General features: G+C 38.8%; 3 protein-coding genes across 3 annotated transcripts in view; 1 reads left to right on the forward strand and 2 right to left on the reverse strand.

The window, feature by feature from the left end:
• Positions 1 to 23,898: 23,898 nt before the first annotated feature.
• zmp:0000000896 (caspase recruitment domain-containing protein 10) lies at positions 23,899 to 54,832 on the reverse strand. Its single transcript, XM_048190157.1, has 24 exons — positions 53,836 to 54,832; positions 49,713 to 49,934; positions 48,743 to 48,880; positions 48,086 to 48,272; positions 46,202 to 46,340; positions 45,769 to 45,939; positions 45,541 to 45,660; positions 38,790 to 38,915; positions 38,514 to 38,681; positions 38,325 to 38,417; positions 38,188 to 38,224; positions 37,069 to 37,109; positions 36,898 to 36,986; positions 36,769 to 36,815; positions 34,551 to 34,680; positions 34,263 to 34,419; positions 32,941 to 33,064; positions 31,179 to 31,419; positions 30,204 to 30,270; positions 30,007 to 30,109; positions 29,750 to 29,908; positions 24,904 to 25,010; positions 24,631 to 24,746; positions 23,899 to 24,280 (listed from the first exon to the last, which is right to left on the reverse strand). The coding sequence occupies exons 1-24, from the start codon at positions 53,840 to 53,842 to the stop codon at positions 24,076 to 24,078; spliced, it is 2,994 nt and encodes a 997-aa protein (XP_048046114.1). The 5' UTR covers positions 53,843 to 54,832; the 3' UTR covers positions 23,899 to 24,075.
• A 9,184-nt stretch (positions 54,833 to 64,016) lies between these two features.
• Positions 64,017 to 72,089, reverse strand: part of LOC125267978 (interferon-induced very large GTPase 1-like) — a 39,773-nt gene continuing 31,700 nt past the window's right edge. The window contains exon 4 of the transcript XR_007184778.1: positions 64,017 to 68,088. The gene's annotated coding sequence lies outside the window, so the exon portion shown is untranslated. The remainder of the gene's footprint in view (positions 68,089 to 72,089) is intronic.
• Positions 68,087 to 72,089, forward strand: part of cdc42ep1b (CDC42 effector protein (Rho GTPase binding) 1b) — a 13,208-nt gene continuing 9,205 nt past the window's right edge. The window contains exons 1-2 of the mRNA XM_048190163.1: positions 68,087 to 69,121; positions 69,340 to 69,479. The gene's annotated coding sequence lies outside the window, so the exon portion shown is untranslated. The remainder of the gene's footprint in view (positions 69,122 to 69,339; positions 69,480 to 72,089) is intronic.

A 72,089-nucleotide genomic window follows, 5' to 3' on the forward strand; every position in this document is an offset into this window, starting at 1 on the left:
CCGTGACGTCACCCGCCTCTGACGTCACGTCTTTTCATTGGTTGGATACAGAGGTGCTTCACGAACACAAAAGACAGAAGGTTCCCATCACGTCATCCGACGTAGCGTCTCGTTCCCTTACTCAGGGAACAGGGGTTACACTCGTAACCCGAGACGTTCCCTTTCGTGGGAACTATCGACGCTACGTCGGATGACGTGATGGGAACGCAATCCCAACTACGCCGTGTCTCCAAGTGCCTGGCTGCTATCTTGTAGCACCCTGGCCCCCGGAGTGATGTTAAGGTGAAGATTGTAAAATCTGATAAAAGTGTGCTGGGATGACCATCCAGCCGCACCACAGATGTCGTCCATAGAGACACCAGATAGGAGAGCTCTGGACGCGGCCATACCTCTCGTGGAGTGAGCACGCACCATCAGAGGACACGCACTCAAAAAAATATTTCAGGCTAAACATAAGTTTTATGTAATTGAATTACATATAAAATTTCCATCCATTTGGATTAAATAGTTTTTACATAAACAAAATAATAAACTTAATGTGATTCATATTTGTAAGTCATATGTAAATGAAATAGGTAAGATTTATCTAATAGTATGCCCAGTCTATATAACACTGCTTAGTGTTCACGTGTTTGCGCACTACTGAGTTAAAGTACCATTGAAGCATGTGTCAGAGTTAATGAGATAATTAAGTGATTAATTGAGTGATGATTGAGCATTATTGAAGACACCTGATGATAACAAGCACAATCACCAAAGGAGAAAATCACAATTTTTAAGCCACCATCGTGGAGATGAGGGTTTGCTTTAGTTGGGCTCTTGACCCTTCACTCTTTAATATTAGTTTTTGTTTGGGCTGTTGTAACAGCTAGTCAAGCAAAGAGAAAAGATGATCAGGTGGTGTTGGTTATGTTTTCACATAATCATTATTTGATCTGAATCATTGAACTCATTTAGAGATCAATCTCTGAATTAGATTTACATTATTGATTGCAGCAGCACTGGTATTCTACAGTAGAAAACCAGCTTTATACAACAACATAATCTGAAAAATCTCTCAAAAGTTCTGATCAAAAAAAAAAAAGTTACATGTTTAGAGACACAGACATCAAGAATCAGCCTGTGAATCTCAACAATGGTGACCATCAAAAAGCATGTTGCAATGCATTCTGGGAGCCACCAATCAAAATCCATCCATGGCTCCCATCATGCATTGCTGCATGAATAAATTATGAGCTGAATTGTCTTAGTAATTTCCTTTATTGTCACTATTTTTTTTTCTGTTTTTCTGTGACTTTTTAGTAGCTTGTTTTCTAATGTTCAGAGTTGATCTGTTGATCAGAATATGTTGCTTGTCACCGTCATTGAGATTCACAGGCTGATTCTTGATGTCTGTGTGTGCCTAAAAGACAGACTTTTCTTTTTTTTTATTCTGAACAACTTTTGAGAATAACTTTGGATATATTGAATCACAGTGCTGCTGCAATCAATCATGTTAATTTATCTCAGAGATTGAGCTCTAAATTAGTTCAGTTATTCACACAAATAATGATTACGTGAAAACATAACCAACACCACCTGATCATCTTTTCTCTTTGCTTGATTAGCTGTTACAACAGTCCAAACAAAAACTAATATTAAATGGTCAAAGGTCAAGAGCCCAACTAAAGCAAACCCTCATCTCCACGATGGTGGCTTAAAAATTGTGATTTTCTCCTTTGGTGATTGTGCTTGTTATCATCAGGTGTCTTCAATAATGCTCAATCATCACTCAATTAATCACTTAATTATCTCATTAACTCTGACACATGCTTCAATGGTACTTTAACTCAGTAGTGCGCAAACACGTGAACACTAAGCAGTGTTATATAGACTGGGCATACTATTAGATAAATCTTACCTATTTCATTTACATATGACTTACAAATATGAATCACATTAAGTTTATTATTTTGTTTATGTAAAAACTATGTAATCCAAATGGATGGAAATTTTATATGTAATTCAATTACATAAAACTTATGTTTAGCCTGAAATATTTTTTTGAGTGCGGGCACCCCACCGTCTCATACGCAAGTGAGATGGCCTCGACCACCCACTTGCTCATCCGCTGTTTAGATGCTGGTCCCCCCCTCTTAGGGGACCCGTAACATACAAACAATTGTTCTGTTTTCCTCCACAGGGCAGCTCTGTGGACATAAGCATCTAATGCTCTTACAGGGCAAAGCAGATTCTTCCTTTCCTGATCCGAACTCGCAAAAGGAGGCGGGCAGAAAGCCTCCAGTACGATGGGACCTGGGACCCTCGTTGGAACCTTTGGAACATAGCCAGGCCTGGTATGCAAAAAGGCTTTCACCATACCTGGCGCAAACTCAAGGCAAGATGGAGCGACTGACAGCGCTTGTAAATCACCGATTCTCTTCAGGGAAGAGACAGCCAGAAGAAGGTTTTGAGTGTCAAGAACTTATCTGACACCTCCTCTATCGGCTCGAAGGGAGCCTCAGCCAGCCCTTGGAGCACAATAGCGAGGTCCCAGGTCGGGGTCTTCGTGCGCACCACAGGTCTCAACCTGAGTGCACCACGGAGGAAGCGTACTACTAGGGGGTCTCGACCCAGCGAGGAGCCCCCTACAGGGATATGATGAGCCGAAATAGCGGCCACATATACTTTCAGCGTGGAAGGGGTTAAACTTTCCGAGAACTTTTCCTGAAGGAACTGAAGCACGTCAGAGACAGAAGAATGGACCGGGTCCAAATTATGCTGTTCACACCACATAGAGAACAGTTTCCATTTATATAAGTACAACTTCCTCGTGGAGGGAGCTCTGGAGTGAAGGATGGTCTCCACAACCTCGGTTGAGAGACCAGTTCCTATGAGCCTTGCCCCCTCAGGGGCCAGGCCCACAGTTTCCACATTTCTGGGCGGGGATGGAGAATCATGCCGCCCGCTTGAGACAGGAGATCCTGCCTGAGAGGAAGCTCTAAGGGAGAGCCGTGAAGTAGAGACATTATGTCCGAAAACCATACTCTGGTCGGCCAGTAAGGGGCCACCAATATTAGGTCGACCTTCTCCTGGCGAACCTTCTCCAGAACTCCCAGTAGCATTGAGACTGGGGGGAACGCATACAGACGCAGCCTCGGCCACGTCTGTAGCATGGCATCCAGCCCTAGAGGTGCTGGGTGCTGAAGTGAATACCACAGAGGGCACTGAGCTGACTCCTCTGTGGCAAATAGATCGACTTGAGCTCGACCGAAAGTTTTCCATATCAACTCCACCACCTCGGTGTGGAGTTTCCATTCCCCCGGTCTCGCGCCCTGCCTCGACAGGGCGTCCGCTCCCACATTCAACCGCCCGGGGATATAAGCTGCTCTCAGCGAGAGGAGCTTTCCCTGGGACCAGAGGAGGATGCGACTGGCCAATTTTGATAATAGGCGAGACCGCAAGCCCCCCTGATGGTTGATGTACGAGACCACCGCAGTGTTCTCCGTACGGACCAACACATGGTGATCTCTCAGGTCTGGGAGGAAGTGTTTCAGTGCAAGAAACACCGCCATCATCTCCAGCCGATTTATGTGCCAGGAGAGCTGATGGTCCTGCCAAAGACCCTGAGCCGAGCGACCACTCATGATCGCCCCCCAGCCCGTGAGGGAAGCATCTGTCGTAAGCATGGAACTCACACGAGCAGGGGACAACTGCGCCTGCATCGTGGTGGAATCCCAGATTACACCTAAGTAGTTTGCAACCTGACTCGGGACCAGCACACTCTTTTTGGCGTTGAGCCTCAGCCCAAGCCTTTTCACGTGCGACAGAACAACATCTCGATGTTGAACTGCCAATCGTTCTGTTTGAGCTAGTATCAACCAATCGTCGATATAGTTCAGCACGCGGATGCCCTGGAGTCTCAGCGGAGCCAGCGCTGCATCCACGCACTTCGTGAACGTGCGGGGTGAGAGGGATAGGCCGAACGGAAGAACCCTGTATTGGTAAGCTTCGCCCCCGAAAGCAAACCTGAGGAACTTCCTGTGCGAAGGATGGATGGATACATGAAAGTATGCGTCTTTCAGATCTATCGCTACAAACCAGTCCTCGGACCTGATCTGAGGGATGATCTGTCTGAGTGTAAGCATTCTGAACTTCAACTTCCTTACTGATCGATTTAACACACGTAAATCTATGATCGGACGCAACCCTCCATCCTTCTTCGGAACAATGAAGTAGCGGCTGTAAAAGCCCGACATTTTGCTGGGAGGGGAAACCCTTTCTATAGCCCCTTTTTGCAAAAGCGTCGTTACTTCTTGCTCCATCACCAGAGACTGCTCTGGGGTTACCACCGTAGGAAGCACCCCATTGAACTTGGGCGGTCGTGAACCGAACTGAATTCTGTAGCCCTGTTCTACCATGAGCAGCACCCACTTCGAAACATTCGGGAGATTTTTCCACTCTTCCAAATATTCTACTAAGGGAACCAGTCTCTCGAGACTGGTCTCTGGTGTTTTTTGAGCACTTGGCTCGTCCATCTGACGCGGCGCACCGGCAGACAGGCGAATCACGTGCTGGCCAACCCTCCTCGGAGGATCGGCGGAGACCGCTGTGCTCTGACGCACACTGGGTGGCAGGGTTGACAGGACGGTCCCCTGAGGGCACCGGGAAGGACCCGATATCCGAATCCTCCCGGAGGGGGCTGCCCTCGAGAGATCCTGCACTACAAATGTCAGGACCTCTTCTTTGAAGCCTTCCGGGAGATAATGACGGTCCTCAGATCCGTCCTACCTCCGGAAGGCTTCGCCTGTGCCGCCCAACCCGGTCCCCAAGATCTTCATGGGGGAGTGCGGGAGGCGACACTGGCCTTCTGTTGCGCCCTGTGGGCTGAGGAGCTGACTGTCGACGACAGTTGACATTGCATCGCCGAACAGGCCATCAGGAGACAGCGGCGCGTCCAAAAGCATATTTTTATCTCTCTCCTTGATGTCAGAGAGATTAAGCCATAGGTGTCTCTCCGTGGCCACCAGGGCTGCCATAGAGCGGCCGATGGATTTGGCCGTCTCCTTGGTGGCCCGGAGAGCTAGATCTGTCGCCTTTCTTATCTCGTGCAACGCTTCAAAGGACGCTTCCCCGCTCTCATCAATTTCCCCTAGCAGGTCGGCTTGATATGCCTGCAGGATTGACATTGTGTGAAGGCATGCAGCCGCCTGACCTGCCGCTGAATAAGCCTTGCCCACCAAGCTAGAGGTTGTCTTTAGGGGCTTGGTGGGCAGCGTCGGAGTCTTATGGGACGATGCAGACTCGGGCGAGAGATGGCTCGCAAGCGTCTCTTCGACCCAAGGCATCGCCCCGTAGCCATGACGTTTCAGCCCAACTATATTGCTGTATAGTGATGTTTGTGGGCTATACAGTCTGTACTGAACTGGTCTCTTCCACGACCTCGACACCTCGATGTGGAAGTCGGGAAAAAACGGCAGACCCCGACACTGAGGTAGTGACCGCACTGGAAGAAACCTCTCATCTAACTTGCTTTTGGTTTTACTTTCAGCTTTCTCCGCGGGCCTGTCAATATTCAGCTTTTCTACTGCCCTGGTCACTACCTCTAATAGCTCCTCATATGCAGGGGATGAGGATGGCGGTTCCTCATCGACGCTCTCCACATCAACCTCCTCGGAGGAAGATATGTTGAGCATCGGTGTCTCCCTTCGGGGGGAAGAAACCACTACGCGTGCTTCCGCCACCAAAGGAGAGACACTGGGTCTAGCAGGTAAGGGAAGCGATAGGGCAGCGCCCGTCTCTTACCCCTCTACTAGATCCATCTGTGAACCCCACGAGTGCAGCCTTCGCTGTGCCTCGGCAGCAGGTGGACAGGTGGACCAGACCCGCGGGGAACACTCGCCTCGGCGCCCTCCTCAAAGAGCGCCCGGCGAGATCGCAGCGCTCTGAGGGTGAGCCGCTCGCAGTGTACACAGACAGCTCCCTCGAGAGCCGCCTGTGCATGCTCAACCCCCAGGCATTTCACGCACATCTCATGTGTATCTCCCGTCACAATGAAACATGGGCAGGGAGGAGTACACTTTCTGAACTGCTGCTTTTCCGCCATTTTATATATGTGTGTGTCTTATTGTGCTTGGAAACTCTTGTTCTCAGACGAAGAGACCACAGTGTGTATAGACAATAAAACAATAAATAAGACAGACAAGATACAGATAGCGCTTGCTGAAGACAACAGAAGCTAGCGTGCTTTGTTCCAGGTATGCTTTATAGCTTCCTGGTCCGTGACGTCACCCGCCTCTGACGTCACGTCTTTCTCATTGGTTGGCTACAGAGGTGCTTCACGAACACAAAATACAGAGGGTTCCCATCACGTCATTCGACGTAGCATCAATAGTTCCCACGAAAGGGAACAGAAACTATTTCAGATGTTAAATTATGTTTTGATTTTTGTCAGATCAAAAAAATGTTTTAGTCTTCAAAAAGAATCAGAACAATCAGAATCATATTCTGAGCCAATGTATATTTTGCATGAGCTGTTTGTCAAGACATTGATCTGTCATTAACACTCTGAGGTCTTAAAACGCGCCGGCGCGTTTTGCAGGTTTTTTTTCACATTGCAGCAAAACAGACTTAAAATACTCCGTCATTTTTTGTCATAGAGACATAAGTAATATATCAATTGAAACTATAGAATATCTTCTTTTATTTGTATACACTCAGAGTAAAAACACAATGTTGTGCTTTTTGTAAAATAAAGAAAACTAACATGATGCGTGATTTCTCCTCTCCCTCTGAACGAAGTCCAATCTGATAGTTCTCAGAAAATGAACTGTAACTTAGTGAATACTAATCACAGAAAAGTTAAACTTATGTCTAAAAAAACGTTAAGATGTCAGATTTTAAATCATTTAAGTCAAATCGAAAACAAACCTTCTGTGTTTATGTAATCTGTATGAAAAGAGAGGCATGTCAGAAGTCCGTGATTCAGCTCATTATCTGCTAATGCAGCCACGCCCACGGAGCCAGCGCTATTTCAGACGCAAATTCAGAGGCAATACATGCATTCATCGTCTCAATCGTGTATTTATTGTCTTGAAAAGTGTTTATCTGGATGTAAAAGTCATGGTTAGGGAGCTCTAGAAGACATGCAGTTAGTTCCTGTTTTCGTTTCTTCTACAGATGAGTTTTTGTTTCTTTAGCGCCCTCCGGCTGCAGTATGAATTGGAAACTCCATTCATGGAATAGCCTCTTCTTCTTTTAGATGAATTTGTGGACTAAAAATGCACAGAGAGCGCCCTCCGACTTCAAGGATGAATTGAAAACACCAGCGCTCATAGTAATGACAATGAATATTAAATAAATATAACTCCTCTGTATAGAAAATTGACATAAGCATATGAGAATCCAATATTTCTCCAAATGTGCATGCTTTTAAACTAAAAGCCTATATTCAGACTCTTTGCATCACAGAAATACATTATATTTTAAAGTATAATATAAAACCATTACTTTATATTGTAATAATATTTTTCTGTATGTTTCATATATCATGATGAGCTTGAGACATCACAGAAGGTTTTTTTCACAGCCTACCTGACTGAAATGCCTCATTAATATGCAAGTCATTTCAGCTCATTACTATCCAATTCTTTTGTCTTCTCAGGTGAGAATGGCCCATTTTTCAGTGGTGATTCACGCCTCCATGCATACTGTGTTTCTTGGCAAAAAGTGTCTTACAAAAACTAAATCAATATATTGTTTTATATGAAGGAGTAGGCAGCATAATTTTTACATAATTTTGAAGCAAAAACTCTAGTCTACAACCTCCAATACCCAAAAGTCTTGTGAACACAGATTTAATATACTTATTTTGGCCTTATTTCAGTGACTTAAGTTTTTTGTTTTTTCAGTAACCACGCATAAACATTATTCCTTCAAAAACACAAACATGTACATACATGTTCCTCACATATTATTGTAGCCTAGTTTGTGCTGAATACAGTGTAATTACACTTTTGTCATTTATATGTTTATGAACAACTGAAAAAAGCACAAATGTCAGAGCATATCAAAACTTCTCCAGGCCCCAAATCAGCCTCAGACTCCAGAGGGTTAAATCTTTACATCTCATTCTGATGATGATAAGCTGAAGTCAGATGAAGAGACTGACTGTTAAAATGTATTATTTCAGGTGATTTGCTGGAAGTAACAATATATGCGAATAAATCTAACTCTTTTCAAAAGTACAAATCAGAATAAAATAACTTATTGACAAATTAGGAGCATGAATTTGTGATATTAATCTTTTGCCATTGACATTATCATTTATAGTCCTATATAAGATTCTGTAATGTATTTTACTCCTACCTCACATTGATAATTCATTCTCTACTGTTTCAACCAGAGTGCTGACATGATCTTTTCTTTCTTTTAGGTTCTCGCATTGAAAGACGTGAGTTTCATGCACTAATATATATTTACTTTCTCTAATCATTTATAGTCCTATATAAGATTCTGTAATGTATTTTACTTCTAACTCACATTGATAATTCATTCTCTACTGTACTTTAATCCAGAGTGCTGACATGGTCTTTTTTTCTTTTAGGTCTTCGCAGATCAGAACGTGAGTTTCCTGCACTAATATATATTTACTTTCTGTAATTGTTCAGTTTATTTAACACAACAAAGCAACAAATCAAGAAACATCAAGTTCAGAATTACTAAAAACACAAACGACATCAAAAGTTACTGTCAGTGTACCGCATCACTGTGTCCATGACTAAATGCATGAACATGTTTAATAACCATCATTATATTCATTCTGAACTCCATCAGTGGTGCTCAGATGTGCAGCTTTAAATGATTCAGATGATGAAAACACCACAGATCCCAGTGTAGAGAGGAACACACACACACACACACACACACACACACACACACACACACACACACACACACACACACAGTTTGTTCTCTGCAGTCACTGGTATAAACAGAAACTTCTTCAGATGTTAAATTATGTTTTGATTTTTGTCAGTTAAAAAATTGTTTTAGTCTTCAGAAAGAATCAGAACAATCAGAATCATATTCTGAGCCAATGTATATTTTGCATGAGCTGTTTGTCAAGACATTGATCTGTCATTACATCTTTACATCTCATTATAATAATGATAAACTGAAGTCAGATGAAGAGACTGACTGTTAAAATGTATTATTTCAGGTGATTTGCTGGAAGTAACAATATATGCGAGTAAATCTAACTCTTTTCAACAAATCAGAATAAAATAATTTTTTGACAAATTAGGTGTATGAATTTGTGCTTTTAATCTTTTGCCATTGACATTATCATTTATAGTCCTATATATGATTCTGTAATGTATTTTACTCCTACCTCACATTGATAATTCATTCTCTACTGTTTCAACCAGAGTGCTGACATGATCTTTTCTTTCCTTTAGGTTCTCGCATTGAAAGACGTGAGTTTCATGCACTAATATATATTTACTTCCTCTAATCATTTATAGTCCTATATAAGATTCTGTAATGTATTTTACTTCTACCTCACATTGATAATTCATTCTCTACTGTACTTTAATCCAGAGTGCTGACATGATCTTTTCTTTCTTTTAGGTCTTCGCAGATCAGAACGTGAGTTTCCTGCACTAATATATATTTACTTTCTGTAATTGTTCAGTTTATTTAACACAACAAAGCAACAAATCAAGAAGAATCAAGTTCAGAATTGCTAAAAAAACACAAACGACATTAAAAGTTACTGTCAGTGTACCGCATGACTGTGTCCATGACTAAATGCATGAACATGTTTAATAACCATCATTATATTCATTCTGAACTCCATCAGTGGTGCTCAGATGTGCAGCTTTAAATGATTCAGATGATGAAAACACCACAGATCCCAGTGTAGAGAGGAACACACACACACATATACACACACACACACACACACACACACACACACACACACAGTTTGTTCTCTGCAGTCACTGGTATAAACAGAAACTTCTTCAGATTTTAAATTATGTTCTGATTTTTGTCAGATCAAAAAATTGTTTTAGTCTTCAAAAAGAATCAGAACAATCAGAATCATATTATTATATTATCATTTATAGTCCTATATATGATTCTGTAATGTATTTTACTTCTACCTCACATTGATAATTCATTCTCTACTGTACTTTCATCCAGAGTGCTGACATGATCTTTTCTTTCTTTTAGGTTGTGACATTGAAATATGTGAGTTTCCTGCACTAATATATATTTACTTTCTCTAATTGTTCAGTTTATTTAACACAACAAAGCAACAAATCAAGAAGCATCAAGTTCAGAATTGCTAAAAACAGAAACGACATTAAAAGTTACTGTCAGTGTACAGCATCACTGTGTCCATGACTAAATGCATGAACATGTTTAATAACCATCATTATATTCATTCTGAACTCCATCAGTGGTGCTCAGATGTGCAGCTTTAAATGATTCAGATGATGAAAACACCACAGATCCCAGTGTAGAGAGGACACACACACACACACACACACACACACACACACACACACACACACACACACACACACACACACACACACAGTTTGTTCTCTGCAGTCACTGGTATAAACAGAAACTTCTTCAGATGTTAAATTATGTTTTGATTTTTGTCAGTTAAAAATTGTTTTAGTCTTCAGAAAGAATCAGAACAATCAGAATCATATTCTGAGCCAATGTATATTTTGCATGAGCTGTTTGTCAAGACATTGATCTGTCATTAAATCTTTACATCTCATTCTGATGATAATAAACTGAAGTCAGATGAAGAGACTGACTGTTAAAATGTATTATTTCAGGTGATTTGCTTGAAGTAACAATATATGCGAGTAAATCGAACTCTTTTCAAAAGTACAAATCAGAATAAAATAACTTTTTGACAAATTAGGTGCATGAATTTGTGCTTTTAATCTTTTGCCATTGACATTATCATTTATAGTCCTATATAAGATTCTGTAATGTTCAGATGTTGTTCAGATGTTGTTCATATATTGTTCAGATGTTCTTCAGATGTTGTTCAGGTCTGTTTTATTAATGGTTCCTCTCTGTCTCGTTTATTGGGTTTAATAGTTTTTATTTTCAGTCAGAGAGACACTGGATGTGAAATCTGTTTTTGTTTTTTCAGCCATGGAGAGAGAAGACACCGATCAGAACACTGTTACCCAGAATGCCCTGCTGTTACCACCGCCAAGTAAGATCAGTAGTTTCCCCTCAAATTACACTGACTTCATTGTTTTTAGAAACAGATTGTTTATATTAGCAATTTGATACATTTTCCTGATTTTAGCAAATAATTCACCACACAAAAGATTAGAGGTCACACTTTATATTAGGTATCTTTTACTATACTTGTTTTTAGTATCTTCAATATAAATCAGACTACTTCTTGAACTGAGTTTAAGTTGACACTTGACTCTTGCATGGGACATCATCTTCATCTAACTGTCCATGTAAGAACACACAACATTGTAAACCTAGTGGTTACTCCAGGATACTACATTATTGTGTTGATGTTGTACTGTTTTACTGCTAGTGAGGTGTGATACTGGTCAGGTGACCACAGGTTTGGTGGTATGGGAAGGTTTAAGGTGGGTTAAGGGGTAAAGGAAGGGTCAACAGTGTAATTGCAGAAACTAATTACAGATTATAGGAGATTATGCCTAGCGGATGAATGTGAGTCTGAATTGTTAAAACGACCAAAATGTATTTTAAAAAGTCTCTACAGCATCACTGTTGTCACATATGATTTCTAGTACTGTAAAACATTTTTACATCTTATTTTACATCTACCTCACATTGATAATTCATTCTCTACTGTACTTTGATCCAGAGTGCTGACATGATCTTTTCTTTCTTTTAGGCCCTCCCATGAGAAGACGTGAGTTTCATTTACTAATATATATTTACTTTCTCTAATCATTTATAGTCCTATATAACATTCTGTAATGTATTTTACTTCTACCTCACATTGATAATTCATTCTCTACTGTACTTTGATCCAGAGTGCTGACATGATCTTTTCTTTCTTTTAGGTCCTCCCATGAGAAGATGTGAGTTTCATTTACTAATATATATTTACTTTGTCTAATCATTTATAATCCTATATATGATTCTGTAATGTATTTTACTCCTGTTTCAACCACAGTGAACAACATTATTTCAGTAATCTCATACAAACCAAAAAGACTTTAAGTACAAAAGTAACAAAAAAGTCCTTGATTGCAAAGGTTTACATTTATTAATATGAACAGCTTTTGTAAAACTCATCTTTATTTTGGGTGTTTAGTTTCATTATGTCTTTTACATTTCAAAGGTGTTTTGCTCTTGATCTGTAATTCAACACTGTCTGTGTTAATTTTCATTGTTTCAGATCAAGAGTTTCGAGGGCTGTGGCCAGAAAGTGAGTCTGAATTGGTAAAATATTCAAAAAAGTCTTAATTAATTTATTAATTTGTTATTATTTCCATGAACATCCACTATTGTTCACTTTAATTGTTGTATTTAGCAGAACAAATCTAAATCAGAATATGATCAAATACAACATCATTTCACTTTCAACACAGATCAAAATTACTTCATGAACAAAAATTAATCTGTACACAGATCACTCTGATCATAAACTGAAGTGGAAAGATATGACATGAGGAGACTGACTGTGTGAATATTTCTTATTTCAGTTTATCCTACAGCCACTGTTACACCAATAGAACCAGAACTGCTGGAGGAAATAAGTGAGTCTGAATTATTATAAAGACCAAATGAAAATAAAAAGTTACTGTCACTCACTGTACAGCATCACTGTGTTGATTATTAAATACATTAACATGTTTAATAACATGATCTCAGGCGCAGAGAGATGTGCAGGTTTGGGTGCAGCTGCAAATGATGATTCAGATGAAGAAAACACCACAGATCCCAGAATGGAGGAACACAGTAGGTCCTGACACACACACACACACACACACACACACACACACACACACACACACAGTCACTGATATTCTTCATGTTGTTCAGATGTTGTTCAGGTGTGTTTCATTAATGGTTTCTCTCTGTCTCTTTCAGCTGAGGAGGTTCATGACACTCAAAGTCTTTGTGACACTGAAGCGACTCCAGCAGCAGCTCGAGGTCAGAACATCTGAATTCATCTCTTATCTGACGCTGATTCTTCATCTCACTCACTGAACGTGTCTGTAATGACTTTTCTAGGTGCAATGGGCTCCAAAATCATCTCTCTGCCTAACTTTGGTGAGTTACGGTGGGTTTAATGGTTTTTATTTTTAGTCAGAGAGACACTGGATGTGATTTTTTTTTTTTTTTCCAGCCATGGAGAGAGAAGACACTGATCAGAACACCGTTACCCAGAATGCCCTGCTGTTACAACCGCCAAGTAATGTTAATAGTTTCTCATTCATTCTCATTCAAATGTCACTTCATTATTATGTCAAACATAACAATATCTGTGCTGATTATGAAGACATTATAATGCTGTTATTCTGTGTTTCAGGACGCTGCAGATCCAAGATCGTTTCACTGCCAAACCTCAGTAATGTTTCAGTTCATTTCAACTAAAGATGAACAACATATTCATGCTTTAATTCATTTACACTTTAAATATTTGCTGTTTAATTTGAGTGTTTTTATAATCAGAAACACAACTTCTCAGGTTTTAAATGGCTGTGAGTTCAAATGAAATCTTGTTTTGTTGTTTTCTTCAGCTCAAGACAGAAAGGACAGCGATGACTCCAGTTAAAGATGTTCAGGTTGTTTTGAAGAATCAGATCTAGAGCTTTACTTCCATCATCAATGCCAAAAGAACATGGAAACCTGAACATCACAGTCATCTGTGCTTGTTTCATTATAAACCCGTGGCCATTAATGTGAGGTTTTTACGTTTAAGAGCTTCAGGAGGTCAAACACCAGATCAACATTTGGGCACATGCTCAATGAACCAGCAAAATGATGTTACATTTATTTACATATTAACATATTTGAATTTATTGTTTCACTTGTATTAAAATCCCGGTGAGCACCATCTACCTCTGGAGGAGTGTTTTTTTTTTCAAACACATGACAATTATTGTCTATGTTTGTATTAGAAATTTGTTAATTAATCACTAGTTCATTAAAGCATTGATTTCAAAAGGTCATTTGTGAAATGACATTGCTAGACCTTAATAGTAATGATCTGTCGTTAAGTTACAGTATCATCCTTCCCTGTCCCCGACCTTCGGCTCAGATTCCCGCAGGAGACAGAAATGTTGTGACATTTTATTTCAGTAACACTCTGGATGTGCCTCAAATTTAGTTTACATTTATCTGCTACAAATGACAATAGTTTAGAAATCCTCTACGTATCTCTGTACAACAGAATAAATGGTAAACCTTCCTCACTAACAGAAAACATTTTGAGCATGAATTTATCGTGTTTAAATCATGCCATTCCCATTTTCATTTCAAGCATTTAATGTAAAATTGGCCAAAGAATTAAGCATCAGATTATAAACCAGATGTAATAGTTTGATTTCTGACTCTAAATACTTTTTATCCTTTAAATCCTTTAAATGGTTAAACAGATTTTTCAGGAGGATCTCTCCCATTTCACTGCAAAAACATAAATGCTCTGTGTCTTATTTAAATGTCATTATTTTCAGTGGAAACACTTCTTTGTCAGTGTTATTTGACGGGTTTAATTAACATCACGTTAATCATCACTGTCCATCTGAATGAGTTTCTGTTTAGTATCTTTGATTTTAAACCCATAATGCTATAAACTTCCTCTGGTTTAGTTTTTAAAGGGGAAAAATCCTGATCTTACAGAAAGTATGCCTGTTTTCAGATTAATTGTGTGAATGAGAAAATCTAAAGTTATGTTGCTGAAACATGATTAATTAAAATATTCCCCTTTATAAAGCTGTTAAAGCATGTTGCATTTATTTAAACTGCAAATGTAAATGGGAATTTAAAACTGTTTTGGCAAATGTGAAGTGCATCGCTCTATATAGAGACTTTCTTAATAAGAAATCCATAAAGATCATAAAAGCTTATTTGCTTTTTGCAGTTTTTTAAATATATATTTAGGCCTATATGGTTGTAGCCTTATTTTTATTTTTATATTATTACCTTTGATTGACACCTGTATTTTATGTTATTTATGCATACGTAACTGTAAGTGTAATATATGCAATTGAACGAAAGTAAGTAATGTTAATATTTCTTGAATTATTTATACAGTATATGCACTCTGGCCACTTTATTATGTACACCTGTTCAACTGTTCATTAGCTCAAATATCTAATCAGCCAATCACACTGCAGCAACTCAATGCATTTAGGCATATAGACATGGTCAAGACGACCTACTGAAGTTGAAACTCAGCATCAGTATGAGGAAGAAATGTGATTTAAATGAGTGTGAACGTTGGAAACTGCTGATCTACTGGGATATTCAATAACAACCATCTCTAGGGTTTACAAAGAATGGTTTGAAAAAGAGGAAATATCCAGTGAGTGGCAGGAGAAGATGCCCTGTTGATGCCAGAGGTCAGAGGAGAATGGCTGGACTGGTTCAGCTGATAGAAAAGCAACAGAACGTCTAATACCGAGGTCTGCAGAAGAGCATCTCTGAACAACCTTGAAGCAGATGAGCTCCAGCAGCAGAAGACACACCGGTGACACTGAGAATAGCAAACTGAGGATACAATTCACACGGACTCACCAAAACTGGACAAGATTGGAAAAACTGAGTGTTTCGAAATCAAATACTTCCCTACTATACGGGAAAATTAAAAACGGCAAAACAGGATGTTTGAATTCATTGTATTTGAAAAACTAGGCAAAAAGTACCTGGATGTACTCCCTGCAAGATTCTGAAGTGCGCATTCGATGGACCCTTTACTATCCCATGAGGCCATGGGAAAGGATTTATGAATGGCAGTAAAGCAACGCAACTGATGCTGGCAGGTCATGTGACCGTAACAACATGGCAGATATGTCTGATTTTCATTCATACTACCCATATTCACACTATATTGAACATACGTTCTTAACGGTCATGAAACTAAAGTCCAGTCCACATGACACAAAGCTGTCTTGTCATTCTATGGAATAGATATATAATAGATAAGAGAGTGTAAAAACTCTGGCTTGGGGGTTTGGAATGACTGTGACATAAAGGTGAATACATTATTTTTTATATTATGAGTATAAAATGAGTCAAAGCCACAGATTTTACTGTTTTAATAAAGTCTGAGGATTACACTTTCAGTTTCATGAATAAAAAATTTTTAAAAAAGTGAATTTACTGAAAGGAAATCAGAAAAGAAAAGTAAGCATTCATTTAAAACGTACACGGAAATACTCTTATGGGCCTCGATGTGGTTGCACATGTCCTGGAATGTGTTTTAACTAAAAAGATAAAGACATCACACATGGCTCACAGATCAATCATTAATATCAGATATATTTTAGCACCTGAATACAGCTGTCAATCCCAACACTGACCGTGTGAAGGTCATCATGTTGTTCTCCAGGTCAGAGGTCATAAATCATTTCACAGATATAACACAGTGCAGCTCATGTATATCCAGTTCACATGCTGTGCCTCAAACTCTAAATATCTGTCAATATTTTTAGGCATGTTGTCTGAAGATTAAAGTTTACTGCTGTAACAACTACATCAACAAAGTTCATAGTAAAAATGATATAAAACATGAACATAAAATACTTTAAAAAATCATCATATAATAAATGTTAAGGATTCACATTATGAAGTATTTGCAGAGTTTCTGCAGGTTTTATGAATGTACATTTAAGACTTTTTTTTGAAGATCTTTTTAATTTAAGGAACTAACTGAAGTGAACAAAATACATCAATATGGTCTATAAATGTCTACATGTCTTGTATTAGCAATGCTTCGAAGTTTGAAAATACAACAGATCTCCATTACTTTTTCATTTAATAAATAAATAAAATAAAGCATAACGGTCACCTAAAAATGAAAATCCTGTCATCATTTACTCACCCTCAAGTTTTTCCAAACCTGTATGTGTTTCTTTCTTCTGTTGAACACAGAAGGAGATATTTTGAAGAATATGGGTAACCAAACATGATGACTTTCACAGTAAGGAAGTCAATGGTGCCCCACAACTGTTTGGTTATCCACATTTTTCAAATGATCTCCAAACAATAAAATATAGAAATAACTTTTACTTCACATTTTGATCAAATTGCAAAAAAAATAATAATAATAATAAAAAAAATATATTTTTATTATTATTGGCCCTTTTTCCAGTGCAAATGTCATTTACTAGAGAAGCAAAATGACTAAAATGAAGTGTTTATGATTAAAACAAGAACAAATATCCAATGGGCTCAGAAAAATCAAACAAGTTCTTATCCCCTTGTGGCGAGGGGGGCGTGGTTCAGCGAGGTCTGCAACCGGAGAGAATAGCGGGAGACGCTTGGTAAGTGAGTGGGTTGATTACAAATCACGAACACCTGTGTCTCATTCTAGTGATTGGCGCGGAGACGGGATAAGACGCCGTGAGAAGCAGGAGTTGGTGAGAGAGAGGGGAACTGCTGACTGAGGCGCAGCGCGCTATCTAGAGTGAAGCCCTTGTGGATTGTGACTACCGAATCTGGAGTGAAGCCCTTTGTGGATGTTTATGTTGATGTTGTTGCGCTCTACACAGCCTTTCTGTTGAACTTTATTCTCAATAAAAGCTCAGTCAGCAGTTGTTCGTCGACCCAGACCTCTTCCTTCCCAGTCACGAACTTTAACTGTACTACACTGGTGCCGAAACCCGGGAAGGAAGACGGGAGTACGCCGCCATGCAGCCATCGTCCTCCACCCCATTTGCGGACATCATCGCGTCCCTCGCGGTCCTGCACCAAGAGCAACAACAGGCCCTGCTGGGTCTGCGCCAAGACCAGGAGCGGTGTTACCAAGCCATCCTCCGGACCCAGCAGGAGGACCGCGAGGCGTTCCGGAGCTGGATTGACCGGGAGGTTCTTCGGGAGCCCCGCGGGCAGCCAGCTGTGCCTGCCCACCTGCCGTTAAATAAAATGGGCCCACTGGATGATCCAGAAGTTTTTCTCGAGCTCTTTGAGAGGTCCGCCGAAGTGTGTGAATGGCCGCGGGACCAGTGGTCTATGAGGTTGGTCCCGCTCCTCTCGGGTGAATCACAGGTGGCGGCACAGCAGCTGCCAGTCCAGAACCTCCTGGTCTACGACGACCTGCGGCGGGCCATCATCCATCGGGTTGGCCGGACCCCGGAACAACATCGACAACGCTTCCGTTCCCTCGACCTGGGTGAGTCCGGCCGGCCCTTCATGGTGGCCCAACAGCTCCGGGACGCGTGCCGCAAATGGTTGCTGGCTGAGGGAAGCGACGTGGATCTGGCCATCGATCGCATGGTGCTGGAGCAGTTCATCACTCGCCTCCCGGAGAAGACGGCCGAGTGGGTCCAGTGCCACCGCCCCACGTCGCTGGACTCAGCCATCCAATTGGCGGAGGACCACATGGTGGCGTGCCAAGGGGTCGGCGAACCCCTTCCAGCTGTCTCTCTCTCTCCTTCTCTTTTGTCCCCCTCTCTCTCTAGACCTGTCCCTCTTCCCAGGTCTCGTCCGCCCGGCCCACCTCGCGTTCCGCCCCGGGGGCGGGGCGGGACGGCCCCAACGGCGCTCTATGGACCCCAGGGGGGCGGGACTCACTGCCGCCGGGACGGGCCCCTCTCCTGCTTCTCCCCTTTCTCCGCGTCAGCCGTTCAGCCCACTCTCTGCCACAGGAGCGGCGGGCAGGTCTGGGCCGGCTTGTTGGCGGTGTGGGGACCCGGATCATTTTGTGGATAAAGGTCCGGTTATGGAAGTTGGGACCATGATCCGGATCCCCGACCGTCCACAAGCTGCCCCTGGTCAAGCTGGCGAGTACCAGATACCTGTGCGTATCAAGGGGGGTACCTATCAGGCCTTGGTGGACTCTGGCTGTAACCAAACCTCGGTCCATCAAAGCCTGATTTCATCTGGGGCATTGGATACAGGCCGCATGGTTGGGGTTCGGTGTGTGCACGGGGATGTGGTGAAATATCCTGTAATGCCCGTCATAATTAAATCCGGGGACAAAAGCATAGTGTTGAGGTTGCAGTTAACCCGCACCTCCGGCATCCGATAATTTTGGGAACAAATTGGCCGGCGTTCAGTCAATTATTGGGTTATTTATGCTCGGATGCCTCTTGGGAAAAGAAAATGCGGGGTAGGCAGGCGCGAGTGCAGGCGGGAGAGACTGATCAGGGACCGGAGAGCGCTGCTGCAGGGGAACAGAGTGAAGCCGGAAGACTAATTCTTCCGGAGCGCGATGATTTTCCCCTGGAGCAGTCCCAGGATGAGACGCTAAAACATGCGTTTGAAAAGGTCTGTATGATTGATGGTCAGCCTCTCCAGCCTGCATGTCCGCTTGCTTATCCATATTTCGCGATTATAAAAGATAGGTTGTACCGAGTGACCCAAGACACTCAGACAAAAGAGGATACAACCCAGTTATTAGTTCCAAAGAGCCGCAGGGAAATGCTTTTCCACGCGGCTCATTCTAATCCGATGGCGGGGCATTTAGGACAGACGGCGACACTAAATCGGCTCATGACCCGATTCTTCTGGCCGGGCATTCACGAGAATGTACGCAGGTGGTGCGCGTCTTGTCGTGAATGCCAGCTGGTAAACCCACCGGCCACCCCAAAAGCGCCATTGCGCCCACTCCCATTAATGCAGGTCCCCTTCGAAAGAATTGGTATGGACCTCATCGGGCCATTAGAACGATCAGCAAGGGGACATCGCTTTGCATTAGTCATTGTTGATTATGCAACGCGATATCCTGAGGCAGTGGCGCTCCGCAACATTTCCGCTAAGAGTGTTGCGGATGCACTGTTTCGTTTAATCTCCCGAGTGGGGATTCCAAAAGAAATCCTCACTGATCAGGGCACGGCGTTTATGTCACGCACGTTACGCGAACTGTACGAATTACTGGGCATTAAATCGGTTCGTACCAGCGTCTTTCACCCACAAACGGACGGGCTGGTCGAACGTTTTAATCGCACGCTTAAATCCATGATTCGTAAGTTCGTGCAAGAAGACGCCAAAAATTGGGATAAGTGGTTAGAACCTCTGTTATTCGCAGTGCGAGAGGTCCCGCAAGTCTCCACGGGGTTTTCCCCCTTCGAGCTTCTCTTTGGACGCCAGCCTCGCGGGGTGCTGGATGTCCTAAGGGAGGCTTGGGAGGATGGACCATCTCAGGCCAAAAACGAAATTCAGTATGTGCTGGACTTGAGAGCAAAACTCCACACTTTGGGGCGGCTATCAATGGAGAATTTGTTACAAGCCCAGCACAAACAGAGCCAGCTGTATAACAGACGATCTAATTTACGCAAATTTGCACCAGGAGAGAAAGTACTTGTATTGCTCCCTACTTCAAGTTCGAAATTACTTGCAAAGTGGCAAGGACCCTTTGAGGTTACACGGCAAGTGGGCGAGCTCGATTATGAGGTGGTACGGTCTGACAGGAGGGGGCACGTCAAATTTATCACCTCAATCTCCTTAAAAAATGGAATGAGGCAGAATCAGTGATGCTGGCGACGGTGATTAGCGGGGAGGATGATCTCGGGCCAGAGGCGAATGTAAAAATTCAATCCCTCGCTCTGACCCCAGGAGGAGATCACCTCTCGCCCTCCCAGCTCACTGATCTATCTAAGTTGCAAGCGGAGTTTGCAGACGTGTTCTCTCCCCTGCCGGGGCGTACCAACCTCATTCAGCACCACGTCGAGACGGAGCCGGGCGTGGTTGTTCGCAGCCGGCCGTACAGATTACCTGAGCACAAGAAAAAGGTAGTTCAGGGCGAATTAGAGGCAATGCTTAAGATGGGAGTAATAGAAGAGTCCAGCAGTAACTGGGCGAGCCCGATAGTTTTGGTCCCCAAGACCGACGGCTCGGTCCGTTTCTGTGTGGACTATCGCAGGGTGAATGCAGTGTCGAAATTCGACGCGTATCCAATGCCGCGGGTGGACGAATTGCTTGACCGGCTCGGTGCGGCTCGATTTTATTCGACACTGGACTTAACTAAAGGATACTGGCAGATCCCCTTGTCGCCTTTATCCAAAGAAAAGACAGCTTTCACGACGGCCGTTCGGATTACACCAATTTGTTACCCTTCCGTTCGGGCTGTTCGGGGCACCAGCTACCTTTCAGCGACTCATGGATAAAATTCTCCGGCCCCATGGTGCGTATGCGGCTGCCTATCTAGATGATATTATTATCTATAGTAATGATTGGCAGCGGCATATGCAGCATGTGAGAGCCGTCCTGAGATCGCTGAGAGGGGCTGGGCTCACGGCCAACCCGAAGAAGTGTGCGATTGGGCGCGTGGAGGTAAAGTATCTGGGCTTCCACTTGGGGCATGGGCAAGTGCGGGGGGGGGGGGGGGGGGGGGGGCTGCAGGCCGGATGGCTCCCCGGCCTGAGTCGGGCGGTGGGGGTATGTGGCGAGGGGGCGTGGTTCAGCGAGGTCTGCAACCGGAGAGAATAGCGGGAGACGCTTGGTAAGTGAGTGGGTTGATTACAAATCACGAACACCTGTGTCTCGTTCTAGTGATTGGCGCGGAGACGGGATAAGACGCCGTGAGAAGCAGGAGTTGGTGAGGGAGAGGGGAACTGCTGACTGAGGCGCAGCGCGCTATCTAGAGTGAAGCCCTTGTGGATTGTGACTACCGAATCTGGAGTGAAGCCCTTTGTGGATGTTTATGTTGATGTTGTTGCGCTCTACACAGCCTTTCTGTTGAACTTTATTCTCAATAAAAGCTCAGTCAGCAGTTGTTCGTCGACCCAGACCTCTTCCTTCCCAGTCACGAACTTTAACTGTACTACACCCCTACTGACAGATATTTATTCTTGTTTGAAGCATAAACTCATTATTGTTCAGTTTCTCAGAAAACAACACTTCATATATTCATTTTTGGTAAGTAAATCCATCTTGATTTAAAGATGTAATACTGAGGAAGAGTTTTTGCAGTGCATGCAACATTTAATGGCATGACTTCATGAATTTTGACCCTGTTTCACAGACAAGGTTTAACCCTAGTCCCAGACTAATATGCATGTTTGAGCCGTTTTAACTGAAAGCAACTTGCACTGACATATCTTAAAATATACATTGTTTCAACTTAAAGGGTTGGTTCACCCAAAAATGAAATTACTGTCATTAATTACTCACCCTCATGTCGTTCTACACCCGTAAGACCTTCGTTCATCTTCAGAACACAAATTAATTTTTGATCAAATTCAAGAGGTTTTTTTTTTATCCTCCATTGAAAGCAATGAAATTACAGCATTCACTGTCCAGAAAAGACCGTTAAAACAGTTGACATGACTAAAGTGTGTTAACCTTAATGTAATGAAGTGACGAGAATCCCATGATAGACAGATCTAGGCCGACACTATGTTGCTGTCAGGGATACTTTTTGTACACAAAAACAAAACAAAAATAATGACTTTATTCAACAAATTTGTCTCTCCTCAATAAAATCCTTGGAATGACATTAGGGTGAGTAATTAAAGGAGCTCCATGTAGGAATGACACCCAGTGGTCGAAACAGGTACTGCAGTTCAATTTCAAAATATTGTTTGTCCCGCCCCCTCGTTCAAAGACTCGGGTGGCCAGCTTGAGGATGAGCAACAAGAGGGAGCACAATTGACAATGAAAGCTGAGGAGACTTACACACTGTATGCTGATGAGTTGATTTATCTGTTTTAATATGCTGTTGTTCATAGAGATATTTAGATGGATTCAGAGGCTTTTTAGGTCAAGTAGAATCTGTGATTCTCTGACCCAGTTTGTTTGCTGGTTTTCATGGCTGTAATACGTGGTGTTTTCCGCCAACTGGCAACCTGTGATGTCGAAATACTATTGAATAAACTGGCAGCACACGGTTTCGCACAGACCAAAACAAAAACAGACATTCCGACACGGAACACACATTTCAAAGTAGAATATCTGGCTGTAGCATTGTTTTTCTGAGAAACGAGTAGGTGAACTTAGCATGTTTCCTAAATATCTGCAAACATACAGGGGTATTTTTATTCTTTTTTATTCTTAAAGTGAAAATCTTATAGCCCATTTAATGAGAGAAGTTTCATTTTTGGGTGAACTAACCCTTTAAGATTACACCAGTAATATTTTTTTTTCAAACTAAGGTCTAGTGATAGCGAGAAGAAGCCTCGTGAAGCATTGAAGCTTTTCAGCCAAGTGGTTCACAAAAGGGTTCATTTCTCAAGGCTTCATTTGCTCACAATACCACCTGGTGGTCAAAGAGTGTAAAACAAGCAGATACATTACAGATGACCTGATGTGATCTGATACAATGTATTTTGCGCCAGTTAAGGCTTAGAAATAACGGTGAAGAAAAATCAATTTCCACATAGACTAATCTATTTATATGAATAATGTGTGTAAATATATTATTTGGTCATAATAGGCAGGAGGGGCGATATTATTATTCTAAAACCACACATTTTGAAAGAATCCCATGGGTTTATATATCTGTCAAAATGTCGCACCAAGATTCAAACCGCTTCCTGAACCAGTCTGGCAGAAGCGAGGCTTCGGATGTCATCAATGACATCATTGGTATAAAGCGATGATGTCATCAATGACGTCATTGGTCTAAAACGATACAAGCCTCGATATGTGCTTCACTGAAAGCTTCCGGGATTTCTCGACATGCTTCGAAGCGTCGGCACAGAACATAACGTCACTACTAAGGCCTAATCCTGCCTTAATCTAAGCCCTGTCAGTGAAACCAGGCATAAGACTTTCCAGCTCTGATTTAAGACCTTTCTAGGCTTTCATTTGTGGAAATTAGCTCTTTAAAGACCCACAGAAACCCTGCTTTGAGGCATAACTAGGTGGTCTGTAATGATAACCACTATATAACCATCATTAACCATTCGCCCCATAACCAAGCCTAAACAACAGTAAGTGTGAAACGATGCGGCTCTACTGGACGCGCTCCTGCTCCAGCCACACCACGGCCCTCTGCTGGATCAGAATGGTGCTGCGTATGATGGCGAGCAGCTCGTCTGTGCAGCTCCATGTGTTCGGCTCCACCGTACTGAACATCAGAGGAAGAGTCTCCAGCTGCAGCTCCTCCATCTGACAGGCCTCCATCAGGTCCTCCTCTCTGTGCCCTGACAACAGCTTCCTGACACACACACAAGCGTTTCATTGGGCTTTGCCTGATATCAAGAGCTGATGTAACTAGATCATCTTTATCCACTGACCATTATTCATCTATCAGGCCTTCAAACTTTAGAGCTTTGTCAAAACTTTCAAAACAAAGCTTTGTGAAACATTCAGAGTTTTAATGTGCCAATATTTGTATTTCTAGTTAAATGTTACAGTTATATGAATTTCAACTGATTGTAATTCTAATTTATTACAATCCCATTTCAATTGCAATTCCACATCATGTTTGCTACATTAATTCAAATTCAGGAATTGAAGTAGACATTTTCAGTTTAATTCCCAATGCATATAGATACAGATGCGCACCTGAACTTGCGGCCCTTCTTGTCTTTGGGTTTGATGTAGATGATGATGGGATAGATGCTCTGCTTCAGGAGATTCTCCACATGATTCAAGCCCAGCTGAAGCAGACAGTGTTTGTCCTGAACACACACACAGACAGAGTATAACACCCCTGACAGCAACATAATGTCGGCACAGATCTGGCCCAAATCTGGTCCGCGTGTAATCCACATGTACCGAATCTGGGCCACACTATGTTGCTGTATGGGACAGTGGTGACTCTGTGTTAATGTTTACCTGGTTAATGACCTCTTGAATACCCTGTAGTTTGATTCCCAGTGGTTGATCTGAAGAGTCTAAGAGGAACACACTTTTATCCTGATGCACACAACCCTCCAGCAGCTCTGCACACAATAATAATAGTAATAATAAATATGGCTGCGAGCAGCAATTATCGGTTTTCAAGGTATTCAAAAGGTATTGTTTTAATTAGCAAGCCTGTAACCATCTCCATCATAGATGGAAAAGGTCATTTACAGCAAATATACAGCAAACTATCGAGGTTGAGCCAAAAACCTAGGACTAGTTCGCCAAAGTTGGTTTTTGAAATCTCCAATATTTAATGAATGATTGGGTGGACAGCAGCAGTCCTAGAGGAAAAGCTGCTCAGAAGGAGGAGTTCTACCATGTGGTACAAACGTTGTAGGCGTGCGCGATGCACAATTTTTTACAAAAGTGAAAAACACGAAGGTGCCCCCCAATGGCCAATTTCTTTCGAATTTCTCACAGGCCTCTTGGGCCGTGAGTCGAACAGGTCCAATGAGTTTCGTTCCGATCGGACTCCGTTAACCTTGTCTGATAGCTGCTCAAACTTCAGTGGTTTTTCGAGATGTGTCAATGTCCTCATAGACAGTCATGGCACCTCAGATGAAGACATTGCACACCAATTTTCAAGTCAATCGGACTAACGGTGAAGTATTTATAGCCGTTTTCTTGTTTTTTTCCAGTTATAGCACCACCAAGAGGCCAGTCGCCGCATCCTTTTTCACACGACCACAGAATGAGCTCTTACATAGGTGTGCCAAATTTGGTGAAAATATCTCATGTTCACGAGTTATAGCCATTTTAGTAAAAGTGGCTCTGGCCACTTTGAATGTTTTGGGAGCCCTTAGGGACCCAGAATCGAAATTTCAACTTTTTTTTTTTTTTTTAATAACTATTTACAATCAGACTCCAGAGAATGGTGCTGCACTTGTTTGATTCTGATTGGGTCAAAAACCTAGGCCTAATTCGCAAAAGCAGGTTTTTCAAAAAATCCAAAATACCTGAAAATTTCACCAGGGTGACGATCAAATCTGAGAATTTCAATGATATAAGAACACAGATGTTATGAGCCATTTCGTACTTTTGACCGCTGTAACGCCCCCGTCAGGCCAATCGGCATGAGCCTTGGTGACGTTGTAGACGGTATGAGTACTACCAGCCCTCAAAGTTTCAAGTCTCTACAACTTGCCGTTTGGTCTGCCTGATCACTTTTAGGGAAGAATGCTGATCCTTGGAGGATCTAACAATTACAATAGGGTTTCAATGCTACATTCTTGTACCCCTATTAATAAAAATAATAGTGGGAAAAATAACATTTATTAAAAAGTATTATGTATAATCCATAAAATGGCAAAATATAGGGTTCAAGCACTTTAAGGCCTTTAAGCACATGCGTCAAAAGCTGTAATGTTTTATTTAGCAAGCCTGTAACCACCTAGATCACAGATGGAAAAGGCCATTTACAGCTAAAACAGTCGATTTACTAAGGAAATATGTTTTATAAATGTACATAAGCTTTTTACAGTTATCGAGGTTGAGCCAAAAACCGAGGACTAATTCGCAAAAGTAGGATTTTGAAATAATCTTCAATATTTAACGAACGATTCGAAGGACAGAGGCAGGCAAAATGGGGAGTTCTTCCATATGTTACCAATGATGTAGGCGTGTGCAAAAAAAAAAAAAATCGTGTGATACACAATCCTTTACGCACGTGAAAAATACGAAGGCGCCCCCTGGTGGCTGATTTCTTTTGAAATTCTCGTTTTTCTGTATATTTTTATTTTATAGTGCCAGTCACCGCATCCTTTGTCATGTGACCACAGACTAAGCCCGTACATAGGTACAATACTACATGCTTGAACCCCTAATAATAATAATAATTATGTATATTCCATAAAATGTATAATAAATGCCTGACATTTTTAATACAAAAAACAAAAAACAAACATAGAATAAAATGTTAAAAACAAATTATTTTTAAAAGACGAAGTAAATACCAGCTGTAAACGCAGGAGCAGTGCTATTTTAGTATCATTGATACTATACTATTATAGCATATAATAACTTTTTATTAATATTTTGAATTCTTTTTTATTTTTATATTTTGAGTTTTCATTTTAAGTTTAGTTTAAGTTTTAGTAATATTAAAGTATTTTTAATAATATTTAGTATTTATTCATATTTTGAATGAGTATTTTTTCCATATTTCATTTTAATTTTAGTTTGTGTTGTCATTTTTAGTAATAGTATTATAGTATAATCAGGGTATCTTCCGTTCATTCATGTTTTGATTTGATATTGAAATCAGAACAATTAGAAAACCGCACTTTTTTTCGTTTTTCATTTTCAAAATGAAAACGAAAAAACAAAAAATTGGCTTGATTTTTCTTTTTTCGTTCTGGGGTTGGAAACAAATAGGCAGTTTGAATATTCGATCTCTACATGTGGGCGGGAATGAAACGCCTCTTTCCGCTGATTGGTCAACCAGACGTCAAACCACGTCGTCATCAGTTGTTCATCGGTTCAGATCAACAGAATAAAAGTCCCTCGTTCTACAGCTGTACGGATTCTTAACGCGTTTATTCTACATTTTATCTCTTTCTCATCAAATAGCCAGACTAGTGAATGTTGACACAAATCGTTCTGATGCAGAGTCAGGGCTTAATTCTGTGTAGACATTAATTCATCACGTGAAATATTAGTTTATCTCATAAATATTAATTTACTTTGAAGCTGCACACAACTACCCCCAGCCTACAACTTTGATACATTGAGTGTAGAAATGTCTTTTGTTTTAGACAACATGGGATGGAATTGAAATGATAGATAGGCTATGAATATATATATCATGTGTGTGTGTGTGTATTTTACAGTCACAGCACATCTATTATGCCTATTCTATTTTGATTTTTTTTTTTTTTTTTCATAGAGAAGAGTAGGACATGTCAAATGTCAAATATTATTAAAAGTTATCCTTCTGTTTCATATATGTATATAGGCAACATGCTATTTTTTTCCTTTTCTAAGAGCTATAACTTTTGTTTAAGGCAATATTCTCTAAGGCAATATTCGACATTAATTTCATAATCCAATTATCGTTTCATTTTGTCATTTAAAATTTTCTGTATTCAAAATGATGTTTAAAACATTAATATGATTACATTATGCAATTGTAATTCCTACACATATACTGCCCTCTCTGAGCAATCTAACAACTCATAAATCTAAAAGCAACTTCAGGTGGTGCTTCTTTGACACCTCTGCAAGCCTCTGGTTGATACTGATTTAATTGGTAACAACCTATAGCATCATATTATTCTAATTTAATTGACTAAATTTAATAACTTAACATAAAAGAAAGCATACATATTTAATAAGATTAGGAAAAAATCCCCAAATCCCCTGAAAATCAATTAAATCAATTACAGTTAATTTCTGACACAGACAGATGACAATAAATAGGCTATAAAAATACTCTTTATCTCATTATTGTTAGTGTTATTTCAGGGTTTTGATATATAGCCTAATATTGATAAAGTATAATTGATATCTTCTTAAGAGAGCACTATAATGGTTATTTTTTAACACTGTTTTAACATTTTTCCCTTTATTTATTTTACTTTTTTTAAATGTGTGATAAGCCTATTTCAAATTGGCATAAACGAGTTCACCTCCGTCATCAAATCATCCAATTCGCATTTTAAGTCCATCTCTCAATAGCACCGCTTTGATGAACTAAAATAACATGTAATATATTTTCATATCTGTCATATTTCAAATTCATCCCATGTCCAAAACTCAGGGTGTTGTCTACAACAAAAGTTATGACTGCTGCATATTTACATCGGCTACTGATTTGCACTTTTTAATTCAATGTGTGCCTATACATTCGCTGGCCAGTGCGTTGAGCAGCTTCGCTAGATTTTTATAGTTGGTCACTTCAATAAAACAGGCAGTGTGCTAAAGTTGTAGAATGGGGGTAATTGTGTGCAGCAGCAAAGTAAATTAATATGTCAATAGAACGAGATAAAATGTAGAATAAACGCGTTAAGAATCCGTACAGCTGTAGAACGAGGGACTTTTATTCTGTTGATCTGAACCGATGAACAACTGATGACGACATGGTTTGACGTCTCGTTGACCAATCAGCGGAAAGAGGCGTTTCATTCCCGCCCACATGTAGAGATCGAATATTCAAACTGCTTATTTGTTTCCAACCCCAGAACAAAAAAGAAAAATCAAGCCAATTTTTTGTTTTTTCGTTTTCATTTTAAAAATGAAAAACGAAAAAAGGTGCGGTTTTCTCATTTTTCTGATTTCAATATCAAATCAAAACATGAATGAACGGAAGATACCCTGATTTAGCATATATTATGATTTTGAATTAGTTTTTATATTTTCCACTTTTATTTTCATTTGTAGTAATTTTGTTTTTGTCAATTTTAGCTGTTTGTGTCATTTAAGTAGTAGTATTATAATATTTATTAATATTTTGAATTACATTTTATTTATATTTTCCATTTTCATTTTAAGTTTTAGTTATTTTGATGTTTTTGTCATTTTAGTAGTTTTTGCAAAGTTTTGTAAACTTTGTCATTTTAGTAGTTTTTTTTTTTTTATGTATGTGGTTTTTTATTTCATATTTAGTTTAGTTTATTACATCACGTTTAACTTATTTTATGTCAGCTAGTTGCCAAAGCAACATTTTCATTCATATTTATATATTTTGTGTTATTTCAGTTAGAAAAAGTAACATGGTTTTAGTTTTATTTAACGCCAATAACTCTTAGTTTAGTTCATGCTGAGATTGTGGCTGTACCTGGATGGCAGGTGTTGAAGTCCAGACCGGATTCTGCCGGCTGCAGCAGCCGCTCGATGATCCCGCGTGACAGCAGAGACGGAGAGAAAATCACCGGCCGTTTGCTGGAGACACGAACCATCTGAACCAGACTGAATGGGATCAGCTGCTCCTCGTGACCTAAACACACACAAATATATATACACATATACAAACACGCACTCAGTACTACTGATAGCTTGTCCGATTGGTTGAACGTATAAGTGGGCGGGGCTTACGGTTGCTGAGTGTGTAGAGCACCTGATTGGATGAGCCAATCGCACGATAGTTTGAAGCGACCGCTTTAATCAGCCGAATGCGCTCGGGGCTTTTCTTACAGAACTGAGAACAGACACAGAGAATACAGCTCAAGATCTGTGATAGAGAGACAGACAGAGAGAAAAAGACAGACAGGTATCTAAAGACAGACCATCACCTTCTTCCTGCATTGATTCTGTTCAAGCGCCATCGTACGAAGTCTCACCAACAGCAGCTGCTGAGCCCTGAACGAGAAACACACCAGTTCAGTCCTGACATCAGACATTTAACAAAGAAATTCAACATTACACCGCCAAAAAAATATTTTCTCTTTTTTTTCCACAGTTCAAATATCTAAACTTTCTGTAATCAAGATACATTTACTGGAGAAGCAAAATGGCGAAATAAGAAGTCTCGTTTTCAAGTTGATCAAAATGAAGCGAGTTTATGATTAAAATTAGAATTAAGTTTCTTTTTGGCAGATATTTGTTCTTGTTTTAATCATAAACTCCAGGACACGACACGAGTTTGAAAGCAGTCAAAATTGCATAACCTGACACAGTGACTATCATAACCCGGCATTACACAAACCGATCGTTTCGCCTCAATATATCGTCAAGAGCCAAATCTTTTTTGTCTTTTTATCTGCTTTTTTTTTTTTACTCTCAAGGTGATGGCACCTATTGACTTGTATGTTATGAATCACCAAGGTGTTTGAGTTCAACTAAAAATGCTTTGTAAATTAACCAGCAAATTTACATTTTAATGGGTGAACTAGGCCCGTTTAATATCCAAGTCATGATTCAACTGTACATGATAAATGTATCTTGATTCTAAGAAATGGAATTTGTAAAGGAAAACAAGACAGAATATAAAGCAAGCAGCAATTACGGGGTCAAGCTGAATAAGGGCAGAAAAGAACAATATTTGCGGACATGTCCTGATCACTGAGGTTAGGAAAAAGCTGTTTTTTTTTTTCCAGCTGATGAACAATAAAACACATTAATGTCCACATCCGTTAATGTGGAAGCTAATATAGTTATCTTTATAATCATTGTTCTTGGTGTGAACAGGTCTTTATGGTCTGAAGAGTTAAAAGTATTTTGTTTTAATTCTTTATAATATTTCAATGTTAAGTGTGTTTTTTGTGTACCTGTTGTAGTTGGGCACGGCTCCGGCCTGCAGCGGCGCCCCCGTGTGTTTGTCCACGCGAACGCAGCGCCACTGATATTTGCCGTTATAACGCGTGTCGGTGACGTGCAGCACATCGTCACAGCGAGCACTGAGACACGGCGGGTCGCCATGGGAACTGAGGTCAAGGTTCACGCGCACATAAAACGAGTCAGCGCCGGTGAAGGATGGAGACGAGAGTTCAGCAATTAAACGAGAGTAACCTGAAACGAGGGAGGGAAAGAAAATTAATGAATCAGATAATAATCTAAACTGATCTAAATAAACTAGAATCTTATGACATTTCTGATCTCGCTCTTTAATTATTTTTGTATATATATTAATGTAAAAAAATGCATTACGCTACTTGTTTCACAATAAACTTATATAAATATTCTTAAAGCAAATGAAAAAATCAGTCACAGCAAAAAACACAATCATAATGAGATACATTTTTTGCAATCACATTAATATCTCACACAGTTTTGCTTGAATCTTGTTTAAGGATGTTTAGGAGTTTTAACTGGAGAACTAAACAGCAACATCACTACTAAAAGTGATTTTCTTCCTCAGTTTTTTGGTCTTGTTTTCCAGAATGAAGAGAAACTAATCAAAAATATAGCTGCGAGCAACAATTATCGGGGTTCAACCACTTTAAGGCCTTTAAGCACATGCATAAAAAGGTATAATGTTTTTATTTAGCAAGCCTGTAACCACCTAGATCACAAAGACCATTTACAGCTAAAGCAGTCAATTTACTAAGGAAATATATGTTTTATAAACGTACATAAGGACTAATTCGCAAAAGTAGGATTTTGAAATAAGGACAGAGGCAGTCCAAGAGGCAAAGTTGTTCAAAATGAGGAGTTCTACTTTATGGTATCAATGACGTGGGTGTGTGCAAAAAAAAAAAAAATCGTGTGATATACAATCCTTTACGCACATGAAAAACACGAAGGCGCCCCCTGGTGGCTGATTTCTTTTGAATTTCTCACAGGCCTCTAGGGCCGTGAGTCAAACAGGCCCAGCGAGTTTCATTCCAATCGGCCTCCGTTAACCTTATCTGACTGCTGCTCAAACTTCATTGGCTGATGGCGGACATGTTTTTCGAGATATGTGAATATCCTCGTAGACCGCAAGCCAGTTTTCAAGTCAATCTGACTGGCCGTTGCATAGCTATAGCTATTTTTGTGTTTTTTATTTTATAGTGCCACCAACTGGCCAGTCACCACATCTTTTGTCATGTGACCACAGACTAAGCCTGCACATACATGTACTGAGTTTAGTGAAAATATCTCAGTCCGTTCAAGAGGGATAGCCGTTTTAGTAAAAAAAGGCCATGCGCACTTTGAATTTTTTGGCGTCCCGTCGCAGACGTGAATCTAAATTTCAACTTTTTTTCATAATTACTGACAATCAGACTCCAGAGAATCTTTCTGCACTGGTTTGTTACCGATCCAGCGAAAAAACCTTTCGGACTAGTTCTAGTTCTAATTTCTGACCAAATGGGGTCAGAAAAATAATCTTATTTGCCCTTTGAATTAAGTTGATTTTTCTGACTGCATTCTGACAGATATTTGTTCCTGCTTTAAGCATAAACTCACTTCATTTTGATCAATTTCAACACTTCATATATTTTTATATATTTGTGCTGGAAAACAAGACACAAACAGTGAGTGAAAACATCACTTAGTGTCGTGAACTACAGAAGGTGGTGTTTCAGTTAGTGGTTGTTTGTCTCTCACCCTCCTGGTTGACTGTGTGTTTGAGTGCGTTCGGTTCGGTCCACCACCGCAGCGAGAAATGAGCCACTTCAGCCGTACACTGACTGAGACGAACACGACCCTCGGCCAACGACACCTGATCCAACTGACACACGCAACAGAACAAGCAGTAAAATGATTAATTACATTAAACAAGCGGTCCTGTAAAAGGGCGGGGCTTAGACATCATCTCTGATTGGTCAGGTGCAATGAGTTCAAAAAATAAACCTCCTATTTGAGATTTTCACTGTGAATTTTTAATTTAATATCTATTAGTCATCTGTCATTATTTAGGTCTAAATTAGTCTCCAAACCAGAATTATTGTCACATGATAATTTTTTTCATCTCAGGATGGACAAATCACAGTTTAACACATTTATTTTTGAGAATAGACATAAAAAAGCACTATCCAAACTAAAATTATTATAAATCAAGAATGTTTTAGAGTACAAACCTAAGTTTGGTCTTGTTTTAAAGAAGACACCCAGCCGATTATGGCTGAAGGGAAAGCACTTGAAAAATTTAAGTTCGAAAGAGTTATTTTCAAAAAATGTTCTATAAATCAAATGTAAATTTTTTTATATAAAATTTATATTTTATCAAATATATTTTACTCTAGAATTGCTATCAAATGAGAGCCATATGTCTAACCAAGTTGAAGTTGATATCACAAAAATTTAAGTTCCCATGAGATTTTGTGTAGGCGCTGTACCAAAAATTGCCACCGGGTGTCACCGACATTCTACTGAATTTTTTGTAATGCATTCTTCTGTTACAAATTGATAGATTTCTGTCCAAATATCACTTCTATCACAAAACAGCTGGCAAATATGGAACAGTGAGTCTCAGAACTTTCCGACGATATGTGTTTTTTCAAGATTACAAAAGGTTTTGACTATAAAGTAGCTAAAATAAATATTGTAATATGAAACCTGACACCACCCACTAGGGGAGGAGCTTGCCAAAAAAAATTAAAGTACCGTTTCCATGGTAAGTCAACATCCAGGCCGAATCTTAAGTTTGTAAACTTTCGAATGATACCTAATTTACGATGATTACTAAAATATGTGATATGAACAAAAGGCAATAAATAAAAAGAGTGCCACTTAAGGTGTAAAAGTATTTTATAATGATTATTATGGTGTGTTTCCATATGTTCCTCAGGTACCAACTCTCTAAAAATACATATTTGAAAGATTTTCCAGCATGCAAATGTGAAGGTTTTTTTTATTTTTTTTTTAAATCGCTCATGAGCCATTGGAGTGACTTCCTGTCTGACAGGAAGCAGTTTTCAGTCTCTCACCTCCAGCAGTTCACTGCCCTCCTTCAGACCGCATCGCTTCGCAGGAGACTCCGCCCTCACCGTCTGGACGAACACGCCTGTCCGGTTGCCCCCGACAATAGTGATGTCATCGGCCAGACTGATGCTTTTGGGCAAAGAGGAGAGCGCCGGAGCCAAACTGAGAAAAGAATGACACGCAAATAAAGAGAGGAAAGTTTAGTGTTCACTGGTGCAACTGAACCCTGATTCAGATCAGACGAATCTAGTGTGAAAGCAGCCTGCTTCCCAGTGATGATGAAGAGCTCGTACCGTGGTGAGGATGAGGATGACGATGATGAAGGTTTGATCGGGAGGGTCGGCATCACATTGATGATGTCAGGAGGAAAGAGTTGAGATGGCAGGGAACTCCACGAACTCAACAGACACGAGTCTGAATCTTCTACAACACACACACACACACACATTACTAACGTCTAAATTACAAACTTCACGTCCACATAATCATGAAAAAGACAAACATGAGATGAAAGAGACACATAGACAGTAGAGAAGTGAATCATCACTAGCCTCAAGATTCAAACTTGATTCAAAAGGTAAAGATTTGGTTTCAAAATAATTGTCAAAGCATCATCATGCAACTTTTCCTCAATTATTTTACAAATTAATACACAATAGGGGTTAGCTTTGTCAAAATACCAAAATTTCAGTAGCCAGAACACCAAAAATGTCCAAAACGGCCATTGAACACTTATTTTTACTACTAATAATTATTTATGCAATTTAAAATAATCCACAAAAATTAATAATTAAAACAATTAGTAAGTCAATTTTATTTCTAAAACACATTTAAACTTTTACACTGACCAAAATGTTGCACAAAAGACACATTATAAATATATATATATATATATATATATATATATATATATATATATATATATATATATATATAGTTAAAGTGCATATTACAACACAACATCAACTACAATTGACAACAGACAAGAAATTAATAGGCCAGCGTATAAAAATCTGATTAAAAAAATTAATATATCGCATGTAGTCAAGTAATAGTTGACTCTCTAAATAGCTTCAAAACACAATCTTCAGTAATAAAAGAAGAGCAAAGAAACATATGGAAGCCCATTCCTGCCACATAAGAGAAAAAAACATGCTTTGGAAAATCATAATTCTGACATAAATAAATTACATAAATAACTTATGTAATAATTACGAGATAAAAAGTCATAATTATGAAAAAAGTCAAAATTATGACAAACTAAATCATAATTATGACATAAAAAGTCAAAATAAATCACATAAAAAGTCATAATTAGGACATCAGTCATACTTATGAGATAAAAAAGCAAAACTTATGAGATAAAAAGTCAAAAATATGACATGCTGTCAATTATGAGATAAAAAGTTAAAATTTACAAATCATAATTTCAAAAAAAAAAAGTTATAAGAAAAAACCCTGCTTAATTATAACATAAAAAGCCATGACGAAACCGAAATTATGACATGTCATGATTATGAGATAAAAATTCATAATTATGAAAAAAGTCAAAATTATGACAAACTAAATCATAATTATGACATAAAAAGTCAAATTATTGCATAAAAAGTCATAATAAGGACATAAGTTATACTCATGAGATAAAAAGTAAAATGAGATAAAAAAAAATCTAAATTATGACAAACTAAATCATAATTATGACAGTAAAAATTATCTCATAAAAAGTCATAATTAAGACAAAAGTCATACTTATGAGATAAAACGTAAAACTTATGAGATAAAAAGTCAAAATTAGGACATAATAAGTCATAATTATGAGATAAAAAGTTAAAATTGACGAATCACATTGTCATTGTACTAAAAATGTCCTTAATTATAACATAAAAAGTCATTATGACAGTCGAAATTATGACAAGTCGTGATTATGAGATAAAAAGTCAAAATTTTGAAATAAAGAGTCAAAATTATGACAAAGTAAATCGTAATTATGAGATAAAAAGTTGAAATTATGATATACTAAGTCATTTTGACAGCCATAATTATGAGATATGGTCAAAATGATGACACTGACTAAATCATATGAGATTCAATTAACCTCATAATTCAATTTTTTTTTTTTTTTTATCTCATATGATTTAGTCAGTAGTCGTCATTTTGACTATGCTTCCACAGAAATACGCTGCAAACAATAAAAGAGAGTTTCTGAAAGTTTCCAGACAAGAGCAGTGAGGGATTTTTCTCACTATTTTTGGCATTATCGCTGTTTGATTATTATCTATATATGCTGTGCAGTGAAGCCTGTGATTGGCCTAGTAATTCGCTTCAACCTTTCAGAGATGTATAGGGGTTTAGATTCTTATTCAAGTGTTTTGATGTGAAGTAAGCAGAAAACATAAGTGACATCACAGAGCTGCGGCTAAAATTAAGTTCAGAATCGATTCAGAATTGTTGAAGAACGAATCGTTTTTCTCTCCCATCATGGATGAAAGATGCACAGACTGTATCACACACCTGTTTGTGTCTCGTTCTCGTCGCTCCCCCAAGAGTTCAGATCAAACCTGCACACACATGCAGACTTTAGTGAATCATGATCCAGTCAATCAGATTTATTTATATTGTTTTCTCCACTCTGTGTCTTACTCCACGTTTGCTCTGCGGTTGATGGAGTTCATGCAGGGAGGAAAAGGAAATGTCGAGAGTCTGTTGATGTCCTTCTCCATGTTACACTCCTGCACAATCACAAAACATACAGTGAGATTTCAAACTGAACACATGATCATCACCACATCATAAAATGATATTTTTATTCACCGGCGAAAGCAGATTCTCCTCTGAATTTGAGCAGCAGTAGTCTGTGACACAAACACACAACGTCATCAGTAACAACAACAGCAGGTCAATTCACATTTATTTCTATAGTGCTTTATACATTAATACAGACTGTGTCAAAACAGCTTCACAGAGACAATCAGGAAACTCAGCTAACAAAAATATGTTCTGTACATCGTTCATGGAACTCTTTTCTGGAACTTTTTCACCTCAGAACGTGTTTCAGAACGTTCAGAGAACATTCAAAAGTAAACTTTTCTTTGCAAAATTATTAAATGGAATGTTTCCTTAACATTCCTATAACCAAGATTTTATGTTTTGAACAGTTGTAAGCAAATAATGTTAGCAAAATGTTTTTAGAACATAAATTCCACTATAAAGCAAAGTGACAACAATGTCATCATTCAGCTGAAATTAAGGGTTAGTTCACCCAAAAATGAAAATTCTGTATTTATTACTCACCCTCATGTCGTTCCACACCTGTAAGACCTTCGTTCATCTTCGGAACACAAATTAAGCTCAGTGAGGCCTCCATAGGGAGCAATGACATTTCCTCTCTCAAGATCCATTAATGTACTAAAAACATATTTAAATCAGTTCATGTGAGTTCAAAGCATAATGAATCAGCGTGTCGAATCATGATTCGGATCGCATGTCAAACCGCCAGACTGCTGAAATCACATGACTTTGGCGCTCCGAACAGCGGATTCGACACATTGATTCATTATGCTCCGAAGCTTCCTGAAGCAGTGTTTTGAAATCGGCCATCACTATATAAGTCGTTATTTTGGCGCACCAAAAATATTCTCGTTGCTTTATAACATTAATATTGAACCACTGTACTCACATGAACCGATTTAAGATTTTAACTAAAATATCTTAATTTGTGTTCTGAAGATGAATAAAGGACTTACGGGTGTGGAACAACATGAAGGTGTGTGATAAATGACAGAATTTTTATTTTTGGGTGAACTAACCCTTCACTTCAGGTTTTGTTCTCATCCGATAGTGTCACTTAAAGCAGTAATAAGTAATGTAAATGTAAATGTAAATGTAAGTTAAAGCAATAATATTTCTAAAACCACACACACAAACACTGACCTTCAGACTGCTCGCAGATCTGAGCTTGAGAGGTCGACTGTAAAACACAATGACAACATGAGAGGTCAAGTACACACACAGCTGTGTTTGTGTCTGTATGTGTGTGTGTGTGTGTGTGTGTGTGTGTGAACTCTGACCTTTTGAATTCTGAGTGTGAGTGGACTAGGACTCAGATCAACAGAACAGCACGGCCCGAAACACTGATCCTCACTGAACAATGACAGATGAGACTACAAACAGAGCACAGTGTTGAACAGCACAGTTTAGTATGGTATTACTTGTATTGTCTATACTTCAATATATATATATATATATATTCGACGTACGCAGTGCAGACAGGTGGCGCTCTGCTCTCTCCGATCTCGGCTCCTCTCCATCTCTCTCTGCAGCTGCTCCAGGCTGCTCTGGAGCTCTGCGATGCGTTTGCGCAGACGGTTCTTGTCCAGCAGGCAGTCGGTGAACTCCAGCTGCAGACTGTCACGACTGCGCAGCGCCTTCAACACACACACAGAAACAGAAGTGTGGAAGCGCATGTCTGTGTGTGTGTGTGTGTGTGTGTGTGTGTGTGTGTGTGTGTGTGTGTGTGTGTGTGAGTGTAGTACCTGGTCTCTCTCTCTCTCCAGCTCCATGATTTGGTTGAAGTAGGACACACTCCTGCTCTGCTCCGTCTCCCAGTCCAGCTGTAGAGTCCTGAGCCGCAGCTGCAGCTGCTCACACTGAGACGTGAGCTACACACACACACACAGATATATATATAATATCCTTCAATAGAAGCAGTGTTTTGAAATTTCCCATCACTAGATATTGTTGAATAAAGTAGTTATTTTGTTTTTTCGCCGCACAAAAAATATTCTCGCTGCTTCATACCATTAAGGTTGAACCACTGTAGTCACATGAACTTTTAAATATGTCTTTAGTAGCTTTCTGGGCATTGAAAGTGTTAATGATCTTACTGGCGATGCAGGCCTCACTGAGCCATCAGATTTTATCAAAAATATCTTAAATTTGTGTTCTGAAGATGAACGAAGGTCTTACGAGTGTGGAACGACATGAGGGTGAGTAATTAATGACAGAATTTTCATTTTTGGGTGAACTAACCCTTTAAAGATTTTCTTTTGTTGTTTGATTGTGACAGGCAATAGTAGACAGTAGCAGGTTTAAAGGCTGCTGTCTCTTTAAGACATAAAGGCAGAAACACACCAAACTGGCATTTTTTGTTCGTCGGCCACTGAGTTTTCTCAGTGTGTTCCGCACCATCAGCTAAAGTTGGTCCTCGTCGGCTTTTTTTCGGCCGATTCGATATGTTGAATCGGCGTCAGAGCTTGCGGTCCGTTGGGCCATCTGATCATTCTGATTGGCTGTTCAGATACTGTCACCTGCTGGTACGGAAAGGCATTTTTCATCTTACGCAGACGCAGAACGGACGTGCTACTTGTCCGTCGGCTGTTGAGCGTCAGTTTGGTGTGTCAGGGCACCTTTGGACCCGACGTGAGCCAACCCCGCAGTCTGCTTTCGTCGCCACTAGTTTGTCGGAGTCAGCTTGGTGTGTTCCTGCCTTAAAGGAATATACTGCTGTTCACATTCACTGAAGACAACCGGCTGTGCTTACGTGTACTCGCCAAGTCAGGCATTTTAACATAACTGTGTGTGTATCTGAGCGTTTACGTGTAATAAGTTGCGATAAATAACTCAATAAAGTCATAATGTTTTAAAATAACTGATCTGCTCTGATAATCTGTTTGGATTCAATCTACATAATATAGTACATAAATGTTTGCGGTAATTTCAATAATCGTGAAACCTGCAGGAATGTGTAGAATTATGCGCAATGACGTCACCCCCATTTTAACTAACTAAAACCATATTTAAAGAACGAACACTTGAACTAACACCAGCATAATAAAAACTGCCTAAAATGACAGAAATTGTCTTTGGAAAATAATATTTGAAGTGTAATTTGATTGTTTAGTTTGTCTCATGTCCCATTACATTTCATGGAGAGGGCGGGGTTTATGACCTATACTGCATCCAGCCACCTGGGGGCGATCAAGTCGCTTTGGCTTCACTTTTCAGGACTCATGTGGCACACTTGGTTCCGACTGAGGTGGCTGCATCAGAGCCAAATAGCGCATTTCAAAATTAAATTATTTCATCAGTAAATTGGTTTTGATAATCCTGCTACTTCCTGCTTCGCTACTGTTCGGGCGCTCTTGCTTACAGCTCCGCGCTTTGCTCTATTGCTTTTATATTTGATATCCTAATTTTACCTACAGCAAATCAGCACAGTGCTCAAATGACAAATCTTAGCACCAACAAACTTTTTAACTGGAAGAATTGCTACAAAAAAGGGGAATTTTTTATCCAATCAGCCTCCCACTGACGGCAGTCATCAGCTTACATTCTGGAGAAGGGAAAACACAGCTGCCTACATCCAAAAGGATTAGAAATAATATGCCTCTTCTGGCTGAAGAATCTACCTGCTGCACAAACTGCCACAGAATACAAAGGATTACAGTTCTTGAAACAAAGTTACTTGCGGGACTACCAAACCAGACGGAACACACAAGGGAGCTTCATCATGGATGTCCTCAGCACACAATGACACACAAATGCCCCTAAACAGACCATACTGAGTGCTGAAACTGATCAACATATTAATCGATGGCACAAACAGGGAGCGAGACCCAAAGGCTCTCGAGACATCAGATTGTCATGAGTATCACATATTGCAGTAGCATCCTCTACCCCAAACACTAGCTCCCTACCACCGCCAATAAATCTGGAGAACAGATTTGAAGTGTTAATGAATGTGGGTGAGGAATCTCCAGACATGATGAATGTGGGTGAGGAATCCCCAAACATTATCGACACAGATCAAATCAGCCAGCAGCTAACACAGATGCTAACTGCGGCTCTTGGTCGAGCAGACAGCGGCACTCAGCTCTTAGAGCAGCCGAGCCCAGGACTCTGTTAGTGGGTGACTCTATTATCAGAAACATTAGCAGCAGGGATATAACTACATGCTGCCTTACACAAGCAACAGTTTCTGATGTAAACAGGGAACTTAAGAGCATTCTGATCAAACTGTAAATCGACTAATCATCCATGTGGGGAAGAATGATATTCGGAAGGAGCAGTCAGAACTCCTTAAAAGGGACTTCAATGAACTTTTTGAAATGCTAAGAAGACTAAAAGTTCAGTCGTTCATCAGTGGACCACTCCCAGCAAGAGGAACAAATAGATTTACACGGTTGCTTGGGCTTAACACCTGCAACTTAAAAGGACTGAATTTCATCGACAACTTCAATCTTTTCTGGAGTCAGAGACAAATGTTCACTCATGATGGCCTGCACCCAAACAAACTGGGCTTAAGAGTGCTAAAGGACAATATGTACTTCTGCCTCCATCATCCTTCAGCAGTGTGTGCAAATCCACTCAACCTGAATGGCACAAACACACCTGGACAGAGTACAACTGACCACAGGACTTCATTTCAGCACCTGAATGGACATGCGGTTGACACATCCCACAAGGACAACGATAACACCATGCAGCCACAACAACCACTGCCCACGGACACAATCCTGACTGAGCCCTGCCCACAGAGCTCACCGATAGACAGTGACGTGTTAGAACTGCTCCAAGATTCAGCACCCAAGGACGACTTTCGGGAAAACAGCCAGGAAAGCCAGGACAACATATTACAGCCTCCTGTAACACCAGTGATGTGTGTCGGGTCCCCGCTATGATAACAGTGACTTTATCAAATGTTTACAGAACAAGCGGGAACCCAGTGTGCCTGCTTGCTTTCTCTACTTCTGTTTTATTATGTAATAGAAAGCCTAAGGCCTTCTCAAATTGTTTGCCAAACCTATTTAATCTGCTGCCTATTACACGTCAAACTAAGATTACTGTAGAGACAGAAAGTAAGACTAAGTTAGCACCTTTAAACATCCATTCACTTAAAAATAAATCACTTCTAGTCAATGACTTAATAACCACAAACAACCTAGATTTTATGCTTCTAAATGAAACATGGCTTGAAGACCTGAATGAAACAGCCCCTCCTAACTTTACTTTTATGAGTGTCTGCAGAGCTGTTAGGAGAGGTGGAGGTGTTGCTGCTCTATTTAAAGATATCTATCAATGCAAGCAAGTGTCATTTGGTGATTACTTGTCTTTCGAATACTTGGGTATTGTGTTAAAAGGTGCTCCTCGCATTCTACTTATAGTTATCTACAGGCCTCCAAAATACTCTCCAGCCTTTGTGGAGGACTTTACAGAACTGTAATCAGCAATTTCCTCAGAGTTTGACTGTTTTACTATTAATGGGTACTTTAACATCCACATAGAAAATGCAGAATCCAATATGGCAAAAGAAATCCAAACAGTTTTGAATACTTTTGATCTGACTCAGCATGAACATGGAGCCACACACAATCATGGACACACTCTAGGATTTAATTATCAGTGAGGGTCTAAACATTTCATCCATTGTCATTAAGGATGTGGTGCTATTTTCTTTGATATATTGATCTCTCCGACTGTTGAAGTTAGATCTATCTCGGTCAAAAAGCGATGCTTAAATGAGAATACTAGTGCACTGTTTATGAAGGCTATGTCTTTAACACCAAGCATATCTGCAGACTCTGTTGATTTTCTCCTTGTTTCTTTTAACTCAAAAGTACAGAATGTTATTGATAACATTGCTCCTGTGAAAGTCAGAAAGAAGAGTGGCAGACAAAAAGCACTGTGGAGAAACTCAACAGCAGTGCAAAATATGAAAAGACAATGCAGAAAAGCTGAGCGCATGTGGCGAAAGACAAACCTTGAAATCCACTATAACATCTATAAAGATAACCGTCATGCTTTCAATGTGGAACTAGGCAAAGCTAAACAGACCTTCTTCTCAAATATTATAAACAGAAACTTAAACAACACCCGCACTCTTTTTGCTACAGTAGAGAGACTAACAAACCCCCCAAGTCAGATTCCCAGTGAAATGCTCTCAGACAGCAAATGCTGTGATTTTGCATCCTTCTTCTCTGAGAAAATCAATAATATCAGAAAGGCGACCAGAACATCCTTGAGCTGCACTGGGGTAAAACAGATCAGATCACAACCTCAGAGAAGTAGCTATTATGTCTGTTTTCAAAGCAATTGATGCTAAAATTTTGGAAGAAACAGTACAGCACCTTAAAACATCAACCTGCACCCTTGACACACTTCCCATATCTTTTTTCAAAAGCGTATTTAACTGTTTAGAAGCAGATCTCCTAGAATTGGTAAACTCCTCACTTCTCTCTGGGACTTTTCCAAAATCCCTGAAAACTGCCCCTCCTGAAAAAGAGCAATCTGGATAACACCATATTGAGCAACTACAGACCAATCTCAAATCTTCCTTTCATAGGCAAGATCATTGAAAAAGTTGTTTTCAATCAGCTGAACAAGTTCTTAAGCTTGAATGGATACTTTGACAACTTTCAATCTGGTTTCCGACCGCATCACAGCACAGAGACAGCACTCATAAAGATAATAAATGATATTCGCCTAAACACAGATTGAGGTAAATTATCAATGCTGGTTCTACTTGACCTCAGTGCTGCATTTGACACTGTCGATCACAACATACTTCTTGACAGGCTGGAAAACTGGGTTGGGCTTTCTGGGATGGTCCTTAAATGGTTCAGGTCATACTTAGAAGGGAGAGGTTATTATGTGAGTATCGATGACCATAAGTCTGAATGGACATCCATGACATGTGGAGTCCCTCAAGGTTCAATACTTGCACCCCTCCTGTTCAACATATATGTGCTGCCACTGAGCCAAATAATGAGAAATAACCAAATTGCATATCACAGCTATGCAGATGACACCCAGATTTACCTAGCCCTCTCACCTAACGACTACAGCCCCATTGACTCCCTGTGCCAATGCATTGATGAAATTAAAAATTGGATGTGCCTAAACTTCCTTCAGTTAAGCAAAGACAAAACTGAAGTCATTGCGTTTGGAAACAAAGATGAAGTTCTCAAAGTGAACACATACCTTCACTCTAGGGGTCAAACAACTAAAAATCAAGTCAGGAATCTTGGTGTGATTTTGGAGTCAGACCTGAACTAAATCATCATATTATCATCTCAAAAATATTGCAAGAATTAGATGCTTTGTCTCCAGTCAAGACTTAGAGAAACTTGTTCATGCTTTCATCACCAGCAGGGTGGATTATTGTAATGGGCTCCTCACTGGTCTTCCCAAAAAGACCATAAGACAGCTGCAGCTCGTACAAAACGCTGCTGCCAGGATTCTGAGCAGAACCCGAAAACATGAACACATCACACCAGTCCTCAGGTCCTTGCACTGACCTTCAGTTGTATTTAGAATTGATTTTAAAGTACTGTTACTTGTTTATAAATCACTCAATGGCCTAGGACCTCAATACATTGCAGATATGTACACTCTCACATAATATAAACCTATATATAACCAGTTATAATATAAACAGATCACTCAGATCATCAGGATCAAGTCACTTAGAAATACCAAGGGTTCACTCAAAGCAAGGAGAGTCTGCTTTTAGCTGTTACGCCAGCCGCAGCTGGAACCAGCTTCGAGAAGAGATCAGGTGTGCACCAACAGTAGCCACATTCAAATACAGACTCAAAACACATCTTTTTACCTATGCATTTACTGATTGAGCACTGTGCTATGTCCGAACTGTTTTAATGTATTTTATATATATTTTATGTATCATCTTGTTATTTCTGACTTTTAATGCATTTTAAATATTGCTGTCTGGTTGAAAGAGCTGGGAGAATTAGAAAGAAAGCATTTGTGATTAGGTTAAAATTTGGATAAGGGGACAAACCATGGAGAAATTTGAACTGCGTTGCATAGGTAAGATATCTCCGGAAGGGGGACTAGGGCTTTGTGGCGCAGTTTGAGGGTGTCTTGTTGCGCATACAGCTGTTTGCCTGAAGCCAATTATTATAGTTTATAAAGTTTTTAATATGGATATTTTTCTTACAGAAACCCATCGCTTCACTTCAGAAGGCCTTTATTAACCCTCTGGAGTCGTATGGATTATTTTTATGATGGATGGATGCATTTTTTTGGGCTTCAAAATCTCAACCCCCATTCACTGCCATTTTAACCTTGGAGGACTAAAGGATATTTTTAAAGTGGTAAATAAATAAACTAACATGAATGCATTTTCCACATATTATAATCCACCTTCACAGCGCACAAACAAACAAGCATACTAGCATACAACTCATACCGTTTCAGTCCCATACAGCAGAGAAAGTATGTTAGTATGTGATTCTGAGTCAAAACAGACAGGTTTCCTCTCACTTTCTCTCTCTGCGTCTCTGAGCTCTCCAGCTCCCCCTGCAGTCGAGCGATGGTGCCGCACAGCTCCTGCCGCTGCTCCACAGCCTCCTGCCGGTCCTGCTGGAGAATGTCCAACAGAGCCTACACACACACACACACACACACACACACACACACACACACACACACATACACATTACACACACTCCTGTAAGTGTAATGATGAACAGAGAAAGTCTTGAGACAGACCTGATTTCCAGAGTTACGCTCTGTCTTTCTCACGATGACCGGCAACGTTTCCTCCGGGCCCGCAGTTGTGCCGTCACATGCCTCAAAGCTCGTATGATGCGTCAGTGGGGGGGTGGAGCCATCGTCTGCTCTTTTCTCCTTCTCCAGTAATCTCTTCCTGAGCTGTTCCACCTGTCAGTCACATCACAAGGACACGCCCACTATGAGTCTGACATGAACTGCATGCAAGTCTGTAGTGGTTACATCATACATCATGTCTCTGAGAACAATGAACAGTTTAGGATTAATCATAGCCATCGCTGTTATGACTAATGAGCCTCTAATTCACACTGAATATTGAAACTATATAGCCAACTCTTCAATAAAATAATGTATTTGACTGACTGATCAGTGGTTTCCTGGGAGACAAGTCTTAATTGTCCATATATTGTACCTCTGTGAGTAGTTCCCTCTCGCGCGCCGCAGCTTTGCGCTGTTCCTCTAGCGCTCGCGAGTATTTCACAGCCTGTTCCAGGTGTCTCTCCTTCAGCAGACCCAACTCACGACTACCAGACTCCCAGTCCTGCTTCAACCTGACCCAGTGTGAACACACATGCAGAAATAGATTTACATTCAGACATTCAGGCAGATGCTTTCATCCTAAGTGACTTACAATGTATTTAAAGTACACGTTTTTATCAGTTCATTCAATCCCTGGGAATCGACCTCATAACCTTCATGTCACAAACAGCATGAAAGAAATGAATATTTTATTCAGCAAGGATGCATTAAATGAATCAAACGTGACAGGAAAGACATTTATAATGTTACATTATAAAGGTTTATTTCAAATGCTGTTTTTTCTTTTACTTTCTATTCATCAAAGAAATCAATGTATCACAGTTTACACAAAAATCTGAAGCAGCACAACATTCACATCACAACAGTTATTTTAAGTTGTAATAATATTTCACTGTTTTACTGTATTTTTGATTAAATATATGCAGCCTTGGTGAGCAGAAGAGACTTCTTTAAAAGCATTAAAAAAAAACAAAAAAAACATCTACCCCAAACTTTTGGATGATAGTGTGTGTACAATGTTGCAATAAATAAAGAACAATAAAATGTAAGCATAAATAATTTAAAGCATGATTTTTTTTTTTTTTTTTTTTTTAATGAAACATGAAAAAGGATGTGAAATAACACCTGAAATATGCCTTAAAATGAAAAAAAAAAAAAGAAAAAACTTAAAATACATAAAACGTGCCTTGGTTTATTTAAATATTTTATATTATTGATTTATGTAAATTTATTGATTGCAACATTTTATTATGTAAGTATACTGTATATATACTGTATATAATTTAAAAAAAATAAAAAATATTTATTTTCATTTTATATTTATACATTTATATATATATATATATAGAGAGAGAGAGAGAGAGAGAGATAGATAGATAGATAGATAGATAGATAGAGAGATCCAAAATACAGTAAAAACAGTAATATTGTGAAATATTTTTACAATTTAAAATGACTGTTTTTTATGTGAATATATGTTAAAATGTAATTTATTCCTGTGATCAAAGCTGAATTTTCAGCATCATTACTCCAGTCTTCAGTGTCACATGATCCTTCAGAAATCATAGTAATATGCCGATCTGCTGCTCAAGAAACATTTATGATTATTAACAATGTTGAAAACAGTTGTGTGCATTGTTTTCAGGATTATTTGATGAATAGAAAGATCAAAAGAAAGAATTTATCTGAAATTGAAAGGTTTTGTAACATTATCACTACTGTTCAAATGTTGGGGTCAGTTTTTTTTTTTTAAAGAAATTAAAGAAATTAATACTTTTCAGCAAGGATGCATTAAATTGACATTTAATAATGTCTTTTATTCAGCATTCAAGAAATGTTTCTTGAGCAGTAAATCAGCATATTAGAATGATTTCTGAAGGATCATGTGACACTGAAGACTGGAGTAATGATCACAGGAATAAATTTACAGTATATTCAAATAGAAAACAGCTATTTTAAATTGTAAAAATATTTCACAACATTACTATTTTTACTGTATTTTGTATTAAATAAATTAAGCTTTGAGAAAAAAATAAAAAAATGACCATTCAAAAACTTTTGACCAGAAGTGTATATTACATAATAAAATGTTGCAATCAATAAATTTTTTTCAATTTAAGGCATATTTCACCTTCTTTTTCATGGTTCATTAAAAAATGTATTTCATATATATATATATATATATATATATATATATATATATATATATATATATATATATATATATATATATATATATATATATATATTTCTGCACCTTTCTAGCTGCATCCGGTCCTGTCGCAGCTCTTGCGCTTTGCGTTCAGCTCGGCTGCGCTCTTCCTCGGCCACACGGCAGCGGTGAGACAGACGTCGCTCACACAGACGACTGCCGCGCAACTGTTCTCGCAGCTTCCGCACCTCCAGCAGCAGAAACTGAGTCAGACCCTCAGGACCCTCCTCATCTACACACATGATATCACAGAAATAACATTAAACTGCTGCATGAAAGACAATTAAAGTCATCTCTTCATGTGACATATGACATGTGACATATATCTGAGTGAAATGGCTTCACAAACAAGAACAAATGTAGGGCGTGGTTTGATTTTGTCTGTGGGGAATTGATTGAATGGCTGTGGCTTGCTATTGGTGGATCTCATGTGAGTGACAGGTTGCCCCGCCCTCATCATCAGAGAAGAGAAGAGAAGCCACTGCAAGAGGGAGGGGAAGTTATTTTGATTCAAGATTATGAGGAACATGAAACATGTGCAACCAGTCAATTCCTCATGAACTAAATCAAGTCCCGCCCTACATTTGTTCTTGTTCCAGAAGCGGTTTCACTCGGATATACGTCACAACAGGAGAGAAAGGACTAGCACAACTTCCCTTTCATGCCGACTTTAAATGTCAGAAATGAGACGCATTCACACACCCAGCATGATAGAGCAGCGTTGCGTCGGTTGTCGTCCGGTCAGCTGTGTGAACTGCTCCGGATGGTAAAACTCCAGTGACTCCATGAAGGCCTGGAGACCGCGCTCACCACGCCCCCTCAGGATGTCCAATAAACGGCCTGCACACAACAGCCAATCAAATAACCACACACGCCCACCAATCACAGCACACCATACATTCTTTCTCTTTAAATGTGAACTTCAGCATCTCAATTCACGTACTATCCAGCCTAAAGTTTATGCAAGGTGAGGATGAGTGCGTCCTAAATCAAAGTTTGTATCTTTATACAATACAGACTGTTTCAAAGCAGCTTGAAATGAACAAGAAATGAAGTGTAGCAAAATTGATCAGCTATTAAACTTAATATGCAGCTGTAAAGCAGCTCTACAAAAGATAACAGTGTTCAGCTGTTGTTCTAATCTGACAGTTTCAGTGCAATCAAATCAATAATATTTCTAATTGTTAATTGTCCTTAAACCCTTTGCTTTACACAATCCCTATTGACTTTTCCAGATGTGCGTGAGAAATGTGAGGCTGTGACTTTTCAATGAACCTGAACGCAAACAATAAGCACAAAAGCGTCTGTGGTATCATCATGACTCAATTTTATGACTTTGCAAAATTTCCCAATATTGCCGTACAGTCTTACTACATGCTCTGAACTATGTACTTTTCACTAGAGAAGGGACACATGGAGCAGAAGGCTGAATCAATTAAACCAACTGATTCACTCTTATGAAATGATTCAAAAGGGACACATGGATTTTTTCAGAATTCTTAATCAATTGAACCAAATTGCTTGGAAAAATGATTCACTCTTTCAAAGCACTCAAAAGACATATATAAAGACGTTTTTTTACAAATAGGCCTAAATTGCCATTGTTTAGATGGAAGTGTCATCTAAAATGCAAAACAATTCACTCTTTCACTACTTCCCTATGCGTCCTCACCGGCTCTGCTGATTCTCAGCGGATACTGACTGGAGTTCAGCACCTCGTCCTCGTCCTGCTCGTCGATCACCTTACACTGCCGCAGGTACGGCGTAAGCTTCGCCGGGTTTAAAATGCGGGTCAGTTTGTGTCGGACTCCTTCCACTCGCTCCCAGAGCTCCTCGCACTTCTCCTCCTCTGATGGGGACATGACTAAACTCTCGTCTCCCAGCGGCCATTCACCTGTGAAAACATGAGATGTTTAAGATCACTATCAGCAGCTGCTCCTCAGGTGGCTCTTTTCACGTGTAGACGGTGTAGGTATAGCAAGAAAAGTGGCTAAATTGTGCCTGTTTCCTGTTTTGTTTTGTGAAGAAAATCTGTACCCAACCCGATTCGACTGAATCCCTTTTTTTACAAACCTGACCTGCATAAATAAGTTTCTTCTTTGCTCTATTTGGTAAAAGCACATTTATTAATAATAATAAAAAAAAAACCTCTGGTTTTCGGATCCAAACAAACAAGCTACCAGTACAGTCACTGCACCTTGAAACACAATTTTTGTCAGTGAATCAGTGAGTGAATCTCTGCACAAGATTGCTTGACAATATGATCCAAAAGATTCAAACCTCATGGTCACAGTGACTGTACAGTGATGGAAGATTTGCCGGAACAGAAATAAGAAGTCCAAATTTTTGCGACAATTCATATCCATTTTACGTATTGGCAGCAGTTCGTAGCTACTTTACATTTTGCTGGTAATTTGTAGCCGTTTTATGTTTTGGAAGCAATTTGTAGCTATCTTCCGGGCAATTTGTAGCTATTTTACGTTTTACCGGAAATTCATAGCTATTTTTTGTTTTGCCGACAATACGTAGCTACTTTACGTTTTGGCAGCAATTTGTACCTATCTTATGGGCAATTTGTAGCTATTTTACATTTGGCCGGTAATTCGTAGCTACTTTACGCTTGCCGGCAATATGTAGCTATTTTACATTTTGTCAGCAATTTGTAGCTATTTTATGTTTTGGCAGCAATTTATAGCTATTTTACGTTTTGGCAGCAATTTATAGCTATTTTATGTTTGGCCGGCAATTCGTAACTATTTTACATTTTGGCAGCAATTTGTAGCTATTTTACATTTTGGCAGCAATTTGTAGCTATTTTACATTTTGGCAGCAATTCATACCTATCTTACGGACAATTTGTAGCTATTTTATGTTTTGGCAGCAATTCGTACCTATCTTACGGACAATTTGTAGCTATTTTACGTTTTGGCAGCAATTCGTACCTATCTTACGGACAATTTGTAGCTATTTTACAGGCAATTTGTAGCTATTTTACGTTTTGGCAGCAATTCGTACCTATCTTACGGACAATTTGTAGCTATTTTATGTTTTGCCGGAAATTCATAGCTATTTTTTGTTTTGCCGACAATACATAGCTACTTTACGTTTTGGTAGCAATTTGTACCTATCTTATGGGCAATTTGTAGCTATTTTACATTTTGGCAGCAATTCGTACCTATCTTATGGGCAATTTGTAGCTATTTTACATTTTGGCAGCAATTTGTACCTATCTTATGGGCAATTTGTAGCTATTTTACATTTTGGCAGCAATTCGTACCTATCTTATGGGCAATTTGTAGCTATTTTACATTTGGCCGGTAATTCGTTGCTACTTTACGCTTTGCCGGCAATTTGTAGCTATTTTACATTTTGGCAGCAATTTGTAGCTATTTTATGTTTTGGCAGCAATTTATAGCTATTTTATGTTTGGCCGGCAATTTGTAGCTATTTTACATTTTGGCAGCAATTCGTACCTATCTTACGGGCAATTTGTAGCTATTTTACGTTCTGACAGCAATTCGTAGCTATTTTACGTTTTGGCAGCAATTTGTAGCTAATTTACGTTTTGGCGGCAATTTGTAGCTATTTTACGTTTTGGCAGCAATTTGTACCTATCTTATGGGCAATTTGTAGCTATTTTACGTTTGGCCGGTAATTCGTAGCTACTTTACGCTTTGCCGGCAATTTGTAGCTATTTTACGTTTTGCTGGCAATTCTTAGCTATTTTATGTTTTGGCAGCAATTCTTAGCTATTTTATGTTTTGGCAGCAATTTGTAGCTATCTTCCGGGTAATTTATAGCTATTTTACATTTGGCGGCAATTCATGCCTATCGTTTTTGTGAATTGGTGGCTACTTCATATAATTTCAAGCGATCTCATTCATCGTTTGTACATTTTTGTATGATCTGCTTAAGCCCTACTGATGGCAGTTTAGGGGTGGACCTTCCCAGCTAACAAAAACATGTTCTAAGAACGTTTTGCTGACTTTCCCATTTAGTTATGAAAAAATTGTTTTTCAATGTTCTTTCAGTTATAAAAATGTACAGTTTTTATAAATGTTTTTAAAAAACATTTGTTTTTCTGGGTATGTGAACATTATTTGAACATTCCATTTTATCATTCTGCAAACATTATCGGAACTTTACTTTTGAATCTTCTCTGAACGTTCTGAAACAAGAAGTAACATTTAAAAACATTTCAACAGAAATGTTTAAAATGTTTCAGGGGAAAAAAATCATATATGAATGATGTAAAATAATGTTTTTGTGGTAATGTTTTGAGAACATTATTGAAGAACAGATAACGTATAACAAAAGTTCTATTACCGTTATTGGAAGAACATTTCTTCTTAACTTTAAAGAACATTGCCAGAACGTTAGCCAAAGTTCTGAGAACGTTCCCGGTTATCTGGTTTCATGCTTTTTTCAACAACAACAACAACAAAAAATGTATGAATCACAGTGCAAATTCACACAAAATTTCTTAAAATAGTTTGAGATCGAGTTGAATGCAACACATGTAAATTCACTGTATGAGGGGCAAAAGAGCGACTGTAAAAAAACAGCAGCTGTCTCACTGCAGGAGAATGCAGACGGTACCATCCCCTCACTGTACACCAGAGATAATCAGACAGACAGAGCGATAACGCTGCTGGGGGAACAGTGGAAAACAAATTCATTTTCATCCAGCGGATACCTGTACACCCAGAAGAGCATAATCGCTCAGATCTATCTTTTTATAGCCCAGGAGACTCAACAGAGATATCAGTTACGTTTCATTTAACTATCAACTTTTTCTCAAAGATGTCTGAAACATTGCTAAGACGTGAAAAAATGTGATTTTTTTTTTCTTCTTCTTGTCTACAAGCACAAAAATATTCATATACATATATATCCAGCAGGACGTTCTAAACAAACGATGGTGTTCCTCCTGAGAGATGATGAAGAGTAGGGGTGTGTGAGGGGTTTGTGCATCTGTGTTCAGGTCAGGCAGGTCCAAACACATGCTGGAATCTCAATGAATGTCTCATAGTGAAGGAATCCAGAGCTGGGAACTTTACGACAACACACTACTATTATAAACGCACACATGGCCAACACATTACACAAACACTAACACACATGATAGGCTACATTACAAACAAAACACACAACAACACTACAATAATATTAACACAATGCTGACATAAAACTACTAAAACTACACTGCTAACAGGGAACTTTAACGTTCTTCCAGTAATAGAACCTTCGATAACTGTGAACGAAGGTTCTATTACTGGAAGAACGTTTGTTTTTTAAATAATGTTTTGTTACATTATTTAAAAATGTAACAAAACATTATTTATACATTGTTCATGGAACATTTTTTTACATAAACATTTTAGATGGATGATCGTTTAACGTTTTTTAAAGGTTACATTTAAACATTTTCAGAACGTTTAGAAAACATTGAAAAGTAGGTTAATGTTCCCATAATGTTTACAAAATGGAATGTCCCCTTAATGTTCGCATGATCAAGAAAAAAAAAAACGTTTTAGCGTTCAGAGAGCATTTAGAAATAACATTTTCAAAATAGGAACGTTAGCAAAATGTTTAGCAAAACTTTTTTTTTTTTTTTTAGGTGGGCAAAACAACTACAGAAGAAGGTTTAAACGTGTTTTGGTCCATAATGCCGGAGTATCGTTCTTTAAATCAAACATTTAGGCTAATTCATTAGTTGATTCAGTCTGAATAAATGAATCTGTTCGCAGCTGATGAGGCTGAACAGATAAACAGCTGAAAGTTAAATGTCTTACCGCTCATGATCCACAGCAGATGAACAAGATGAGAGGAAAAACAAGAACAGCGACACTTCAGACACAAACAAGAGAAGAAGCGAAGTTGAGCAAATCAACTCTCTCTCTCTCGGTCTGTCAGAAGTCAAAGCTTCATTGACATTGACATTCGTTTATCCGTCTGTATCCGGGGTATAATAAGGAAAAACATCATCAAAATGCCTGAGTCACGCAATATGAAAGTCACAGTGTAGACGCAGTGTCGAAATACTCGTGTTAATATTTCACTAATATCCAGTCAGTGTAATTAGTCACATTCCTGGCGGGATAGAGAGTGCAGTGACCTGTCAGTTCATGCCGGTGGTGAGGATGAGGATGATCCACTGGAGGGAGACAAACACTGGACAAAAACACAGATCATTTATACGACTGTTGCGCCATCTCTTAAAATGTTCTGTTTCAGTGTTACTGACTATACTGAAGAAACCAAAGAACCCAATATTCTGCACTATTCGATGTCTTATTGTAGTAGTAAATAGTGCACTGATAATAAAAACTGCACTTTAAATACCTGAATGATGTAGCCTACCTACGTAATTAACGGAAAATATGAAGTGGAATGTTGGATACACTCAGCTGTCACATGTTTCCATTAGCGAAAGGGGCCGATCAGACTCAGATATTAAATGACAAAATAACCGACTGCATTAAGTGGTTTAAATGACTCCTTTTTTCTGTAGTTGCATTACTGATGTAAAATGTAATGCACTGATGTAAAAATCTATATGTACTTCTATAATCTATAGGCTACATGCTGCTACATTGACATGCAGCCAGGAGTGTTTCCTGATTTATATGTGCCTGATTTGACGCCGGGGAAATAGGCTACATAAAGCAAATCTTATATAAAAATATTTTATATAAGGTAGGTTTAAATCCGCGTAATCACTTATATCAATGTTATATATATTGGCATTTTGTCCAGCCCTATCTTAGGTATAGCTTTTGACAGTGTTAAAAACACCCAATTATGCAGAATTTAAGATGGTAAATATTTAATTGATGGGTTGTCAACATAATATATAACAATACAATATATACGGTATGATTTTACTTCAAAACCCAACAATCTGACACAAAATGATAACTGCAAATGTTTCTCTGCCTGGAGTTCAGCTGTTTCTGTGAATTGCAGTGATCCATTTGCTTATTTTTTCTGTAGCTTTCGGCAGTTTTTAAATACATACCTCAGGTTTTGTGTCAAACTATCAATCACAAAGCTCTTTCCCGTTTTGGAAGTGTTTTGTGTGTTTTTCGCGGCATTCACGCTGAAAACCAATGCTGCCGCTTAGTCTTTGTGCCACTCAGTGGGCGTGACCGCAGTCATAACGGTCGACGGTGACGTCACGTGCGTGCCGGTGTCATGAAATATTCGGTGTCTGAGATTTTCGGTGACACTGGGCGGAGCTTACATGAATATTCACGAGTTTCCTGTTTTGAGTTAAAGAGCCACTGAAAATGTTAGTGCATGCTCTTCAGCTTACATTAAAGGTAATTAGCACGTTTCAGCGTTAAACGAAGTCAAGCTTATATTCTAACTGTTATTGATGCATAAAATTTTATATATAAGCTATACTGTGTTATGTCGTGTCATGTGTTAGCTATGTTATGAACACAGACAATGATTCGCCGTTAGGATGTCGTTAGGATTCGCTAAACGAGCCAATAGCATTGTTAGTAGCCTATTTCTGTTGTTTCTGTATTAAAGGTGCTAAAGAGGATCTTTTCGTCGACTGAGAAACCAAAGACTGTTACTGAGTTTTTGAAATGAGTGCATGCGTAAGAATTTCGAGGGAACGCCTCCCAAAACTCGTGTACGAGTATTAGAACACGAGTGTTTACCACCGGCATTCGCTGTGTCGTGTTAGTGGATTCATTATGTCGGACTCACCGCATGTAACTCATAATCTGCAGTTGTTACTCCTGTCTCCTGACAAAAGCATTGCATGCGGCGCCTGTAGAGTGTGGAAAGTTACTGGAGCGCGCAGCCGCACACGTCTCTCACAAGGAACGTCATGGCAGTGATTGACAAGCCAGAGGGCCAATCGTTTACGCGATGATCGCGTAAACGATTGGCTGATGTTTTTAAGGCCCTACCTCGTCCACAGATGATGTATATTAATATTATTCCTTTCAGTGCACCTAATAAATAGTCTTTTATCAGTTAATAAAGACAGTTTCAAGTAATATTGCAAAAATGTATAAAACAAAACATCCTCTTTAGCACCTTTAACTTGAGTCTTTTAAGCATATAGTTTTGAAAGTTTGCCAAAATGTATGGTAGCATAATAATAATTGTGAACTCCTGTGGTGAAGGCAGTAGTGAACGTTCCTAGTTTGCAGAAGCACTTCTAATCTGGGTAGATTTGAATTTCTATATGTAATATGTTTAAAAAATTGCACACATGCAAGAAAACATGTTAATGTACTTTAAATATAGTTTATTTATTATCCAAATAGGCCACAGTGAATTACGCATGTGATAACTAATATAATATCTATAGCCAATATTCTTTCATTCTTTTGCCAATAAATATCCCTGTGCGCCAGACAAAGCAGACACTTTTATTTTTCACTTTGTTTTGAACATGACAGTGTATTACAAATTTTATTAATACATGTTTGTTGTAATGTCAGTTTATTATATATTCCAGATTGAATGTGTCAGTAGCAAAGGCTGGTATCACTGGGATCACATGAGCAGACCAAACTTTTATTTGTCTGGGATCCCAAGACCCTGTGTAAAGTGTGTCAATGTGTATTTAAATACAAGTGTTTTTGCTAATTAAATGTGTCATATGTCGTGACTTCTCATTTGTGAATAATCCAACACAGAATCAGTTGCTCTTTTTTATTCAGAATGAAACTACTCTCATTATTTACTTTAATCTTTGATATTACAGATATGCAAATTACTACATGGTCTATTATTTTAGCAGCTAATTTAACATAAATAAAATTTTAATTGTTATGGAAAGCTTGTAGAATAGAACTAATACATTTCATTGTGAATATACTGCAGGTTTGATCATTTAGTTCCATATAGTTTCATATCAACACTGTTAAACTGAATCCTGATTCACAATGCTTCATGTTTTTTTCCACTTTTTTTTGTTTTGTTTTTTTTGTTTGTTTGATTGAGAGATTGTGAATTGAGAATATTGAGAATGTTTCCTAATAATATGAAAAAAATAACACTTAACTTTAGGATTTAATAAAGTCTCTTTAAAAATATTTACCAACTGAGCAAGCAATTAAGAAATGACAGAACAATCACAGCATTGCATATATATGTCTGATTATCCACATAACAATAATATTCCTCACACTTTTGCCAATTGTCTTCTCCATATAGCCTAAATATTTTTTAAATAAAACCTGCATTAGTAACTTTTAGTTTTGTAGCTGATCAATTTAACCACTTGTAATTCAATTTTAACATTTTAATTGTTGTGGAAAGTGCATTAAAATAAAACCTTGTGAAAGTGCTGCAGGGAAGCTAATATCACTGTCTCATGTTTCTGTTCATAGAGAGCATATGTTTTGCATAAAAGGATAAAGAAAGTTTACATTAATTCATGCAAGTCAAAAACATAAACGGAACATAAATCTAACTCTCAAAGTGTTTTAACCCTTATGCGGTCTTCGCTCCTGCTCCTGTCTGCCTCTCTGCTCAGTGTTTTGCCTGCCTGCTGTCTGACCTACGCTCGAAGCTTCGTGGAGTTTATCCTAAATCTTTCTCTTTATTCCTATTCACATAATATAACTTTCTTATTTTTCACTAGATTACTTAACCTATTGCATAGTATTACTAAACGGAACGATTTATTACTAGTAATCTACCAGCGTAATCACCTAGTGTCAGCCATAGCCCGCTAGCCTGCTAGCTACCGTCTATTTTTTTCCTCTAAACTAACCTTCCTTGTCGATCTAATGGCGGATTTATCCGATGTATGTTATTCTGATCTGTCCTCGCCAGATCGGGAAGCTGTGGAGACTTTGCTGCCCGGCATTCATCGATCCACCGCGAGGTACAGCGTCCCGCACATCACCCTTGCCCCAGGCACCGGCAAGCGACCGAGACATCCAGCTAGCGAGTCCCGTGTGCGATGCAGCTTTTCGGACGGCGTACAAAAACACGGTCAGTCATGTCCGACGATTATCATGTGTATTAACTGCAACATGTACAGCTTAGCTCTTTCTGTCAGCAGTGAGACTTACACATGTGATAAATGCAGGGATATTGTCAGGCTGACAGAGAGAATCTCAGAATTAGAGACACGCATCCAAACTTTAATTGAGGATAGTGAGAATGAAAGGGCCTTAGATACTGCTTTGGATGCGACTAGCCTAGTAAACACTGCACATTCGGTTCCGGTTGTAGAAGCCACGCAGCAGGCTAACTGGGTGACTGTGAGGCGGCATAGTGGCAAGAACAAACACCACTCTTCCGTTCCGATTAGAACATCAAACAGGTTCTCCCCACTCAGTGACGCACCCACTGAGAATCCTGTTGAAAGTGCCCTAGTTATTGGCGATTCTATTACACGGAACGTGAAAATAGAGACACCAGCCACCATAGTCACATGTTTGCCGGGGGCCAGAGCACCTGACATCAAAGCAAATTTAAAAGTGCTGGCTAATGCTAAACGTAAATATTCTAAAATCATTATCCACGTCGGCACAAATGATGTTCGACTTCGTCAGTCGGAGATCACTAAAATTAACATTAAAGAGGTGTGTGAACTCGCAAATTCAATGTCAGCAGAAGTAATTTGTTCTGGCCCTCTTCCTGTTCGTCGGAGTGATGAGATAGTTAGCAGGTTATCATCACTCAATGGCTGGCTGTCTAAGTGGTGTCCGCAGAATAATATAGGTTTCATAGACAATTGGAAAAGCTTTTGGGGCAGACCTGATCTGTTGAAAAGAGATGGTATTCATCCCTCCCGGGATGGTGCTGCTCTTCTATCTAGAAATTTGGCAAATAGTCTTAGAGCTAAACCATGACAAACCAGGGCCCAGATCAGGACGCAGACAAACTGGCTAAACCGACCGTCTGCTAGCTGCCTCACGTCACAGAACTCAAATAATTCACAGCACATAGAAACTCTTTCACCTAGATATTATCACATAGAGACTGTGTCTGTACCTCGAACTAGTAAATACAAAAAACTTCCGAAACCTTTTAAGGGTAAAAATTTAATTGATGTTCAAAAAATGAAAATCACAGATAAATTAGATAAACAAATGATAAAGCTTGGGCTACTGAATATTAGATCTATTTCTTCAAAAGCACTTATTGTAAATGAAATTATCACAGAAAATAAACTAGACTTGCTGTGTTTGACAGAAACCTGGCTAAAACCAGACGATTACATTATTTTAAATGAGTCTAGTCCTCAAGGTTATGACTATCGACACAATCCTCGACAGAAAGGCAAAGGGGGAGGTGTTGCTGTAATTTATAGTAATATATTCAGAATCATTCAAAAGAATTTCAAATATAACTCCTTTGAAGTGATGGTGCTTTATGTAACATTAGGTAAGTTGACATTTGTGCTGGCTACTGTATACAGGCCACCAGGGCACCATACTGACTTTATCAAAGAATTTGCTGATTTTCTATCAGAGTTAGTACTGGCTGCGGATAAAGTCCTTGTTGTTGGTGATTTTAATATCCATGTAGATAATAATAAAGACGCATTTGGATTGGCATTTGCAGACATTTTAAACTCTATTGGAGTTAGACAACACGTGTCAGGACCCACTCATTGTCGTAATCATACCTTAGATCTAATACTGTCGCATGGAATTGATATTGATGCTGTTGAAATTCTACAGCAGAGCGATGATATATCAGATCATTATTTAGTGTCGTGTATAATACAGTTAGCCAAGGCTACAAAACCACCACCCAGCCATATATATGGTAGAACCATCACTTCTACCACTAAAGATTGCTTTATAAATAATCTCCCCGAGCAGTTTCATCGCCTTAGTACACCTGACAACTTAGAAGAACTCGATGCTGCAACAGAAACTATTGGCTCTCTCTTTTCCAGCACATTAGATGCAGTCGCTCCTTTACGTCTAAAGAAGATTAAGGAAACTAATCCAACGCCGTGGTATGATGAGCACACTCGGGCTCTAAAACGAGCTGTGAGAAAAGCTGAACGTAGTTGGAAGAAAACAAAACTAGAAGTTTTTCGCCTTTCGTGGAAAGAAAAAATGATTGAGTACAGAACGGCTATAAGAAATGCTAGATCTACTTATTTTTCAAATCTCTTAATAGAAAACAAACATAATCCTAGGTACTTATTTGACACAGTGGCTAAATTAACTAGAAACAGAGGTTCAACTGCTGACGTTTCCAAAGAGCACAGCAGTAATGACTTTATGAACTTCTTTACTTGCAAGATTGACAATATTAGAGAGAAAATTATAAACATGCAACCGTCTACAGTTTCGCTTCAGACAGTGCACTGTAGTGTCCCTGAGGTAAAACTAGAATCATTCGCCGCTATAGGAGAGGAAGAATTATCTAAACTTATCAAATCATCAAAATCAACAACATGTATGTTAGACCCAATGCCGACTAAACTACTGAAAGAAATGCTTCCAGAGGTCGTAGGTCCACTTCTTGATATAATTAATTCATCGTTAACACTAGGATACGTGCCAAAAACTTTTAAGCAGGCTATTATTAAACCTCTTATTAAAAAACCTCAACTAGATCCGAGAGATTTAGTAAATTACAGGCCAATCTCGAATCTACCTTTTCTGTCAAAGATACTAGAAAAGGCAGTTTCAACACAACTGTGCTCCTTTTTAGAAAGAAATGGAATCTGTGAGGATTTCCAGTCAGGATTTAGACCATACCATAGTACTGAGACTGCTCTCGTTAGAGTTACAAACGATCTACTCTTATCATCCGATCGTGGCTGTATTTCTCTATTAGTGTTATTAGATCTCAGTGCTGCTTTTGACACTATCGATCACAACATTCTTTTAAAAAGACTTGAAAACTATATTGGCATTAGTGGAATTGCTTTGGCATGGTTCAAATCTTACTTATCTGACCGTTATCAGTCTGTAGTAGTTAATGAAGAGATGTCGTATCGATCACAAGTTCAATATGGAGTACCACAAGGCTCAGTACTAGGACCGTTGCTTTTCACTCTGTACATGCTGCCCTTAGGAGAGATAATTAGGAAGCATGGTGTTAGTTTTCACTGCTACGCTGACGATACTCAGCTCTATATTTCCTCGCGCCCTGACGAAACCTACAAATTCACAAAACTAACAGAATGCATAGCTGACATTAAAAACTGGATGACAAGAAATTTCTTATTATTAAATTCAGAAAAAACTGATATCCTAATCTTTGGACCAAAAACTTCCTCACGAAAAAACCTTGAATACTCTCTAACACTTGACGGGTGCTCCATTAAATCTTCGTCCTCAGTTAGGAACCTGGGTGTGCTCTTTGATACCAATCTTTCATTTGAAAGTCATGTTTCTAGTATCTGTAAAACCGCCTTCTTCCATCTAAAAAATATATCTAAATTACGACATATGCTCTCAATGACAAATGCGGAACAGTTGGTTCATGCATTCATGACCTCAAGACTAGATTACTGTAACGCTCTACTGGGTGGTTGTTCTGCTCGGCTTTTAAACAGACTACAGTTGGTCCAAAATGCGGCAGCTAGAGTTCTTACTAGAACCAGAAAGTATGACCATATTAGCCCAGTTCTGTCAACATTACATTGGCTCCCTATTAAACATCGTATAGACTTTAAAATCTTGCTACTTACTTATAAAGCTCTAAATGGTTTAGCTCCCCAATATCTAAGCGAGCTCTTGGTGCATTATAGTCCTTCACGTCTATTGCGATCTCAGAATTCAGGCCAGTTGATAATACCCAGAATATCAAAATCAACTGAAGGCGGCAGATCCTTTTCCTATTTAGCACCTAAACTCTGGAACAATCTTCCTAGCATTGTTCGGGAAGCAGACACACTCTGTCAGTTTAAATCTAGACTAAAAACACATCTCTTTGCTCTTGCATACACATAACACATTATCAATACATTAACATTTTTCAAATCCGTTAAAGGATTGTTACGCTGCAATAATTAGGTCGGCCGGAACCGAGAACATTTCCTATAACACTAGATATACCTGTACATCAGAATAAGAGTGGCATCTACGCTAATATCTGTCTCTCTGCTTATCCTGAGGTTTTCCGGGTGCTGGATCCAGGCCGTATCCAGATCAGATGGAGAACCTGTGTCTGGACCTGACTACAACGTAGCCCAGGAGACAATGGGCCTACAGATCCAGTTCTGGCTGCATCTATAATTCAGATTTTTAAATCTCCGTATCCGCTTACATATATTTATATATAATCTATTTTTAATCTCTATAATAAAAATGTATAATTCAGATTTTGATCTCCATATCCATTTACATATATTATATATATCTTCCAAGGGGTTTTTTCCCTCCTAGGACTTTTTTCCCAGTGCTAGCACGCTGGGTTTTTCTCCTAGGGGGTTTTTTCCACCCCTGGGAGTCAGCCGACATTGGCTTAATGTAGCACCATCTTGTATATGTTACATATTACCACGCTTGCTTGTACAGCTTATTTTTAACCATTTCTCTTTTTTCTGTGCTCCTAATATGTAAAGCTGCTTTGAAACAATTACAAATTGTAAAAAGCGCTATATAAATAAATTTGACTTGACTTGACTTGACTACACTCGTGATCTTCGGGGTCTCTGGAGACCCCGGCAACAAAATGCACTTTTGTAACAATATAATATATTCTTTAAAAACCAATGTAATTTACTCTGTTTATTAATGTTTTTACTCAACATTTGGAGCGTTTTTGGAGGATTTGTGATATCTTTTAAATTTATATAAATAAATAAAAAAAAAAAAAAAAAAATTTTTAAATAGGTTTTTATGCAAAAGCAGCTTTTTATGTAAAATTCACTTTATGAAAGGCCCAGATTTCTAACTTTGACTCATGTGGATAACATGGATAATTTGACATGGTTTAGTGTGAGATTTTTGCCCATCTTTTGGAAAATGCAGTTATAAAAGTAAAAAAACTATAATTTTTACAAGTAGATGGCTGCAGAGCTCCACTATTTGCTATGTGCTATTTGAATGACTGAAAGATGTCTTTTCACAAATTTTTCAGTTGGATTCATATCTAAATGTTATGAAATCACAATTATAACAATAAAAATTACTTTTTACTAAGTTTAGCATTTTTTTGTACTGAAAAATTCAGTTTTTCAATAATATCATCAATAATGTAACCCACAGACACCCCACTTAGAAACTGGACAAAATCCTTTCTCAAAATCAGAAACAATGCACAACACACACAGACAGAAATGAAGTGGCACACTTCCAAAAATGCAAAAAACATCCCCAATACAAAATGGATATGCTCACACACACACACAAAAATAAAAATTATTTATTTTATTATTTTTATTATAAAATAATTATTAAAAAACTGATTTTGCCCTGCACAAAAAATGCTAAACTTTGACAAAGTAATTTTTATTGTTATAATTGTGATTATATAACATTTAGATATGAATCCAACTGAAAAAAACTTGTGCAAAGACGTCTTTCAGTCATTCAAATAGCACATAGCAAATAGTGGAGCTCTGCAGCCATCTACTGGTAAAAGTGATTTTTTTTTTTTTTTTTTTACTTTTAAAACTGCATTTTTCAAAAGATGGGCAAAAATCTTACACTAAACAATGTCAAATTATCCATGTTATCCACATGAATGAAAGTTAGAAATCTGGGCCTTTTATAAAGTGAATTTTACATAAAAAAAAAAGACTGTAACGTTCATGCATAAAATGCCTATTTCAAAAAATATTTTTTAATTTATTTATATAAATTTAAAAGAAATCATAAATCCTCCAAAAACTGCACAAATGTTGAGAAAAAACATTAATATACAGAGTAAAATTACATTGGTTTTTAAAAAATATATTATATTGTTACAAAATTACATTTTGTTGCCTGGGGTCTCCAGAGACCCCGAAGACCACGAATGAAACTTTTTTTTTTACGCTAACATAAAAACAAGATATCACTCCAATTTATTTTTTTTTATTTGTAGATCTTAAAACCACCGTACAAAGTCTCATGCCATTTGGACAAAGAGAACATTTTTTTTTAATTTGAGCAAACATCATTTGCGGGTCAAAAAGACCCCGAAGACCGCATAAGGGTTAAAAATAATAATGTCTGGTTAAAGTTATGCAGGCTATCTGAGAAAGCAATAGGGAATGACACAATCACAACTGAAACTTTTATTATGCAACCACAGATACATTTATACAAGTTATCTTCTCAAACGAACTAAAATAAAATCAAAACAGTTGTAGCCTACTAAAACAAACAAACTCAATGTTGGCTCATTTCCTAACGATAGACCACCAGTGGCTGTAATCACTACTAAAGTATATCTTGTGACACAATGTAACCTACAAACTACTGAGCATACATAAACAGTTATTAATAAAAAAGAATCATAAATTAATTCGACACAGAAACACAATCACGTTACAGAAAACAGTTCTGTGATCTAAGGACAGTCCACTAACATTTTCAGTGGCGCTTTAACTCAAAACAGGAAACTCTTGAATATTCATGTAAGCTCTGCCCAGTGTCACCGAAAATCTCAGACACCCAATATTTCATAACACCTGTTAGAAGCTCCGGTTCCTATAGAAACAATGAGATGCGCGCCTCAGAAGTGAGACACAAGGGATGCGCATTTAGGACTGCGCATTAGCTTGATCCATCCTGAAAAATACTTTTTTTGTCATGATTCGAGCGTTTAGAAACAAATTGTATGAAACAGTTGTTGTCAGATTTCATTGGTGATTACAAATATGAAATTTAATCGAAAGCTTGGCAAGCGCTTTGGAGAATTTGATGTTTCCCCATTCAAAGAGACAGGAGCTGCACTTTCAAAACTGTTTTATGTTCTGAAAGTTTTTGGAAAGCCGTTTCATCAGCTGAACAATTGGCATGTTGTTTAACAACAGTACAATCCATTGAATGAATGATATCACGGCCTCGTTTTCATTCCTGACAAAAATTAAAAATGTCTACGGTCTATTGTGATGTTGATGTGTTTCAGATGTTCTGATCAGAGTTTGACAGGATTGAATATGTGTCTCATCCTGACAGCATGTTCGCGTTCTGTCTCTTCTCAATCGCCTCTCTGTCTCACCAGCACAACACTGAACGCTCGACCAGAAGCTGAAGATCAAGAGACGTCCAGCGGTTCTGCGAGGGAGGAATGTGGCGAAGGGTAGCCGAGCATCCAGTCCCATCCCAACACATAATCAGAGCTTTGTCCTGCAGAAGAATGACTCTTTATGACTCCTTTCACACAGATTTAAATGCTGTTGTGCCATTAATAGACAGTATAGAGCAGGATCTGACATCATCAGAGCTTCTGCGGCCAGAACATTAGCATTTCAATGCTTAGATGAAAAGAAAAGAGCATGTTTTTCAAATGTTTCTGCTAGTATAGTAAGAGTCTAAAGCTAAAAAATGAATGTGATGAGAAATGTTTGAGTTTATATTGAGATCTCTGACTTTACCGGTCAAAGTTTGGAACAATTAAGATTTTTTTTTTTTTTTTATGTTTACAATTTTCTCTGTATTTTAATCAAATAAATGCTAATTTTGGCCTGAATGCAGCTTCTTGAGGCAACTGAGGAGTCATTTCAATAGCTAAAGTGATTCAAATAACTGATTCATTTGAGTCACTTTTAAGTCTTTTTTGTAATAATTTAATACTTTGTACTATGAGCTTGTACAGCTTCTTGGTAAACTACAGGTTGAAATAGCTTCACAAACACATGATGATGATGATGATGAGTTTAACATGTTCAACCAATCAGAGAATGTTCATTGGCATCAGGTGATCAAGTCTGAACATGAGCAGTGGGCTCGACTGGAATCTGCATTATACAGGATTCAGTCATCTTACTCCTACTCTCACCATACAAATGATTCAGCGGTGATGACATGAAACGACATGATAATCCAGTGGTTTTGTAGTAGATCGAGTGTGATTCAGACACACAAACCCTGAGACACTACAGACAGGGAACATTTACGGTACTGTAATATGTCCTAAATACGTCAACTATATTACTGCCAGTCCTATATTAAAAGTTGGATATATAGTAGGCCTACTTCCAACTTATAGGCCTATTCGCCTAAATTCCCCAGTGTTAAATTACCACCATTCTGTATGTGAACTACCAGCAGGGTGTTAAAAGTAACAATGAAACAGTGATAGAGTTAATTAGATACTTAAGTTATTAATTGAGTGTTGATGGTTTGATTATTGAAGACACCTGATGTTAACGAACAGAATCACTGAAGAAAAGATAAACGCAAGCAAAACAACTGAACTTCCAGCCACAGCCTTATGAAATCAACTGAAAATACATTAAATCTCTCTTTTTACAAACCGACTGACTTTATTTCTATCATTTGTATACAGTTTTTTTTTTTTTTTTTTTTGAGAATTAACAGAGGTTTAGATGTTGATGTTTTATTGAAAATGTTTGGTCGCCATTGTGGGGATCAGTGTTTCATTTTGACTCTTGATTTTTATTTATTTATCAAAACACATAATTTGTTGTAAAGCCAGAAATGGAGATGATTAGGTGATATATTTTTCATCATCATCATAAAAAAAGTGATTACATTTACATTTATTCATTTTATCCAAAGCGACTTACAAGTAAGGAATACAACAAGCGAGTCATCATGACTAGGCAAATAGACAATAAGTGCTGACAATACATGTTATAGGCAGTGCTCAGGGTATCATAAGCTACAATAGAGAGGGATTAAAGGAAGTGAAAGGATAGGTATAGGATTTTTTTTTTTTTTTATATCATCACTGACCAAAAGTGGTTAGTAGTAATGTGTATTGTGACAAAACCTAATGTTTAGAGAACATTATTAAAGACCAGTTGGCGTTGAACGAACATTACCAGAAGAACGTTTCTTCATAACTTTGAGAGAACATTTTAGCCAAAATTCTGAGAACGTTTCCTGTCAGCTGGGCCAATAAAAAGCTGATATCTGTGCAGGAATGTGTGCAGCAGCTTGACAGTGAACACATTGTACAGTAAGTGTTTGCTGTGGACTCTCTTCTACGAACTGTTGGGAAAATGAAACCAAGGAGACGGCGTTCAGAAAGCTGTGGAATTCTGCTCTAAAATAAAGCTCATTTGCATTGAAATCTGCTCAAACTGCGAACTTCCTTCAGCACTGATTGATTCCTCAAAAACATGCGGGTTTCCTCTCGCTTCGGTCTAGAGCTGCTTCCCAGAGCGCTCCGGTTGTCCTGGCACAGTTTCCCGGAGACACGGAAGAACATTTATGAGGCTTTGATTTGACAAACTATAAACATAATCTCAAGCACTTTAACTTGAACCCACAACAGCCATAGAGAAGTTGAAATAACAAACAAAATGTCATTATATTTTTATTCATATTATCCATTAAGCAGAAACTTTCATCAAAAGTGACCTCATCCAAATGAGGAGTATGAAAGTATCTATTTCCCATGAGAAAGATGAAACAAACAAACAAAAAAAACCACCAAACCACATTATGGATAGAGAGTATCCCTCTGTGTGTCAGTGTGATGTCATGTTAATGGATGAGTGTGTGGGGAAAACCTGAAACCTGTGCAGACTGAAACACACCTCAAATACACTCATGCAATGTAATAAAAACAATTGAAAGCATAAATGAATGTGAGCTGCAGCGGCCAAATCCAAACTTACATTTATCTGTGTGCATCTGGCAGATGCTTTCATCCATAGTGACTTCATAATTTATATTTTATCAGTCTGCATGTTGCCTGGGAACATGAGATCATGAAAACCATCAGCCCACACCAGAAAACACCAGCAAAACCAGTTCTAAGCATAACCTGGATCGTGATGGATCCTCATGTGACATCTAGAGAGCTTGAGGCTTCGTAAACCCTGAGCGGCAGAACGCAGACGCTATTAAAAGGTTGCGTAAATGCTGTGAGAAGGTTGTAAAAGTGTTGTGGGAGGCCAGTGTGGGCAGCGAGAGGTTCAGGGTGTGTCCGACTGTGGTCACAGTCAGAAGAAACAGCAGCTGAGGAAAGAAAGAAAAAGACTTGGAAGATCTCTGAGGTTCACGGGAATCAGAGCCATGAAATCAGTTGCTTATGAAACAGAGTTATTTATGTCACATGAAAAGTTCTAGTATTTTCTGATATTTTGATTTGTTTTATATTGTCTGCTTCATTTTATTTGATTGCATATTTAGTAGTTTTTTGTTTGTATTTTAAGGCATATTTAGTTGGTTCACTTACCCACTACTGGGGTAAGTTGGCCCCGTAGCTGCAGTAAAAAAAAAAGGTAAGGATGAGATGAAATGAGATTAATCTACAAGTAAAGTTTTTCTGAGACTTATGAAGATTTACATATTTAATTGCCCATATTTTAATTGAAGAAATGTCATAATAGCAATGCACATTTAATGATTTCACTCAAATAATGTATAGGTTTTAATGAAAGTGAAAATATCTGAAATGAATTCTGGGTGGCTCATCTTACCCCAATTGTATCTTTTCGCTTCAAAATTAAAAGTATAACTTTTACTCCACAAATCCAAAAACACTGATGTGTCCACAAATTCCTCTTTAACAAATAAACAACATAATACAATGCATTGATTTTCCAGAGACACACAATTAGATCAATCAACCTCAAAACTGTTTCGGCTGACTAAATCTCACAAATGTTGATATTCATGAAATTACAAAATTTTAAATATGTGCTGAGACTTTGTCATCTATGGTCAGGAGAAAAAAAAAAGGTGATTGGGGGTCATCTTGCCCCATGTTACCCTATATAAATTAATGACATATACATTTATATTGGCCTAAATGTGTGTTAGAGTGAGAGGAAGTAATGCAGACGAGAGCAAACTGTAATTTTGTCCTCGCTGTGGGGAGCGTCTGTCCGGCATCCAAGTCCAAAAAACATTTTCTCTTCTCATATGAATAAAGTTCTTCAGCCGGAGACTGTTTTGCTTGGAGATGAACGGAATAAGAATGAGAATCAGAGGGAAAAGAGTAGCCTAAGCAGCAGGAATGTCTGGGAGGAAACATGTTGAGGAGCGAGTGAGTTTTTTTTTTTATTTTAGTTTTTTTTACCCTTGTTAGTAGCCTACAGCTTTTACCATAAATATTTAAATACATGCTGTCGGTTGCGTTTTTTTCCTCCTTTTTTTTTTAAGAAAAAATGACTGCTGTAATGTATCCTATATATTTTTTTTTCTGTGTAACATTTGGAAAATGTTCACAAAAAATGTGAACACGCTGTGTGAATATCGCATTAGCTCTGCTCACTGCCGCAGGCGCGTGCCCGTCTCGCCGCGCGCACTCGCGTCCTCCTCGTCTCGCGGGTGCGCGCTGAGCTGCGGCGCGTCTGAAGTTTATTCATCAACGCTCTGAAACTTTGGCATTATTCCGTTTTAAGGTAAGTTTAATGCTTATTATGTCAAAAAAATTGTCGCGTGAATGAATTTTTATCAGAGGCTTTAAAGGTAAATGTGCATGTTTGGTGATTTTATTCGCTCATGGTGTTTAAATATTGTAGGCTAAGTAAACAATCAAAATGTTTGTCACGATACTGAAACTGAAGGACAGCAATGATTCATGGTTTAGTCATTATTTTGTTTGTGAAGTGTCTTTCTTACAGACAGGGAGCTGTTTGAGGAATGTCATAAATGTCGCCACAAAATAATTTTTGACATTACAGTAGGCCTAATATGAGAATGAGATTATTTTGCATTACAATAATGAGATTGTGGGTGGTAAATAACTTTAATGTTAGAATACTCATCTTGCAATAGTTCTCATAACAGACTTGATTTTCACTTTGCCAAATATAATTTTGAATTTCTCTCTTTTGATTTTGAGGTGAACACAGTTCTGTCAGACATCATTATATGGACATGCAGTGAGGATTTGTTACATTCAGATCTAGACAAAACTAATAAAAAACAGCTGTTATGTTCACTTCATCACACGAACATTGAGATCATGACAAAAAGCGTAATGCATAATGAATAATGGCCTGTGAGTGAATGAATTCAACAGACAAACACACACAGATTGTTTCCATTAGTTCCCACTCACTTCCTCGGTCCGTCTGATGGGCTGAATGTGGTTGTGTGTGTGTTTGTTTGTGCAGAGAGAGGTTTAATTAAACTCAATAACAGTCTGGATGGATGAAGACATGTGTGTTTGTATGTTAAAGCATGTAAACGAGCATGTCTGTGATGAGAGACTTTAATCTCCATGCCAACATATGTTTCAGAGTCAGATGCTGCTGTTTCTCTACTAACTGTGTAAATAAATAAATAAATAAATAAAGGACGATAGGAAATAACTTGCTAACAAGTTTAGGGCTCATTACAGTCACTTTTATCCATTATCTCTAATATCACAGGCAGTTTTCTGAGCGCTCTTCCGTTTAAAATTACTTTTATTGGATGTGTTTGGCATCTCCAGTGAGCTTAATATATCAATATCAATATCTTATATAGCGTAATTGATCAATCTTCACTTCACCTAGTGATTTTATTTGACAATGAGCCCAGAAAAAATGGACAACAATGAAGATAAAAACCAAGAAACTATTCATGTAGACAATTAAGTTTTGCATGAAGAAATATGTGAAAATCATTGTGGCAATACACTGATCAAGCATAACATTATGAGCACTGACAGGTGAAGTGAATAACACTGATTATCTCTTCATCACGGCACCTGTTAGTGGGTGGATATATTAGGCAGCAAGTGAACATTTTGTCTTCAAAGTTGATGTGTTAGAAGCAGGAAAAATGGGCAAGAGTAAGGATTTGAGAGAGTTTGACAAGGGCCAAATTGTGATGGTTAGACGACTGGATCAGAGCATCTCCAAAACTGCAGCTCTTGTGGGTGTTCCCGGTCTGCAGTGGTCAGTATCTATCAAAAGTGATCCAAGAAAGGAACAGTGGTGAACCGGCGACAGGGTCATGGGGGCCGAGGCTCATTGATGCACGTGGGGACCGAAGGCTAGCCTGTATGGTCCGATCCAACAGACGAGCTACTGTAGCTCAAATTGCTCAAGAAGTTAATGCTGGTTCTGATAGAGAGGTCTCAGATTACACAGAGCATCACAGTTTGTTGCGTATGGAGCTGCATAGCCGCAGACCAGTCAGAATGTACATTTCCTGAAGAAAATGTGAATGGTGCTTGCAGTGGCAAAACTCGGCACTCGGTTGCTGACCCCTGTCCACCACTGAAAGCGGCAACAGTGAAGCATCAGAACTGGACCACAGAGCAATGGAAGAAGGTGGTGGTCTGATGAATCATGTTTTCTTTTACATCACGTGGATGGCCAGGTGTGTGTGCGTCACTTACCTGGGGAACACATGGCACCAGGATGCACTATGAGAAGAAGGCAAGCCGGCAGAGGCAGTGTGATGCTTTGGGCAATGTTCTGCTGGGAAACCTTGGGTCCTGCCATCCATGTGGATGTTACTTGTGAAACATATCACCTACCTAAGCATTGTTGCAGACCATGTACATGCTTTCATGGAAACGGTATTCCCTGGTGTCTGTGGCCTCTTTCTGCAGGATAATGCTCCTGCCACAAAGCAAAAATGGTTCAGGAATGGTTTGAGGAGCACAACAAAGAGTTTGAGGTGTTGACTTGGCCTCCAAATTCCCCAGATCTCAATCCAATCGAGCATCTGTGGGATGTGCTGAACAAAGTCAGATCCATGGAGGCTCCACCTCACAACTTACAGGACTTAAAGGATCTGCTGCTAACATCTTGGTGCAGATACCACAGCACACCTTCAGGGGTCTAGTGGAGTCCATGCCTCGACGGGTCAGGGCTGTTTTGGCAGCAAAAGGGGACCAACACAATATTAGGAAGGTGGTCATAATGTTATGCCTGATTGGTATATTTCCACGATTAAGCATTTCCCCCCCCAGAATTCTCATTAATGTGTTTTGTTTTTTGTCTAGCATTATTGTTTTATGAAATTACTGCACAGAGATGATTATCAGTATTGCTGAACAACATAAAGGTGCT

Source organism: Megalobrama amblycephala, linkage group LG1 (genome assembly GCF_018812025.1).
Source record: "Megalobrama amblycephala isolate DHTTF-2021 linkage group LG1, ASM1881202v1, whole genome shotgun sequence".
In the NCBI taxonomy this organism is placed as follows: domain Eukaryota; kingdom Metazoa; phylum Chordata; class Actinopteri; order Cypriniformes; family Xenocyprididae; genus Megalobrama; species Megalobrama amblycephala.

What these genes read in the sequence shown, in the direction of transcription:
- zmp:0000000896 (XM_048190157.1), bottom strand. An exon ending in AGGGCAGTGAACTGCTGGAG is followed by an intron (nt 33,065 to 34,262) that starts GTGAGAGACTGA and finishes TGCGTGTGTCAG; the next exon opens with TTGGATCAGGTGTCGTTGGC. An exon ending in GCCGTGCCCAACTACAACAG is followed by an intron (nt 30,271 to 31,178) that starts GTACACAAAAAA and finishes TTTCTCGTTCAG; the next exon opens with GGCTCAGCAGCTGCTGTTGG.